The sequence below is a fragment of the Dryobates pubescens genome, chromosome 17 (genome assembly GCF_014839835.1).
Source record: "Dryobates pubescens isolate bDryPub1 chromosome 17, bDryPub1.pri, whole genome shotgun sequence".
Taxonomy (NCBI): Eukaryota; Metazoa; Chordata; class Aves; order Piciformes; family Picidae; genus Dryobates; species Dryobates pubescens.
This window is the reverse complement of record NC_071628.1, coordinates 20,687,270-20,753,216: the sequence shown is the minus strand read 5'-3', so window position 1 is coordinate 20,753,216 and position 65,947 is coordinate 20,687,270. Positions and strand designations below refer to the sequence as shown.

General features: G+C 64.7%; 3 protein-coding genes across 3 annotated transcripts in view; 1 reads left to right on the top strand and 2 right to left on the bottom strand.

Moving 5' to 3' along the window:
• DUOXA2 (dual oxidase maturation factor 2) overlaps positions 1 to 1,759 on the bottom strand; it is a 6,382-nt gene extending 4,623 nt beyond the window's left edge. Inside the window, exons 1-2 of the mRNA XM_054168777.1 lie at positions 1,613 to 1,759; positions 1,421 to 1,478 (exon numbers count right to left, since the gene is read on the bottom strand). Of these exons, the coding sequence (XP_054024752.1) occupies positions 1,421 to 1,478; positions 1,613 to 1,759 (205 nt within the window). The remainder of the gene's footprint in view (positions 1 to 1,420; positions 1,479 to 1,612) is intronic.
• A 7,064-nt stretch (positions 1,760 to 8,823) lies between these two features.
• Positions 8,824 to 36,629, top strand: DUOX2 (dual oxidase 2). Its single transcript, XM_054168924.1, has 33 exons — positions 8,824 to 8,887; positions 10,228 to 10,311; positions 12,273 to 12,437; positions 14,165 to 14,352; positions 15,171 to 15,372; positions 16,064 to 16,230; positions 16,312 to 16,372; positions 16,495 to 16,591; positions 16,684 to 16,771; positions 17,108 to 17,207; positions 17,538 to 17,701; positions 18,502 to 18,668; positions 18,861 to 18,979; positions 20,843 to 20,980; positions 21,217 to 21,330; positions 22,151 to 22,353; positions 22,684 to 22,869; positions 23,216 to 23,441; positions 24,480 to 24,573; positions 24,785 to 24,960; positions 26,132 to 26,201; positions 26,683 to 26,778; positions 28,242 to 28,420; positions 29,732 to 29,962; positions 30,967 to 31,066; positions 31,184 to 31,233; positions 32,420 to 32,547; positions 33,058 to 33,211; positions 33,323 to 33,555; positions 34,418 to 34,576; positions 34,738 to 34,893; positions 34,984 to 35,112; positions 36,507 to 36,629. The coding sequence occupies exons 1-33, from the start codon at positions 8,824 to 8,826 to the stop codon at positions 36,627 to 36,629; spliced, it is 4,611 nt and encodes a 1,536-aa protein (XP_054024899.1).
• Positions 36,630 to 40,044: 3,415 nt separating this feature from the next.
• On the bottom strand, positions 40,045 to 64,582 carry SORD (sorbitol dehydrogenase). Its single transcript, XM_054168921.1, has 9 exons — positions 64,448 to 64,582; positions 60,898 to 60,931; positions 58,846 to 59,010; positions 52,719 to 52,878; positions 50,380 to 50,498; positions 47,284 to 47,349; positions 43,356 to 43,531; positions 41,397 to 41,518; positions 40,045 to 40,236 (listed from the first exon to the last, which is right to left on the bottom strand). The coding sequence occupies exons 1-9, from the start codon at positions 64,505 to 64,507 to the stop codon at positions 40,071 to 40,073; spliced, it is 1,068 nt and encodes a 355-aa protein (XP_054024896.1). The 5' UTR covers positions 64,508 to 64,582; the 3' UTR covers positions 40,045 to 40,070.
• Between the last annotated feature and the right edge of the window lie 1,365 nt (positions 64,583 to 65,947).

Sequence of the window (65,947 nt, the reverse complement as noted above, 5' to 3'; positions counted from 1 at the left end):
AAACGTGCCCAGCTGCCACCAGACAGAAACTCTGAGGCTGGCTTTGGCACAGTTAGTTCCTCCTGTGTGCCCAAGCAGCACCCAGCTGTGTCCCTGCAGCCGGAGCAGCGCTGGCTCACCAGAGCTGCGCCGCTCAGGGCTGCGGAGCCAGCCCTGGCCTCCACCTCTCTGCCATCTCCAGCCTGGCACCATGGCTGGGATGTCTCCCAGAAGCTCTGGTGGCATCTCCCAGCCCATGGACCTCCCCAGGTGGAGGCTGACCGCTGCAGCCTGGGCTGATCCAGGTGCCAGCCAGCGGAGTCCTGCGGCTGGCGGCAGCCCTACTCTCTGCTTCTGCTGCCTGGTGGAACCAGGGGGCTGGGTCACTTCAGCTGTCCTACATCATCCCTCTCCAAGCACTCTTGTAACCTGTCCTGTCCTTCATGGCAGGAGAGCTTCTTTGCTTTAGGGCCAGGGCTGGTTGCTCTCCCTGTCTGGCATCCTCTATGCCCTCAGTGCCTTTTTGCTTCCACATCCTCTTGCCCTGTCCACGCTGGAACCCCCACAACCTGCTTCCCACCGCAACCTGCTTCCCACCGCAACCTGCTTCCCACCCCCAGCCCTGCTTGTTACAGATTTCCTGGGTTCTGCTAAATCAAATCCTCTCCTTCAGCACTTCCTGCCTTGCTCCTTGGAAGATCTTTACCCCCCTGCCTCAGCCTCTGCCCCAACTGTGTTTTGTTTCCACCTGCTCACTCCACATCCCTGCAAGGCTCCTCTCACATCCCAAATGCATCCATGGTGAGCTCAGAGCATGGTGGTGAACTACACCTGGGTGGGGTCTCTGAAAGACCTCTGAACCCAGCAGGGTTGATGATCTTCAGGCAAGGACTGAGCTCCACGGCACCTGTGTCCCAGCTCCTGTGCCTCAGCCTGGGTGCTTGCTGCAGGGACCCCCTGGCCGGTGAGCTGGCAAGAGCAAATTCATCCATGGGCTTGCGGAGGCTCCTGTGTCCTGCACACGGTCAGAGGAACGTGGAGCTGTGCAGCCCACCAGAGCTGGGCCTGTTCAACCTCTGAGGAGTTCACTCTTCATTCAGAAGAGACCACAGAGACCTCCAGAGGCTCCAGCCCCGGGGCCAGGGTGGAGGAAGCCCTTTTGGGACTGCTTTGAAGAGCAGGAGCAGGGCTAGGGGGAGACCCTGCAGCCAGCCTTGGCCAGGCCACAGCTGGGACCACGAGCTGTCATTTGCCAGATGCAGGCCCTGCTGCAGGGCTGAGTCCCCCCCCCCAGCGGCTGTGCAACACTCTGTGTGCAACACTGGCTCTGGCCAGCCTGATCTAGTGTGGGGTGTCCCTGCCCAGGGCAGGAGGGTTGGAACCAGATGATCCTTGCAGTCCCTTCCAACCCTGACCGATACCATGAGACTATGATACTCACCGACGATCACTGCCCCCACGGCCAGGCTGAGGAGAACACGGAGAGTCCAGTACAGCCTCTGTGGGAGTGGGGGGGGGACCTCAGGCAGGGGGACACCAGGCTGTGGGGAGCAGCCCCAGCTGCCCTTCTGCCTCGGCCTGAGGCCCCGGGCAGTGCCCCAGCAGCCGGGGCGCGGGGGGAGGGCTGACGCACCGCCCGCCCGCGGATGCCAGGGCTGATGAGCAGGAAGCTGCAGGCCAGTGTTAGGAAGACCACGATCACCACGATGGTGCTGCTGTCAAACACTGCAGCCTTCCTCTTCTGTGGGTAGAAGGGGTAGATGCCATCGAAGAGACTCATCCTGCAGCCCCGGGAGCCTGTGGGAGAGAGGTGGTCACAGCAGGGACCCTGCCCAGCTGCCTCCAGCCCGGGGCGGCCGGCCCCGGCTCAGCCCTGCGGCAACCCAGCTGTGGCAGGTCCACCTCAGAGCTCCCCAGAGGGACAAGGAAATGTTCTGCTGATGGAAAGGGACAGGGTGAAAATAATCCCCAGCAGGGAAACGCCACCCAAAAGGCCTTGGTGAAGGAGAGGAGGGGCCTGGGGCAGGGCTCGGTCAGCCCGCGGGGACGGTGGCAGCTGGGGAACCGCAAGTCCCTGTCCTGCTGCAGCTTGAGAAGCAGCCCAAGCCCAGGAACCTGTTGAGCAGCTCCTCCCCAGCCAGAGCTGGGCCTTTCCCTCCAGAAGGTGCAACCAGGGCTGAAAGCTTTGTGGTGTGCCCTTGGAGGAAGTCCATGAGCCAGTGACCACCAGCAGGCGAAGACTTCCTCCAGCACAACACAGAGCCGCTGAGCACATTGACTTCAGGGGCAAAATCAGCCCCAGCCAGGGGTGCCAAGCAGAACGAAGTCCACCACCCCCATCTCCACACCCTCTCCCTGAAGAGGCCACCACCCCCCCTCCTTTCCACCCCCCCTCCTTGAAGAGGCTTTGCTCCAGCAGCTGCAAATTTTCAATACAGGGAGGGAGGACTCTGCCTGGGCTTGATCCAGAGAGGCCAGAAGCAACTTCTGGAGCGGGGATGTGTGTCCAAGGAGGACATGAACACCAGGAACACAGCTCAAGGCTGAAGGAAATGGAGTTAGATGAGACAACAAAGTAGAGATGGCTTTGCAGTGCCACCAGCACCTCAGTTCCAGAGCTTCCCCATTCCTGGCTTAATCAGATCCACGCTCGGTCCTTTGACTCTGCTTTAACAGCATCACCGCTGGAAGCCTGCTCAAGCCAGGGAGCAGCACAGCTCAAATGCCTCAAACACAATTTCCTTCCCTCCCTGCAGGGAAGAGTTGATTGTGAGATCATTTTCTGCAGAGAGCATTAACTGCATTTCGAGGTGAGACCCAACCTGGAGCCATTCAGCCACAAAAAATTGGGTCCCAAATCCCTGGAAGTGGGTGGGAGCTTCGCAGCTGCTCTCAACCTGACCTCATCTTGACTCTGCCCTGGACTGGCAGAGCTGCCATGCAGTCACAGGGCCGCAGGGAGCAGCAGGGCTGCCATGCAGTCGCGGGGCTGCAGGGAGTGGCAGGGCTGCAGGGAGCAGCAGGGCTGCCATGCAGTCACAGGGCTGCAGGGAGCAGCAGGGCTGCAGGGAGCGGTGGAGCTGCAGGGAGCAGCAGGCCTGCCATGCAGTCACAGGGCTGCCACGTAGTCACAGGGCTGCAGGGAGCGGCAGAGCTGCAGGGAGCAGCAGGGCTGCAAGGAGCGGTGGAGCTGCAGGGAGCAGGAGGGCTGCCATGCAGTTGCAGGGCTGCAGGAAGTGGTGGAGCTGCAGGGAGTGGCAGAGCTGCCATGCAGTCGCAGGGCTGCAGGGAGCGGTGGAGCTGCAGGGAGCAGCAGGCCTGCCATGCAGCCACAGGGCTGCCACGTAGTCACAGGGCTGCAGGGAGCGGCAGAGCTGCAGGGAGCAGCAGGGCTGCAGGGAGCGGTGGAGCTGCAGGGAGCAGGAGGGCTGCCATGCAGTTGCAGGGCTGCAGGAAGTGGTAGAGCTGCAGGGAGTGGCAGAGCTGCCATGCAGTCGCAGGGCTGCAGGGAGCGGTGGAGCTGCAGGGAGTGGCAGAGCTGCCATGCAGTCGCAGGGCTGCAGGGAGCAGCAGAGCTGCGGGGAGCAGCAGGGCTGCCATGCAGTCACAGGGTTGCAGGGAGCAGCAGAGCTGCAGGGAACGGCAGGGCTGCCATGCAGTTGCAGGGCTGCAGGGAGCAGCGGAGCTGCCATGCAGCCGCAGGGCCGCAGGGAGCGGCAGGGCTGCAGGGAACGGCAGGGCTGCCATGCAGTTGCAGGGCTGCAGGGAGCAGCGGAGCTGCCATGGGGCCGCAGGGAGCGGCAGGGCTGCCATGCAGCCGCAGGGCTGCTCTGGGGCTCTTTGTGCTGTAGCTCTTTGGGGTTGTGTCCCTGGAGAGCCAAGCCTGGAGCGGGGCAGCATTCTGGTGCCCTTCCTGGTGGGAGTACCTGGCAGCAGGAGCTATGAAGGACTCCCCAGCCCTACGAGGTGGGACTACAGTCCAGCTGTGGGGCCCTCAAGCCCAGCCAAGGTGCCCATGAAACAGCCTGAGGGGCTGCAAGAGGAAGAGGAAAGGAATAAGGAGGTTAAGCCAGGAGCAGTGAAATTGCTGACTTCCCCCCAGCTCCTGAGACCTTGGCCCAGGTTTCCTCTGAGGTGGAGGGAGGGAAGGAAGGGTTCCCCAGCGTGCACCCAAAGGCAGCCCTCGCTGGCTCGACTGGGGCAGCAGCAGCACAGCTGACCGCCCAGCAGACGACGTGGGAAGGGCTGCCCTCGCTAAAGCTCAGCTTTCAAGCGCTTCCAAGGGAGCTTTGCATTTCCTCCTGCCCCTCACAGCTGCTGGGAATCGTTGCACAGGGCACTTCCACGGAAACAATCCCTCCTCTTGCTGCCTGCTCCATCCTCCTCACTTGGCTGCCCTGCACAGCAGAGCAGCTCCTTGGCATTTATGCTTCTTTTGAAGCGGCCAACCGATGGCTGCAGCTGGGGGCAGGAGAAACTGGGGCTGGAGCACCTCTGCTGTGGGCACAGGCTGGGAGAGCTGGGGCTGTTCAGCCTGGAGAAGGCTTTAGGGAGACCTCAGCAGTGCATTTCAGCATTGGCAGGGGACCTGCAGGAAGGCTGGGGAGGGACAAGGTGACCTTGGAAGGTCCCTTCTAACCTACAGTTTGTGAAGCAGTAAAGTGAAGCTGCACCTTGGAAAGCATCCTCCGTGCAGGAGCATGGCTGGGGCTCTGGAGCCCTTCTGCTGTCCTCTGTCACAGTGTGGAGAGGGGAAAGCAGACACAGCCTCAGGCCAGCAGAGCTGGAGAACCTACCTTTGTGTTCCAAGGATTCTGGGCTGGGAGAGAGGCAAAGGAGGCAGAAGGTTTGCCCAAACCCCAGGGGTTTCTCCCCACACAAACTTTGTTTTCCTGCCCCAGGGTGAACTGAGCTGGAAGGAAGCTTTGGAAGCACCTGGCCCAAACCTCCTGCAAGGCAGAGCCAACAGCGAGCCCGGCTGGGGCTGCTCGGGGCTGCAGGGACTCCTGTCCCCGGGGAACCGAATGCTCAGAGCTGCAAGGCTGCAGCTGCTGCGCTGCTCCCTGCACTTCCCCTGCTCCCTTCAGAGGGTCACTTCGGGGTAGGAAAAACCAGCCGGGGACCTCGAGAAGGGGCTGCACCCTCCCCTCCTCTGCCTTCCCTGCCCTCACCTCGCGGGGACCCCCCGAGCAGCACAAGGAGCAGCACAAGGAGCAGCGCAGGCAGCAGCGCAGGCAGCATCCCGGGCTGCGGGGTCTGCTCCGCGGAGCGCCGGGGCGCAGGGGCCGGGGAAGGGCAGCGGGGAGCGGACGGGGCGGCCCCGGGGGCGGCAGCCCTTGGCCGGTTACCTACCTGCGGGCGGCGGCGGCGGAGCTCGGAGGGCAGCAACGGCCCGCACCGGGCTCTTATAGGCGGCGGCGGGACCGGAGCGCTATGTAAAGGCGGGAGCGGCCCGCCCCGCAGCACTGCCTGCCGCGCCGCACCACCGCCGGCACCGCCGCGCCCGCCGACACGCGTGGCGCCCGCTGCTCGGCCTGGGTGGGTAGGAAGGGTCCTGGGGGTCGGAGCCGCGCGTGGCGCCAGCTGCCTGGGTGGGCTTGGCTGGGCGGGGCGGGGGGGGGGGGGGGGGGAAGGTGTGTTGGTGGTCTTGAGGGTCGGGGCTATGCGTGACCCATCCGCGTGGGCGGGTAGTGGGGTCCTGGGGGCCACGCGTGGCGCTGATTGCATGAGCGGTCTGGTCCTGGCCTGCGTGGCAGGGCTCTGCTCCTCACCTGTGGGACAAGGTGTCTGAGGACCTGTGGGTAGGAGGGGGGCTGGGGCCATGAGTGTCCTTCCTGCGTGGGGAGGTGTCTGGCCCCCACCTGAGGGGCAAGGTGCTGGGGGATCGAGGCCACGCATGTCCCTACCCGCGTGGGAAGGGAGGCATGGAGGTTTGGGGCCAGGCATGTCCCTGCCTGCACGGGGGGTGGGGGGGTCCGGGGGATCGAGGCCACCTCCCCCCGTGGTGGCAACCGGCCACACATGCTGCTGCCTGCGGGGGGGGGGGGGGGGGGGTCGGGCTGCCAGTTGTCACCGGTGGAGGGAGCTCGGATGGGGCTTGGAAGGGACCTCTTGAGACCACTGAGTCCTTCTGCTCCTGCCTAGGGGACCAGCTGGGATGGGGCAGTGGGAGAGGTGGGGCCACAGACTTCTTTGTTGTGTGATGGACTGGGTGGGATGAGGTCCTGTGTCCCACCCCACCCCGTGGGAACCGGGGTGCTGGGTGTTCCCATCTGCTTGGGGGACAGGGTGCAGGGAGAGATGGGGCACAGCCCCCCACCTGCATGGGGACAAGGGGCCAGGAACGCTGCTGTCCTTGCCTGCTGGGCACACACGCCTGCAGGAGGTGTCAGCAGGTCAGGGCCAGCCAGGTCCCTGCCTGCATGGAGGACTGCCTGGGTCTGGGCCGTGGCTGGGATGGGGTCCTGCATGTCCTCATCTGCAGGGAGTGATGGGTGCTGGGCACACAGGACACAGGGGGTTGGGGCTGCAAGTCCCTGGGCACAGCCAGGGACCTCTTATGCCCCATGAGGGAAGAGTCCCTGCACTGTGGTAGCCCTGGGGCAGGGGTTCCCCAGGGGGGAAAGCTGCAGACAGCAGTGGTCCTTGTGTGCCTGTTGCCCTTGGTGTGTGCACAGGCTGGGGCTTTTCTGGGTGACATCCAAGGCTGGCCAGATGCAGCCTGCTCTGGAACCTCAGGGCAGGCTGGCTGGTGGGAAGGGGAAGGTGGTGGTCCCCCAGGAGGTCCCACCAGCTCTGGGGGGAGCTAGGAATTAGCTGTGACTAACAAGGTCCATAGGGGCAGGCTGTGGGCTTCTCAGGTGCCTTGAGCTGCTCTCCCCCTCCCCGGTGGTCACACCAAGTTCTGCAGGGGGCTTGCTGCTCTCTCGGGATGCTGATGTGTGTCCTGTGCTCCCAGCCCACAGGTGGCTCTGGGGACAGCTCAGGAGACGTTTGGAGGCTGGAGTCCTAATTTTAGGGGGGAGGCAGAGCTGCTGGGGTGGAGTGGGAGATCCTTGCTCAGGGGGAGGCCATGAGGGCAGCAGGGGTTTGGGAGGGATGGGAAACACCAGGCCTTGAGAGGGCACAGGGGGAAGTGAGTGCTGGAGTTCGCCTGGCGCAGAGGGAGGGAATGGCTTCCCCGGGGTGGCTCAGGGAAAAGCAGAGGCTGGAGGGCTCACAGGACCTGACAAGATTCCTGGCAGGCTTGGGAAGGCTGTGGAGCTGTTCCAGGCTTGCACCACGGGCTTGCACCACGGCCTTGCACCGTGGGCTGGTGTCATGACATCAAAGCGGTTTGCAAGGCGCTGGAGGCAGGTGTGGGAGCTGGGGACGCGTTCCGAGGAAGCCTGGCAGCTGCTCCTCAGCATGGGGGGGAGCACAGGGGGGAGTGGGAAGCTGAAGCCCTCAGCTGAAGCGTGGCAAAGGAACTTGTGGGACAGCTAAGTGCCACACAGGAGGTGCCCCTCTCTGCCCACATCTGCCTGTGCCAGCTGGAGAAGGTTTGCTGGGCAGGCTGATACGTGGTCAGTGTCTGACACGGGGGCAGTGTCTCCCCAGGCCTTTACACACCAAGGTCTGCCAGGAAGAGCTGCTCCTGGGGAAGGGAAATGCTTCTTGAGGTTTGGTCAGGAAGGACAAACTGCTGGAGTGCTCAGAAACTCCTAGGAAGACATAGAGGCCATGCAGGGCCATGGATGAGGAGCTCTGTGCTGCTGGGAAAGGCCTTCACAAGGCTGTGATCCAACCTCCTGCTTGGAGCAAGATCACCCTCACTGTGGCATGCTGGCCATGGGCAGGGCTGGAAAGCCTCCAGAGACCTCCCCATAGGCTTGGATTGACCAGCCCAGGGGAGATGAAGAGGTCTTGATCTGAGGCTCTAGTGAGCCCAGAGGAGATGAAGAGGTCTTGATCTGAACCTTTAGTGAGCCCAGAGGAGATCAAGAGGTCTTGATCTGAACCTTTAGTGAGCCCAGAGGAGATCAAGAGGTCTTGATCTGAACCTTTAGTGAGCCCAGAGGAGATCAAGAGGTCTTGATCTGAACCTTTAGTGAGCCCAGAGGAGATCAAGAGGTCTTGATCTGAACCTTTAGTGAGCCCAGAGGAGATCAAGAGGTCTTGATCTGAACCTTTAGTGAGCCCAGAGGTGATCAAGAGGTCTTGATCTGAACCTTTAGTGAGCCCAGAGATGATCATGAGATCTCAATCTCAGTCTTTAGTGAGACCAGGGGTGATCAAGAGGTCTCAATCTGAGGCTCTGGTGAGCCCAGGGGTGATCAAGAGGTCTCAATCTGAGGCTCCAGCACACTGTGGGCTGCCTGCCTGCATGCTGAAGCTGCTGCCATCGTGTTCCCAGATGGAATTTGCTTGGCTGGGTCAATGTGTGTGCAGGCAAGGTGCTGACATGTGCCTGCTCCTGTCACGGAGAGCACCTTCCACAGCAGAGCTGGCTCAGCTTTGCATCTTCCTGCCATGGAGGATGAGTAGGGGACCTACAGCTGGGGCACCCCAAGTCCTAGTGCAGCAGGAAGATCTTCTCAGCGCAGCTGACCTCTCCAGACACAGCTTTCCAGGGGGCATCTGGGGAAGGGGGGCATGTCTCAGATGCCCCCTGCCACCTTCCCACAGCCCAAATCAGGAGGTCCTGCTGGGGGGTGGTGACTGCAGGGGCTCCTGCCAGGCAGCACAAACCATGAGAGAAAGCTGAGAGGATGGTCCCAGCCTGTTGCCAGGCTCCAGGAGGGGTCCAGCTCCAACTCCTTCTCTCCTCTTCACAGGACACTGCTGCCAGAGACCCAGTGGCAAATGCAGCCAAGGGAGAGGATGTTGACTTTGGCCTTGACTCTGCTGGTGGCAGGGAGCTTGGGGAGTAAGTATGGCTGGAGGAGGGAGGCTCCAAGGGCAGACCCTGGCTAGTTTCTGGCCCCAGAGGTGGAGATGATTCATTTTGTGATGAGATAAGGATAAAAGTGGAGCCAAATGCTGACTCTGCAGAGGCTGGAGGTTGGGAGTCCCAGCTGGTGCTGTTGGCAGCAGGAGCTGCAGCTTCTTGCTGGTGTTATCACCAAAGCCATCAAGATCAGCATGGAGGAAAACCAGACGTGGGCTGGGATAGGGCAGGCAGGGGGAGATCACACCTTGGGCCATGCTGGGCTCACATGGACGTTGTGGGGGTCAGAAGTAAGGAGAGGCTGCTGCTGAGGCAATGAGAGGAGGAGAATCACAGAGCTGGCAGGGCTGGAAGGGTCTTCAAGGATCAGCCAGCTCCAAGCCCCCTGCCATGGGCAGGGACACCTCACACCACAGCAGGCTGCTCACAGCCACATCCAGCCTGGCTGCAAACACCTCCAGGCAGGAGGCTTCCATCTCTTCCACCCCTGGATCCTCTCCCTCCACCTCTGGCAATGGGCACTGCCAGTGCCCATTGCTGCCTCCCTGCCCCAAGCCTGATTCCTGCCCCCCTCAGAGCTGTCCCAGACCCCTATCCCTCCCTGACACCCTCCAAAGTCCCTCCCCAGCTTTCCTGGAGCCCCCTGCAGCTCCTAGAAGGCCACCAGAAGCTCTCCTGGGAGCCTTCTCCTCTCCAGCCTGCACAACTCCAACTCTCTCAGGCTGTCTCCAGAGCAGAGCAGCTCCAGCCCTCTGCTCCTCCTCCTGGCCCTGCTCTGGACACCTTCCAGCCCCTCCAGAGCCTTCCTGGCACAGAGGCTCCAGAGCTGGCCCCAGAGGTCCAGCTGTGGTCTCAGCAGAGTGGAGCAGAAGGGCAGAATCCCCTCCCTGCCCTGCTGGCCACACTTCTCTGGCTGCAGCCCAGGCTCTGCTTGGCTCTCTGGGCTGCAAGAGCTCCCTGCTGGCTCCTGTGGAGCTTCTCCTCCCCCAGCACCCCCAAGGCCTTTGCTCCAGGGCTGCTCTCCAGCCAGTCCCTGCCCAGCCTAGAGCAGTGCCTGGGACTGCCCTGCCCCAGCTGCAGGACCTTGCCCTTGGCCCTGTTGCACATTAGTAGCTTCTGCTGGCAGTTTGTCCCACGGGGGTGGTCAGAGCTCAGCAGTGTTTCCCCTCTCACCTCCGGTGGGGATTTGTTTCCACCCCCCCTGCTTTCTCTTCACCATCATCAGAGGGAAGTTTCTAAAGCACAGCCTGAGACTGCCACAGAGGGTCAGGGCTGTGGGGGCAGTGCCACAGAGCTGATGTCCTTCTTGTGCCCTGCAGGAGCCCAGCAGAGCATCTCCTGGGAGGTGCAGCGCTACGACGGGTGGTACAACAGCCTGCAGCACCACAGCCGCGGCGCCGCCGGTGAGTGCCAGGGCACGGCCGTGCCCGGGCCGGCCGGGGGGCAGCTGGCAGCTGCTTCACTTGGCAGCTGAAAGAAGAAACCCTTCCTGACCTGAGGCTGCTCACCTGCCAGCCACTGCCTCTTCCTGTGGCCCCGAGAGCCGAGCTGGATCCCCCAGGGCAGCCCGGAGCGGGCACTCAGCCCAGCTGCGTCTCCCCTGCCCTGGCCTCTGCCTGCTGCCCAGGCACTACCTGCAGCCCATGCTGGGGGTGGGGCAGTGCCAGGGCAGAGCTGTGCCTCTGGGGGTCCTTCAATGGGCCAGATCCAGCGTAGGGAGGTCCCAGCCCTTCCCAGGAGGGCTTTCAGTAGCGGTCAGGGCTCCCAGGGCTGGGGAAAAGCCTCTTCAGCCAAGGGCAGTGCTCAGCCTGAGGCCAGAGGCAGAGGAGCTCCTGGCCCCGGGCGTGCAGGAGCCACTGCCTGCTCTGCAGGGGGCTGGGGCTGCTGCTGGGCTGCTCTGCAGTACTGCTCTGCACTGGTACAGGATGCAGGATGTCCCTGAGCTGCTTCCTCATGCCTGCACCCTGCCCACGAGGCCACCCCCAGAGATCCCTGGGGCAGGGTGGATCAGACAGGTTCTTTATCTGCAACGATAAAGATCCTCCTGTGGCCTAGATTGGTGTCCTGCACGGTGGCACAAAGGAGGGTGGCGATGGCACAGCTGCCCCTGGGTGCAGGCAGGGCTCCAGGGTGTGCCAGCAGCCCCAGCCCGCAGGGAGATGCAGCAGCTCCCTTGGCCAGGTCAGACCTTAACAGCTGGAGGCAAACCTAGGGGAATTTAGCCCCAGATGAAGACATTCAGGTGTCCCCCAGCTGTGGGCAGCTGCAAGTGAAGGGCACCAGAGTGGGGAAGCAACCCCCAGGGTGAGGAATGGCCTCCTGCCTGCAGGCTGGCAGCACTGGGGCTGGAGGCAGAGGGGGCTCTCTCCTCTTCTCCCCTGCCTCTCTGCCTCTTCCCCCTCTTGTTCCCCATGGTGCTGGCAATCACCTGGCATCTGCAGGAGTGGCCCTGGGCACCAGGGGCACCATACCTTAGCCAGCTGCCTCCTGGAGCACAGCACCAGACCCCCTGGGGACACTGGGGGTGTTCAGCTACCACAGGAGGGCAGCTGGAAGGGAACATGCCCGGGGGAGACCCCAGTGCTGCAAGAACTTTGGGTGTTGGTACCAACCCTTGCACCAAATTGGTCACTCTGTCTGTGCCACCCTCCTGCTCTCTGGTGTGCCCAGCTCCTGCTGCCCCTGCTGGCTGCCTCTCCTCCTGGTGTGCCCAGCTGCTGCTGCCCTTCCTGCCTGGGTGCCTCTCATGTTGTTGTGCCCTGCTCCTGCTGCCCCTCCTGCCTGCTGGGTGCCTCATCCCTATGGCATGTTGGTGTGCCCAGTTTCTGCTGCCCCTCCTGTCTGAGTGCCTCTCATGTTGGTGTGCCCAGCTGCCCCTCCTGCCTGCTGGGTGCCTCTCATGTTGGTGTGCCCAGCTTCTGCTGCCCCTCCTGCCTGCTGGGTGCCCTCTCCTCTGGGCATGTTGGTGTGCCCAGCTTCTGCTGCCCCTCCTGCCTGCTGGGTGCCTCTCATGTTGGTGTGCCCAGCTTCTGCTGCCCCTCCTGCCTGCTGGGTGCCTCTCATGTTGGTGTGCCCAGCTTCTGCTGCCCCTCCTGCCTGCTGGGTGCCTCTCATGTTGGCATGCCCAGCTCCTGCTTGGCCACTCAAAGTCTCTGTGCCACCCTCCTGCTCTCCTCTGCTGTGCCCTGCTCCTGCTGCCCCTCCTGCCTGCTGGGTGCCTCTCATGTTGTTGTGCCCAGCTCCTGCTTGGCCACTCAAAGTCTCTGTGCCACCCCCCTGCTCTTCTCTGCAGTGCCCTGCTCCTGCTGCCCCTGCTGCCCGCTGGGAGCCGGCAGGCCCCCAGCAGGTTGCTCTGGTGCCACAGGTGCCAGGCTGCAGCGCCTGCTGCCGGCCGACTACGCGGACGGGGTGTACCAGGCGCCGCAGGAGCCGCGGGTGCCCAACGCGCGGCGGCTGAGCCGGGCGGCGGCGCAGGGCCCCTCGGGGCTGCCCTCCCGCAGGAACACCACGGTCCTGGCTGTCTTCTTCGGTAAGAGCTGGGCCCTGCCACGGGGGGCAAGACTGCCGCAGCCAGGGAAGCCCTCAGGCTGGCCAAGGGCTCGGGGGTCGGCGCGTCCGCAGGGTGGCACGGGGCCGGCGCGGGGCCGAGGGCACCGGCACAGCTCTGGGGTGAAGAGGGGAGCAGGCAGCTGGGGCTGGCTGGCCTGGGGAAGAAGAGGCTGGGGGGGTCCCACCAGTGCTTAGGGGTGGGTGTCAGGAGGATGGGGCCAGACTCTGCTCAGTGGTGCCCAGGGGCAGGGCAAGAGGTGCTGGGCACAAACCTGACCAGAGGGAGCTCCATCTAAACATCAGAGGAACTTCTTGACTTGGAGGGGGGCAGAGCCCTGGAGCAGGTGGTGGAGTCTCCTTCTCTGGAGACTTTCAAGGACTACCTGGATGTGCCCTGGGTGCCCATGCCCTGGGTGCCCCTGCCCTGGCAGGGGATTGGCCTCAATGATCTCTGCAGGTCCCTTCCAAGCCCTGTGATGGCCACCAAGCCATGGCCCCAGCTGCCATGGCCCCAGGGTTCTGCAGCACCTCCAGCCATGGGGACTCCACCACCTCCCTGGGCAGCCTCTGCCAGCCCCTGACCACTCTGGCACCAAAGGAATTCTTCCTCCTCTCCAACCTAAGCCTCCCCTGGCACAACTCCAGGCCAGTTCCTCTCCTGCTCTCACCTGAGCCTAGGGAGCAGAGCCCAAGCCCAGCTCCCTGCAGCCTCCTCTCAGGGAGCTGGAGAAGCCCTTTCAGATCCTCCAACCTCTCCCTGCCCTGGCACAACTCCAGGCCATTTCTGCTTGGTCTGGGTAGAAAGAAAGTTGGTTTGTGGCACCCCAAGGGCACAGATCAGAGCATTCCTCAGCCACCCCTTCCTGGCAGGCTCACACCCAGGACATAAGGCCTTGGGTATCTCCATACCAAAGTGCTGTCCAGCCAGGAGGATTTGCATAAGGGTTCAGTGACCCTTGGGAGGTGTCCCAGCTGCTGCTGTTTGTCCCTTGGGAACTTCCTCCTGTCTGGCAGCAGAGGTGCCACAGGGCAGGGGAGCAGTCATGCTGTGGGGGAGTGCTGGGCACCACTGCAGCAGGGCAGAGCTGCTCTCGCCCAGGGGCACAACTGGGGCTTGGCTCTGCAAGCCCAGGGATGTCTCTCTGTGGGCAATAATCACAGAGCCAGGTTGGAAGGGACCCCAAGGATCATCTGGGCATAGAATGAGTCCCAGAATGGGTTGGAAGGGAGGTCAGAGCTCAGCCAGCTCCAGCCCCTGCCATAGGCAGGGACACCTCCCACCAGCACAGGCTGCTCAGGGCCTCATCCAGCCTGGCCCTCAGCACCTCCAGGCAGGAGGCAGCCACAGCCTCTCTGGGCAGCCTGTGCCAGTCTCTCCCCACCCTCACTGACAACAATTTCTTCCTCCTCTCCACTCTCAGTCTCCCCTCTCCCAGGTCAAAGCCATGGGCCCTCAGTCTGGCCCTCCCAGCCTTTCTCCACAGTCCCTCCCCAGCTCTCCTGGAGCCCTTCAGCTGCTGGGAGGCTGCTCTGAGCTCTGCCTGGAGCCTTCTCTTCTCCAGGCTGTACAGCCCCAGCTCTCCCAGCCTGGCCCCACAGGGGAGGCTCTGCAGCCTCTGCTCCTCTCGGTGGCCTCCTCTGGAGCCTCTCCAGCAGCTCCAGGTCCTTCACCTTTTCCCCCAGCTGCTGACCTTGTGTCCTTGGCAGGTTTCCATGTGCTGTTGGACATCCTGGGGACAGAGAAGGCTGGCTGCCCTGCTGAGTTCCTGAACATCCACATCCCAGCTGGAGACCCAGTGTTTGACCCTGCAGGCAGTGGGGAGGTGGTGCTGCCCTTCCAGCGCATCAGCTGGGCACCGGAGACCGGGCAGAGCCCCAACAGCCCCCGGCAGCAGGTAGGGCTCCCTCCCTCTGCTCTTTGCCTGGCAGCTGAGTTCCTCTTCACTCAGCACTGGGCTCTCAAGCAGCCAAAAGGGCAGCTCCAGGGCTGCTCTCCTGGAGAGCAAACCTGTCAGGTGTGTGAGCCAGGTGCACATGGACCATGTGCTGGGCTGCAGCCAGAGAAGTGTGGCCAGCAGGGCCAGGGAGGGGATTCTGCCCCTCTGCTCCACGCTGCTGAGACCACAGCTGCAGCTCTGGGGCCAGCTCTGGAGCCTCGGGGCCAGGAAGGCTCTGGAGGGGCTGGAAGGTGTCCAGAGCAGGGCCAGGAGGAGGAGCAGAGGGCTGGAGCTGCTCTGCTCTGGAGACAGCCTGAGAGAGTTGGGGTTGTGCAGGCTGGAGAGGAGAAGGCTCCCAGGAGAGCTTCTGGTGGCCTTCCAGGAGCTGCAGGGGGCTGCAGGAAAGCTGGGGAGGGACTTTGGAGGGTGTCAGGGAGGGATAGGGGTCTGGGACAGCTCTGAGGGGGGCAGGAATCAGGCTTGGGGCAGGGAGGCAGCAATGGGCACTGGCAGTGCCCATTGCCAGAGGTGGAGGGAGAGGATCCAGAGGTGGAAGAGGTGGAAGCCTCCTGCCTGGAGGTGTTTGCAGCCAGGCTGGCTGTGGCTGTGAGCAGCCTGCTGTGGTGTGAGGTGTCCCTGCCCGTGGCAGGGGGCTTGGAGCTGGCTGAGCCTTGGGGTCCCTTCCAGCCCTGACACTTCTCTGGTGCTTTGCCCCTGCCCCCTGTGCTCTCACTGCTGGCTAATGCCCTCTTCCCTGTCCCTTCTGCCTGCCCCAGACCAACGAGGTGACAGGCTGGCTGGACGGCAGCGCCATCTACGGCCCCTCGCACGCCTGGAGCGATGCCCTGCGGAGCTTCTCCGGGGGCCGGCTGGCGGCGGGGCCCGGCGGCCAGCTCCCGAGGGAAACCGACGGCAGGATCCCCATGTGGAAGGCGCTGGACCCGGCCACGGGGCGGGGGGGGCCACGGGGGATCTACGGTAATGCTGCCGCCCGCCGAGGCTCTTCGGAGGTCGCTGGAGCTGAGCCTGCAGGGGGCCCGAGGGAGGGAGGCAGGAGGGAGTGCCCGAGGCAGGGAGGGAGGGAGGCAGCAGGGAGTGCCCGAGGCAGGGAGGGAGGGAGGCTGCAGGGAGTGCCCCAGGGAGTGCCCAAGGGAGGGAGGGAGGGAGGCTGCAGGGAGTGCCCAAGGGAGGCAGGGAGGGAGGCAGCAGAGATCTGGACCCATGGGTCAGCAGTCCCGGGGGAGAGCAGGCAGAATCCCAGCTCAGGGAGGAGGAGGATGAGTGCCCTGGGGAAGGCTTGCCCGCAGAGCTGCTGTGCCCTCGGGGCAGGGCATCCCTGGGCTGCAGCAGGTCACCTCCCAGCCCCTTCCCAGTGGCCAGGCAGTGCTGGTCCCTCTGGTGCCAGGCCATCCCCTTGGCAGAGGGGCAGCCCCTGATCAAAACCTGCTCAGCTTGCTTGGACCTCTTCACCTGCCCCACCTCCGGTCCATGCTGGGGGCCTGCTGGCGCCCCCCACTCACTGCCCCAGGCTGCCCCTCTCCCCGGGGAGGGAGGAAGGCTGAGGGGCCAAGAGGCTGCTGGGCTGCAGCCCCCGCAGGGCCTCCCCAGCCACGGGCAAGGCTGGGGCCAGGGCTGGCGCCCCCCCTGACGGCGCTGGTGGCCCTTGCAGACCTGGGCAGCGCCTGGGGGAACGAGAGCCCTTTCCTGCAGGCCCTGGGCATCACCTGGTTTCGCTACCACAACCACCTGGCAGCGGGGCTGGCGCGGGCGCACCCCTCCTGGAGCGACGAGGACCTCTTCCAGCACGCTCGCAAGCAGGTCATTGCCACCTTCCAGGTGAGGGGCCGGCCCCCCCCGGCTGTGCCAGGAGCCCCCCAGCCCCTCTGCCGCCCCTGACCCAGCTGCCCTGTGCCCTAGAGCATCGTGCTGTACGAGTGGCTGCCCGCCCTGCTGGGGACACGCGTCCCGGACTACCCAGGTGAGTGGCGTGGCAGGGAGCCAGGCTGGGGGCAGCAGATGGGGTGGGGGAGAGAAAGAAAGAGACATGGGCCTCCCCTCCCCCTCCAGCCTGGCTGCTGGACCCTGCCTGTTGCCCCACAGGTTACCAGCAGCACCTGGACCCCAGCCTCTCCCCGGAGTTTGTGGTGGCTGTGGGGCAGTTCCTGGCCACCATGGTGCCCCCGGGCGTGTACAAGAGGTAGGGCCCCGTGCCAGGGCAGGGTGGTAGCTGCCAGGCTTGGGGCAGCCCTGCCCAGAGGCGGTGGGTCCAGCCCTTCCCTGCTCCCCCAGGACCCCAAAGTGCCAGTTCCAGAGGGTTCCTGGCCCCAACAGCTCCTTCCCAGCCATGAGGCTCTGCAACAGCTACTGGAGCAGAGAGGTAAGGAGCAAGGGGCCTAAGGATGGGGCAAGCTGGCTGGGGGCTTTCATGCCTTGCCCTGTGTCCTGTAAGGGGTGTGAAATGGGGTGCAGAGCATGGCACCCCACCAAGGGGTGTGAGACCCTCTCCATCCAGACATGCCCAGGTGCCACTTCCACCTGCAGCAGGCTCAGACCTCCAGGGTGAGCTGGCTTGGAGGAAATGAGCCTGGAAGAAGTCCCCAGGTCCCCCTGCAGCCAGGGTCTGCACCCCTGTGGGTTGCAGTGTAGGGGGGGGTGAGGCCCCCCCCACGCCCTCAGTCCTGTGGGGGTCACTGCTCCTCCCCTCTGCCCTCAGCTGCCGCAGGCAGATGCCGTGGAGGTGGACAACCTGCTGCTGGGGATGAGCTCCCAGATCGCAGAGAGGGAGGACCACATCGTGGTGGAGGATCTGCAAGGTCTGCCGCCCTCCCTTGCCCTGCAGCTGGGAACCGGGCAGGGGGGAAAGACCCTTTCTTCCCGAGGGGCGTGGGGGCTGAGGTGGCGACACAGGTCCCAGCACCGCTGGCGGCAGCCCCCGGCCGCACAGCCAGGCCAGCTTCAGTCCGCAGAGGCTGCAGGGCACACTGAAGGTGGCCGGGGGGGACCACCCTGACAGGGGCACTGCCACCGTCTCCACCTTCGGCGTCGCCCTCAGCAGAGGCAGGAGGCCAGCCCGGCAGCGGTGCTGCCGGGTTTGCTCCTCCAGCTCCGCCTCGGCGCTCAGCACAGCCTCCCCTGCCCCCCAGACTTCTGGTACGGGCCCCTGCGGTACTCCCGCAGCGACCTGGTGGCCAGCCGGCTGCAGCGCGCCCGCGACCTGGGGCTGCCCTCCTACAACCGCGCCCGGCGGCGCTTCGGCCTCCGCCCCCTCCGCAGCTGGACGGACCTCGGCACACACCTGCCGCCGCAGGTAACGGGCAGCAGCTCCGGGCACCGGGGGAGCCAGGCGGCAGTGGGCACCGGGGATGGAGGCGGCAGTGGGCACCGGGGGAGCCAGGCGGCAGTGGGCACCGGGGATGGAGGCGGCAGTGAGCACCGGGGGTGCCAGCCTGGCTGTGGCAGCTGTGTGGGCAGAGGGATACCAGGCTGCATCCCCTGCCTGCAGTGTCGCTCTCCAGGGGCACCTGCTCGTGGATAGAGGTCTCCTGCCCCTGTGGTGCTGGAGGGCTGCTGCTCAGCTGCTCCAGTGCAAGCTGCAGGCTGTGTGGGGCTCAGCACCCTCCCAGCACACAGAGGTGGTGCCTGGGAAACAGAGTCACAGAGCTGGCAGGGCTGGAAGGAACCCCAAGGCTCAGCCAGCTCCAACCCCCCTGCCATGGGCAGGGACACCTCCCACCAGCACAGGCTGCTCAGGGCCTCATCCAGCCTGGCTGCAAACACCTCCAGGCAGGAGGCTTCCACCACCTCCCTGGGCAACCTGTGCCAGGCTCTCACCACCCTCATGGGCAACAACTTCCTCACATCCAATCTCAATCTCCCCACTTCTAGTTGTGCTCCATCCCCCCCAGTCCTATCCCTCCCTGCCACCCCAGAGCAGAGGGGTAGGATCCTCTCCTGGCACTGGCAGCCAGTGCCCATTGCTCACTCCCTTTCCTGTAGCCCCCTTCAGATCCTGGGAGGCTGCAAGAAGGTCTCCTGGGAGCCCCTTGCCGAGGGTCCCCAGGCCTTTGTGCTGCCCTGGCAGGGCTCACCGCATGTGTCCCTGGGCAGGTCCTGGCAGAGGTGGCTGCCCTGTACGGCAACGACACGGCTGGGCTGGAGCTGCTGCCCGGGGGCATGCTGGAGGCTGACAGCTCCCTCTTCAGCGCCATCATCCTGGAGCAGTTCGTGCGGCTGCGGGACGGCGACAGGTTCTGGTTTGAGAACACCCACAACGGGTAAAAGCCTCTCCCCCGGCGGGCAGCCCGCCCACGGCTCGGCCAGCCCCGCTCAGCCCAAAGCCCAGGCTGGAGGCAGCAGCATCCCCTGGCTCCCTGGGCTCCTCGGAGCGGGCAGGGAGCGAAGCCCTCCTGCTGCCGGCCGGTGACGCCCCGGGGCCGCCGCCCGGCCCTCCCCCGCTGTGTCCCCAGGTTGTTCACGGAGCAGGAAGCCCTCAGGATCCGGAACACCTCCTTCCGTGACGTCCTGGCTGCTGTCACCCACGCAGAGCACACAGACCTCCAGGCACAGGTCTTCTCCTGGAGCCAGGGTGAGGGCTCGCTGCAAGGGCAGCCTGCGGGCAGCACGCAGCACCAGCAGGCAGGGAGGAAGGCAGAGTCCTCCTGCAGGAGCAGCTGGAGGCTTGGTGACACGGGCACAGAGTGCCAGGGGTTGGGAGGGACCTCCAGAGAGCATCCAGCCCAACCCCCTGCCAGAGCAGGGCAGCCAGGGCAGGGCACACAGCAGCACAGCCAGGTGAGGTTTGAAAGCCTCCACAGAAGGAGACTCCACAACCTCTCTGGGCAGCCTGCTCCAGGCCTCCAGCAGCCTCACACATAAAGAAGTTTCTCCTCATGCTGAGGTGGAACCTCCTGGGTCCCAGCCTGTGCCCATTGCTCCTTGTCCTGTCCCTGGGCACCACCAAGCAGAGCCTGGCACCTCCATCCTGCCAGCCACCCCTCAGCTATTGATCAGGTCCCTCTCAGCCTTCTCCTCCCCAGGGTAACCAGCCCCAGGGCTCTCAGAGATGCTCCAGTCAGGCCCTGGGGGGGTGGTTGTCCAAACCTGACCCTGCTGTGCCCCCAAGCCAGCAAATTCTGCCCAAAATGCCAGGGCTTCTCCTGGGCATTGCTGGTGCTGGCTGGACTGAAGCCCAGGTTTGTGTCTTGCATGAGTCCTGGAAGGGTCTCTGGGTACCAAACTGCAGCTGGTGCCCTGGAAGGCTGTGCTGAGGCTCAGCCCTGGCCTCTGCCCACCCCACACTGCTGTCCTGGCTGCTGTGACAGCTCTGCAGGTCACACTGAGGGGTGACTGGCATGGGATGTAGTTTGCAGGTGGGTTAGGCTCCATGTGAGTGCCCAGAGCTGCCTGCTTTGGTCTTGAACCACATCAGCCCCTGAGCATGCCCTGGGTGCTGTGCTGTGAGGCCCTTGCCCACCCAGCTGCCCCACCAAGAGGGCTTTAGTTCACCAGCACTGCTGGAGGGGCTTGGCCAGGGCTCCCTGCAGACTCATGGAAGACTGAATGGGTTGGGCTGGAAGGGACCCCAGAGCTCAGCCAGCTCCAGCCCCCTGCCAGGGGCAGGGACACCTCCCACCAGCACAGGCTGCTCAGGGCCTCATCCAGCCTGGCCCTCAGCACCTCCAGGCAGGAGGCAGCCACAGCCTCCCTGGGCAACCTGTGCCAGTGTGTCCCCACCCTCACTCACAACAATCTCTTCCTCCTCTCCACTCTCAGCCTCCCCTCTCCCAGCTCAAAGCCATTGGCCCTCAGCCTGGCCCTCCCAGCCCTAGTCCACAGTCCCTCCCCAGCTCTCCTGGAGCCCTTCAGCTGCTGGGAGGCTGCTCTGAGGTCTGCCTGGAGCCTTCTCTTCTCCAGGCTGTACAGCCCCTACTTCTGACTTGCAATGAGCTTTCCTCTCCCTGCCAAGGCCCAGCAGAGTCCTGGTGCCATGCTGAGGGTGAGGTGTGCCCAAGCACAACCCTCTCCTCTTGGCTCCCTGCCATGCTGCTCACCACAAGTGCCTGCCTTGGCACAGGCTCAGCCCTTGCAGGGCACTTTGCTGCCCTTGGCCTGTGCCCCATGCAGCTGCCCCAGGATGAGTCCAGCTTCTGCAGCACCTGGGTGAGCAGAGGCTCCAAGTGCCAACTCACCATGGCCCAGGGTGCTTCTGGCTCAGCCCATCCCAGCAGGACAGCTGATGGTGCTGAGCTCCCAGGGTCCAGCCATGCCCTTGGCTTGCTGTCGAGGTTGCCCTGAGCAGCAGGGCTGCCCCCTGAGAGCTGGAGTTTATCTGCAGCCCCGCAGCGCTCCCTGGGTCACCTGGCAGCGAGCCCCGGCAGCAGAGAGGCTCCTGGGGGCTGTGGAGGTGAGGTGGGTCCATGACACTTACAGCCTGTCTCCCCCCTTGCAGGGGACCCCTGCCCCCAGCCCCAGCAGCTGGCAGCTCAGCACCTGGCCAACTGCACTCCCCTGGTGGTGTTGGACTACTTCGCCGGCAGCGGCCCTGGCTTCGGGCTCACCATCGTCCTGCTCTGCTGCCTGCCTCTAGGTTTGCCTCTGCTTCCTCACCTCTGCCGCTGGGCAAGGGGCTGAGCGCCCCCGGACCGAGCACCTCCCCGCAGGAGGTGCACTCCCCAGGTCCTGGGCACCAGGAGGGACCTCTCGCGGAGCAGCCCTGCGTGGCGGGGCTGGGGAGGGCACAGGGCCCTGCCCGCCCTGGCGGCGCTGCCGGGGGGAACAGGAGCTCTGGGCTGCCTCATCTCTTCTTCTCCCCTGCGTCCCCAGTGACCCTCTTCGTGGCCTGGGTGGTTGCCGCTCTCCGCAAGAGGGATTTCCGACGGCTGCAGAGGAAGCACAGCTGCAGCGTGCGCAGGGAGGTGACCGGCGAGGCGCTGCAGGGTGAGGGAGCACCGCCGCTCCCCCGGGGGCACCGCCGCTCCCCCGGGGGCATCGGCTGGGGCTGCCGGGGTCAGGCTGCGCGCTGAGGCGGGGCTGGGCAGCGGGGCAGGGAGGTGACCGGCGAGGCGCTGCAGGGTGAGGGAGCACCGCCGCTCCCCCGGGGGCACCGCCGCTCCCCCGGGGGCATCGGCTGGGGCTGCCGGGGTCAGGCTGCGCGCTGAGGCGGGGCTGGGCAGCGGGGCAGGGAGGTGACCGGCGAGGCGCTGCAGGGTGAGGGAGCACCGCCGCGGCCCCGGGGGCACCGCCGCTCCCCCGGGGGCATCGGCTGGGGCTGCCGGGGTCAGGCTGCGCGCTGAGGCGGGGCTGGGCAGGGAGCACGGAGAGGTCCTGCAGCCTCCCTGCTAGCCAAGATCAGATAAAGCCTTCAGCAGACTGACCTGACCTAGCCAACCCTGCTTCGAGCAGGGGCTTGGGGGAGAGACCCTTCCAGCTCCAGTCCCTTCCAGCTCCAATCCCTGCCAGCCTGACCATCCTGCACCCTCTAACCCCAACCCTCTCCACATTCCACCTTCCCTGAAGGAAACCTCCACAGAGTAGCTGCAGCAGCAGCAGCTCCGAGACAGGGACTGCGGCCCCTTGCTCCGGGCGGGCAGAGATCCTCCCTCCCTGCCCCCTGCTGTGTGCTCCTCCCCTGCCCGCGGGCTGCGGCTCTGCTGCCGGCAGGTCGCCACCCACCCCCAGCCCCCTCCCGGAGTGCAGCTCAGCCAGGGGGTGCTGGGGGGCAGGGTACCCAGCTAAATGCCGTGCTCTCCCCTGGCAGCCATGGAGTGGCACGGCCCCAGGACAGACAGAACTCTGGTCTACATCCAGCTCCCAGCCGACAGGGTGCTGAAGGTGCTGGACGGGAGAGGCTCTGTGCTGCGCAGCATCAACCTGGGAGCCCAGCCCAGGGTGGAGGTGATCCTCTCCAACAGCAAAGGCAGCAGAGCTCTGCTCCTGAAGAGCCCCAAGGAGTATGACCTGGTGAGTGCTGTGGGGCCTGGGCTGGGATGCCTTCCCCTGCACCCCCCACAACCCCCTGCTGCTGGCCACAGCCCCCCCCAAGCAGGGTCACAGCCCCCCCCCAAGCAGGGTCACAGCCCCCCCCCAAGCAGGGTCACAGCCCCCCCCAAGCAGGGTCACAGCCCCCCCCAAGCAGGGTCACAGCCCCCCCCAGCAGGGTCACAGCCCCTCCCCTCTGGGCTCTCCCCCCCTGCACCACCCGACCCTGGGCGCAGCGTGGCAGCGTGCAGCGGGTGGTGAGGGGCAGCTGCATCCCCCTGCAGCTGAGCAGGGGCTGGGGCCCTCCTGCAGGTGCTGTTCTTCAGCCAGGAGGCAGAGAGGGACATCTTCCTGGGCAAGCTGCAGGGCTGCCTGCAGGGCAGCGGCCTGCAGCTGCACCTCTCCCAGATGAGGGAGCAGAGCCTGCTGAGGCTGGCGGTTACCCAGCAGCAGAGGAAGCAGCTGCTGGAGACCTTCTTCAGGCACCTCTTTGCTCAGGTGTGTGGGGGGCTGGCAGCCCCTGGGGTGGGCAGGGAGGGGTTGCTGGGTGGGGGGTAGGCTGTGCCCAGGAGCTGCCCAGGGAAGCTGCCAAGCTGAGGGGACCAAGGGAGCCTTTCCCCTGCGGGAGACTAAGGGAGCTGTGCTCCAGGGGGTGAGCTAAGAGCTTCCAGGCACCAGGGGTGGTGTCCCCGAGGGCTCCACTCACACTGGGCAGGACGGGCAGGAGGCTGGCCCCCCGGGGATCTGCCAGGAGGGGTGTGCCAGGGGAGCCCCCGGGCCATGTCCTGGCGGCCAGGGCCGCCGTGCCCAGCGCTCAGGGCGCCTCTGTGGGCACGACCCGCAGGTGCTGGACATCAACAGGTCTGACGCTGGGGAGCTGGACCTGGAGAGCTCCCAGAAGGCCAAGGAGTCGCTGAGCTGCGAGCTGAGCAGGGCTGAGTTTGCTGAGGCCCTGGGCCTCAAGGCCCACTCCATGTTCGTGGAGTCCATGTTCTCCCTGGCCGACAAGGACGGCAACGGCTACATCTCCTTCCGCGAGTTCCTGGACATCCTGGTGGTCTTCATGAAAGGTGGGGGTGCAGCTGGCACTGCCCACAGCTGCTGCCCAGCTCCTGCTGCCAGCGCTGCCAGCAGGGAGAAGGGCAAGGTGCAGCCAGCAGGCAGCCCCCAGCTGCGAGAGCCCTTCCCTTAGGACAGCTCCAGCTGGGCTGCGGGGCAGGGCAGTCTCATGGTGTCTCCTGGAGAGCTGCCTGTGAGGGGAGCTGCCTCCTGCCCCCCCAGGCAAGGCTGCTCTGCCTCCTGACCAGACCTTGCTCTGTGCCCTTGGAAGATGATCACAGAACCAGAGAGCTGTCTGGGCTGGAGAAGGCCTCCAGGCTCAGCCAGTCCAAGCCTCAGCCCAGCCCCACCATGGCCACCACACCATGGCCCCCAGCTGCCATGGCCACAAGGTTCTGGAGCACCTCCAGCCATGGGGACTCCACCACCTCCCTGGGCAGCCTCTGCCAACTCCTGACCACTCTGGCACCAAAGGAATTCTTCCTCCTCTCCAAGCTAAGCCTCCCCTGGCACAATTCCAGGCCAGTTCCTCTCCTGCTCTCACCTGAGCCTAGGGAGCAGAGCCCAGCCCCCAGCTGGCTCCAGCCTCCTCTCAGGGTTGGAGAAGCCCTTTCAGCTCCTCCAGTCCAACCATTTTCTACCCCTGCCCAGGCTGGGGCTGAGCCATGGCCCTCAGCACCACAGCTCTGCCTCTTGGAAAGCCCTCCAGGGATGGGGATTGAGCCACCTCCCTGGGAGCCTCTTCTGGAGGTTGGGAACCCATCTAGTCAAGAAGTTTCTTCTCATCTCCAACCTAAACCTCCCCTGGTGCAACTTGAAGCTGCTTCCTCTCCTCCTACCCTTTGCTCTTTGGGAGATCAGCCACCAGCTGGCTCCAGCCTCCCCTCAGCCTCCTCTGTTCCACACCACCCCCCCCCACCAGCTCCCTCAGCTGCTCCTCCCCAGCCCTCTTCTCCAGCCCCTTCCCCAGCTCTGCTGCTGCCTGAGAGCATCCTCCCTGATCCCAACAGGACCTTGCCCTTCCTTTTCCTCTCTCCCTTCCCCACCAGGCTCCCCAGAGGAGAAGTCCAAGGTGATGTTCAGGATGTATGACATTGATGAGAATGGCTTCCTCTCCAAGGAGGAGTTCCTCAGGATGCTCAGGTACCTGTCCTCACCTCCCTGGGTGTAAGCACAGGGCAGCTTCCAGCGCAGCTCCAAGCCTCCGAGGCCCTTCCTCCCCCGAGGGTGCCCCCCCGCCCCGAGCCCAGGCGCTCAGCAGTGGCAGCCAAGAGCCCAACCGCGCCGTGGCCGGGGGCCGGGGCTCTGCCCTGCGTGAGCCGAGGGGCTCAGGCCCCGCTCCTCCCTGCTGCAGGTCCTTCATCGAGATCTCCAACAACTGCCTGTCGCGGGAGCAGGCGGAGCAGGTCACCGAGTCCATGTTCCGCGCCTCGGGCTTCCAGGACCGCGACGAGCTGACCTGGGAGGACTTCCACTACATGCTGCGGGACCACGACAGCGACCTGCGCCTCACCCAGCTCTGCGTCAGGGGTCAGTGCCCGCCAGCGCGGGGCCGGCTGGGGCTTCCCCTGCTGGGCTGCGGGGCTGCACCTCCTGCTGGGCTGCGGGGCTGGGGCTTCCCCTGCCGGGCTGCAGGGCTGGGGCTTCCCCTGCCGGGCTGCGGGGCTGCACCTCCTGCCGGGCTGCGGGGCTGCACCTCCTGCCGGGCTGCGGGGCTGGGGCTGCACCTCCTGCCGGGCTGCAGGGCTGGGGCTTCCCCTGCCGGGCTGCGGGGCTGCACCTCCTGCCGGGCTGCAGGACTGGGGCTTCCCCTGCCGGGCTGCGGGGCTGCACCTCCTGCCGGGCTGTAGGGCTGGGGCTGTACCTCCTGCCGGGCTGCAGGGCTGGGGCTTCTCCTGCCGGGCTGTGGGTCTGCACCTCCTGCAGGGCTGGGGCTTCCCCTGCCGGGCTGCGGGGCTGCACCTCCTGCTGGACTGCGGGGCTGGGGCTGCACCTCCTGCCGGGCTGCAGGGCTGGGGCTTCCCCTGCCGGGCTGTGGGTCTGCACCTCCTGCAGGGCTGGGGCTTCCCCTGCCGGGCTGCGGGGCTGCACCTCCTGCCGGGCTGCGGGGCTGCGGGGCTGCACCTCCTGCCGGGCTGTGGGGCTGGGGCTGTACCTCCTGCCGGGCTGCGGGGCTGGGGCTTCCCCTGCCGGGCTGCAGGGCTGCACCTCCTACTGGACTGCGGGGCTGCACCTCCTGCCGGGCCGCGGCGCTGGGGCTTCCCCTGCCGGGCTGCGGAGCTGCACCTCCTGCCGGGCTGCGGGGCTGGGGCTGCACCTCCTGCCGGGCTGCGGGGCTGCACCTCCTGCCGGGCTGCAGGGCTGGGACTTTCCCTGCCGGGCTGCGGGGCTGCGGGGCTGCACCTCCTGCCGGGCTGCGGGGCTGCACCTCCTGCCGGGCTGCGGGGCTGGGGCTTCCCCTGCAGGGCTGCAGCTCCTGCCGGGCTGCACTTGTTGGGCTGTGGCTGCGGGGCTGCAGCTCCCAGCTCTTGTCCCATCAGGCTCTCCAAGCCGATGGTTTGGGGCTGTGGCTCCACATGTGGCACACCTGGGTGGGCTCAGGGCCTCTGCCCACTGCAGCCCTGCCCAGGACAGTTGTCTGACCCCTGCCTGTGTGTCTGGCACGCTCTAAAGGGACATTTGCCCTTCTGGCTCCCCAAAGGTGTCCCTGAAGTGTTCAAGAAGAACTTCTGCAACCGTGTCTCCTTCATAGAGAGGAAACAGCCCAAGGGGTAAGCTCTGCTCCTCCTGCCCTGCCGCCGCCGCTCCTCAGCCCTGCCGCCGCTCCTCCTGCCCTGCCGCCGCTCCTCAGCCTTGCTCCTGCTCCTGCCCTGCTGCTCCCCCACCCCTCTCCTCACCCCTCCAGCCGGCTGTGCAGACCCCAGCGCTGGGAATGGGGTGGGGGTGACCGTGCTGGGATGTGCCCATGAGCAGGATGCTGCCCTTCTTCCCTCACCCCCAGGCAAGGGACCTGCCTCCTGCTGAGCCCCCTGGCATCCACTGCATGGGGATGGGAGTCCCTCCACGGCTCTCAGAGGCTTGGGCTACCCTGGGGAGAATCCAGCCCATGTATCACACAGTTAAAGGCTTGCAGGAGAGGCCTGGGCACCTTCTCAGCTGAGCCTGAGCTGGGAAGGGGAGAAACTGGGGGACTTTTGCCAGGCCCTTCCTGCAAGTGCAGCCTGGGGCTGAAGGTGGCTCTGCTTCCAACAGAACCATCTCCGAGGAGGACCAAGCCCCAGGCCTGGTGACTGTGCACAGCTGCGTGGAGCGAGAAGGGCAGGAGCTGAGGAGGAGACCGGGCAGGAGGTGAGCTCTGTCCTCTCTGGGTCAGCCTCTCAGGGTCACACTCAGGCTGCTGCTGTTTCCCAAGTCTCTGTCAGGCTGGGAAGCTCTCTGGTCAGATGGCACTGCTGAAAGGAGCCAGCATGCCCATGGTGGTGGTGCAGGGGAGACCATCCTGCAGGAGATGCCCTGGCCCCTAGTGCCTGGCAGGAGAGGTCAATCCCCTCCCTTGACCTGCAGGGAGATTGTCACCCAGCAGAGCTCTGGAGAGCTGTGCCCCTGTCCCCACAAAGCTTCTGTGCTTGGTGCTCTTCTCTTGCCCTGTCCCTGCCCCTGCTGGGGCACATCCTGGCCTCTTGCTACCCAAGGAGCTATGGGCACAGCCCAGTCCTGCTGCTGCAGCTGGGCCTGGTGACCTCCCTCCATGGAAAACAACTCCAGAGCCTGGGGTAGTGGCTTTCAGAGTTCACACCTTGGCCACAGAGAAGGCTTTGCCTGAGCTGCTCTGACCTGTGGGATGTTGCTGGTTCACCTGTGGGCTGCCTGTAGAGGATGCAGGAGAGGCTGTGGTCTGCACAGCTGTGGCAGCAGCACGGATCTCCACAAGGAAGCAGGCCAGGACATCTTGATTAGACTTAATAGCTCCAGGGCCCCTGCCCTGGGATCCTTTTGGAGGGTTGAGTATTGCTGTGAAGATCATCTCCTGAAGCCCTCAGCCATGGTTAGGGGTCACAGAATCACAGAGCTGGCAGGGCTGGAAGGGACCTCAAGGCTCAGCCAGCCCCAACCCCTGCCATGGGCAGGGACACCTCACACCACAGCAGGTTGCTCACAGCCACCTCCAGCCTGGCTGCAAACACCTCCAGGCAGGAGGCTTCCACCACCTCCCTGGGCAGCCTGTGCCAGGCTCTCACCACCCTCATGGGCAACAACTTCTTCTTCACATCCAATCTCAATCTCCTCACTTCTAGTGCTGCTCCATCCCCCCCAGTCCTATCCCTCCCTGAGACCCCAGAGCAGAGGGGCAGGAGCCTCTCCCTCCACCTCTGGCAATGGGCACTGGCAGCCCAGAAGGCCAAGGGCAGCTGAGCTGCCCTTGGCCTTCTGGGCTGCCAGTGCCCATTGCTGCCTCCCTGCCCCAAGCCTGATTCCTGCCCCCCTCAGAGGTGTCCCAGACCCCTATCCCTCCCTGCCCCCCTCCAAAGTCCCTCCTGGTGGCTCCTGGAAGGCCACCAGAAGCTCTCCCGGGAGCCTTCTCCTCTCCAGCCTGCACAACCCCAACTCTCTCAGGCTGTCTCCAGAGCAGCCAGCGCCCATTGCCGACTCAACCCCTCCAGGGTCCCTCCTCTGCCCCTTTGCCGCCAGCCCGCGCGGCCTGCGGGTGCCCTGAGCCCCAGCTCCGCCGGTGGGCACCGCTCGGCGCCAGCCCCCCCGGCGCAGGGCGGCGGCGGTGCCAGCAGCGCCCCCAGCCCCGCTGTGCTCGGCAGGCTGAACCCGCGGCAGCTGCGGCTGTACACGGAGGCGCAGCGCAGGAAGCTGGAGAGGAGCAGGGCGCAGCAGAAGCTGCAGGAGCTGAAGCGCTTCGTGGAGAACTACCGGCGCCACATCGCCTGCACCGGGCTCTTCTGCGCCGTCACTGCCGGCGTCTTCGTCGAGAGGGCCTACTGTGAGTGCCAGCCCGGGGGCCCTTGGGGGGCGCCCTCCGGAGAGCGTCCAGGCTGACCCCCTGCCAGACTGTCCCCCCCCCCAGCAAACTGCTGGCCAAGCTGTCAGCCCCTGGCTGGGACAGCAGCTCTCTGAGCTGGGTTAGGAACTGGCTGGAGGCTGAGCCCAGAGAGTGGTGGTGAATGGTGCCACAGCCAGCTGGCAGCCAGGCACCAGTGGTGTGCCCCAGGGAGCAGTGCTGGGCCCCAGCCTCTTTAACATCTTCATTGCTGATCTGGATGAGGGGAGGGAATCAGTCAGCAGTAAATGTGCAGAGGACACCAAGCTGGGGGCAGGAGTTGATCTGCTGGAGGGCAGAGAGGCTCTGCAGAGGGACCTGGACAGGCTGGGCAGATGGGCAGAGGCCAAGGGCAGGAGATTGAACACATCCAAGTGCTAGGTTCTGCACTTTGGCCACAACAACCCCATGCAGTGCTACAGGCTGGGGTCAGAGTGGCTGGAGAGGAGCCAGGCAGAGAGGGACCTGGGGGTGCTGGTCGATGGTAGGCTGAACATGAGCCTGCAGTGTGCCCAGGGAGCCAAGAGGGCCAAGGGCATCCTGGCCTGCATCAGGAACAGTGTGGCCAGCAGGAGCAGGGAGGTCATTGTGCCCCTGGACTCTGCACTGGTTAGGCCACACCTTGAGTGCTGTGTCCAGTTCTGGGCCCCTCAGCTTAGGAAGGACATTGAGAGACTTGAAGGTGTCCAGAGAAGGGCAACAAGGCTGGGGAGAGGCCTTGAGCACAGCCCTGTGAGGAGAGGCTGAGGGAGCTGGGGTTGCTTAGCCTGCAGAAGAGGAGGCTCAGGGGAGACCTCATTGCCCTCTCCAACTCCCTGAAGGGAGGTTGTAGCCAGGAGGGGGTTGGTCTCTTCTCCCAGGCACCCAGCACCAGAACAAGAGGACACAGTCTCAAGCTGTGCCAGGGGAGGTTTAGGCTGGAGGTGAGGAGAAAGTTCTTCCCAGAGAGAGTTGTTAGCCATTGGGATGTGCTGCCCAGGGAGGTGGTGGAGTCCCCATCCCTGGAGGTGTTCAAGAGGGGATTGGATGTGGCCCTTGGTGCCATGGTCTAGCCATGAGGTCTGTGGGGACAGGTTGGACTCGGTGATCCTTGAGGTCTCTTCCAACCTTGGTGATACTGTGAGACTCCACAACCTCTCTGGGCAGCCTGCTCCAGGCCCCTGGGACCCTCACAGTGCAGAAGTTCCTCCTCCTGCTGAGCTGGAGCCTCCTGTGCTGCAGTTGCCATCCCCTGCCCCTTCCCTCTGCCCCCAGACTACGCCTTCGCCTCGCCCAGCACCGGCATCTCCCAGGCCACCCTGGTGGGGATCATCATCTCCCGGGGCTCTGCCGCCTGCATCTCCTTCCTCTACTCCTACCTGCTGCTCACCATGTGCCGCAACCTGCTGACGGCGCTGCGGGAGACCTTCCTCAACCGATACATCCCCTTCGACGCCGCCGTCGACTTCCACCGCTGGGTGGCCATGGCAGCCCTGCTCTTCTCGGGTGGGTGGCTGCCGGGGGCTGTGCCTCCCGCCGGGGGCTGTGCGGCCCCTCCGCCGCAGCGGGGCGGCAGCGCCATCCCCCCCCCTCCGCGGCACTGCGCCGAGCCGGCGAGCCGCGGAACGGGGAGGGCTGGAAGGGACCTCCAGAGAGCACCCAGCCCAAGCCCCTGCCAGGGCAGGGCACCCAGGAACGCAGCCGGAGGGTGTGTGTGTGTGTGTGTGTGTGTTTGGAAAGCCTCCACAGAAGGAGACTCCGCAGCCCTTTAAGTTCTACAGAGAGAGAGTGATTGGCCATGGGAATGGGCTGCCCGGGGAGGTGGTGGAGTCACCATCACTGGAGGTGCTCAGGAGGAGGCTTGATGGGGTGCTTGGTGCACCCCATCAAGTTGATTAGGTGGTAGTGGATCGGTAGGTTGGACATGATGATCTTGAAGGTCTCTTGCAACCTGATCCCTTCCCCTTCCCCTTCCCCTTCCCCTTCCCCTTCCCCTTCCCCTTCCCCTTCCCCTTCCCCTTCCCCTTCCCCTTCCCCTTCCCCTTCCCCTTCCCCTTCCCCTTCCCCTTCCCCTTCCCCGGCCTCCAGCAGCCTCACACCAAAGAAGTTTCTCCTCATGCTGAGGTGGAACCTCCTGGGTTCCAACCTGTGCCCATTGCTCCTTGTCCTGGCACTGGGCACCACCAAACAGAGCCTGGCACCTTCACCCTGCCAGCCACCCCTCAGCTATTGATAGACATTGATCAGATAGCTATTGATAGACATTGATCAAATCCCTCTCGGCCTTCTCCTCTTCAGGCTAACCACCCTCAGGGCTCTCAGCCTCTCTTCCCAGCGGAGCTGTTCAGGACCCCCAACCATCCTCATAGCTTTCTGCAGGACCAGACAGCAGCTCCAAGCCCCACAGGGAGCCTGCAGAGACCCAGAGCCCGGGGGGCAGGGAAGGGCAGAGAGCAGGGGGTGCCACCCCTGCCTGCCCAGCAGGGCTGACTCTCCTTGTCCCCCGGCAGTGCTGCACACCGCAGGCCACGTGGTGAACGTCTACATCTTCTCTGTCACTCCTCTCAGCGTCCTGTCCTGCCTCTTCTCCACTGCCTTCACCAATGACGGGTAGGTGCCATCCCCACCCCAGCCCAGGCTGCCCTGGGGCTGCCCAGGGCGGGCAGTGGGCACCGAGGGGCTCAGCAGCTCCGCGGCGCACTCAGCCTCTCACCCTCCCCCCTCCAGCTCCCAGCTGCCACAGAAGTACTACTGGTGGTTCTTCCAGACCATCCCAGGTGAGAGCAGCCAGCAGGGCAGCCCAGCAGCGCCCGCCCCTCTGCCCTGCAGCGCCCGCCCCTCTGCCCTGCAGCGCCCCTCTGCCCTGCTGCGCCCCTCTGCCCTGCAGCGCCCCTCTGCCCTGCTGCGCCCCTCTGCCCTGCTGCGCCCGCCCCTCTGCCCTGCAGCGCCCCTCTGCCCTGCTGCGCCCGCCCCTCTGCCCTGCAGCGCCCCTCTGCCCTGCAGCGCCCGCCCCTCTGCCCAGCAGCGCCCGCCCCTCTGCCCAGCAGCGCCCGCCCCTCTGCCCAGCAGCGCCCGCCCCTCTGCCCAGCAGCGCCCGCCCCTCTGCCAAGCAGCGCCCGCCCCTCTGCCCAGCAGCGCCCGCCCCTCTGCCCTGCAGCGCCCCTCTGCCCTGCTGCGCCCGCCCCTCTGCCCTGCTGCGCCCCTCTGCCCAGCAGCGCCTGCCCCTCTGCCCAGCAGCGCCCGCCCCTCTGCCCTGCTGCGCCCGCCCCTCTGCCCTGCTGCGCCCCTCTGCCCAGCAGCGCCCGCCCCTCTGCCCAGCAGCGCCCGCCCCTCTGCCCTGCAGCGCCCCTCTGCCCAGCAGCGCCCCTCTGCCCAGCAGCCCCCGCCCCTCTGCCCTGCAGCGCCCGCCCCTCTGCCCTGCAGCGCCCCTCCCTCTGCCCTGCAGCGCCCCTCCCTCTGCCCAGCAGCGCCCGCCCCTCTGCCCTGCAGCGCCCGCCCCTCTGCCCTGCAGCGCCCCTCCCTCTGCCCAGCAGCGCCCGCCCCTCTGCCCAGCAGCCCCCGCCCCTCTGCCCTGCAGCGCCCCTCCCTCTGCCCAGCAGCGCCCGCCCCTCTGCCCTGCAGCGCCCCTCCCTCTGCCCTGCAGCGCCCCTCCCTCTGCCCTGCAGCGCCCCTCCCTCTGCCCAGCAGCGCCCGCCCCTCTGCCCAGCAGCCCCCGCCCCTCTGCCCAGCAGCGCCCGCCCCTCTGCCCAGCAGCGCCCGCCCCTCTGCCCTGCAGCGCCCCTCCCTCTGCCCTGCAGCGCCCCTCCCTCTGCCCTGCAGCGCCCCTCCCTCTGCCCAGCAGCCCCCGCCCCTCTGCCCTGCAGCCCCCGCCCCTCTGCCCTGCAGCCCCCGCCCCTCTGCCCAGCCCTCCGGGGCTGCCCAGCCCCCCCCGCCCCCGATGCCAAGGGCGGCTGTGTGTGGCAGGGGTGAGCGGGGTGCTGCTGCTGGGGGTGCTGGCTGTCATCTACGTCTTTGCCACGCACCACTTCCGCCGGGTCAGCTTCCAGGCCTTCTGGCTCACCCACCACCTCTACCTGCTGCTCTACGGCCTGGTGAGGGCACCGAGGGGCAGCCCGCCGCCATGCCAGGGGCAGCCCGGGCCGCTGGGCACTGCCAAGGGCGCTGGGTGGTGCCAAGGGTGTTGTGTGGTCCAAGGGTGTTTTGTGGTGCCAAGGGAACTGGGAGGTCCTGAGGGTGTTGGGTGGTACCAAGGGACTAGAGTGGTGCCAAGGGAGCTGGGTGGTCCCAAGGGTGTTGTGTGGTCCCAAGGGAGCTGGATGGTGCCATGGGAGCAGGGTGATCCTGAGGATGTTGGGTGGTGCCAAGGGAGCTGGGTGGTGCCAAGGGAGCAGGGTGGTTCTAAGGGAGCTGGGTGCTGCCAAGGACTAGAGTGGTCCCAAGGGAGATGGGTGATGCCAAGGGAGCTGGGTGGTCCTGAGGATGTTGGGTGGTGCCAAGGGAGCTGGGTGGTGCCAAGTGCAGCTCCCTGCCGCTGCCCAGGTGCCAGCAGAGCGGGCAGGGGCAGTGCTGGGCAGTGGCTGAGGGCTCTGCTTGGTGCCCAGATCCTCATCCACGGCAGCTACGCGCTGATCCAGCAGCCCCGCTTCCACCTCTACTTCCTGGTGCCGGCCCTGCTCTACGGCGCGGACAAGCTGCTCAGCCTCAGCAGGAAGAAGGTGGAGATCAGCGTGGTGAAGGCCGAGCTGCTGCCCTCGGGTACCGCCAGCCCCCCGCCCACACGGCCCCGGCACGGGGCGCCGGGGGGCGCCGGAGCCGCCTGCCCCGCCCGCCGCGGGGCCCGGCGGTAAAGGAGGTCTCCGTCCCCAGGGGTCACCCACCTGCGGTTCCAGCGCCCGCAGGGCTTCGACTACAAGTCCGGGCAGTGGGTGCGGGTGGCCTGCACGGCGCTGGGCACCTCCGAGTACCATCCCTTCACCCTCACCTCCGCGCCCCACGAGGACTGCCTCAGCCTGCACATCCGCGCCGTGGGGCCCTGGACCACCCGGCTGCGGGAGCTCTGCTCGCCCGAGAGCCTGGCACTCATGGGCACCCTGCCCAAGGTGAGCCCCGGGGCACCCTGCCCGAGGTGAGGCCCCTGCCCCTTCCCGAAGGCAGCTCAGCCCCGAGGCACCCTGCCCAAGGTGAGCCCCGGGGCACCCTGCCCGAGGTGAGGCCCCTACCCCTTCCCAAAGGCAGCTTAGCCCCGGGGCACCCTGCCCGAGGTGAGCCCCGGGGCACCATGCCTGAGGTGAGGCCCCTGTCCCTTCCCAAAGGCAGCTCAGCCCCGAGGCACCCTGCCCAAGGTGAGCCCCGGGGCACCCTGCCCGAGGTGAGGCCCCTGCCCCTTCCCAAAGGCAGCTTAGCCCCAGGGCACCCTGCCCGAGGTGAGGCCCCTGCCCCTTCCCCAAAGTTAGCTAAGCCCCAGGGCACCCTGCCCAAGGTGAGCCCCAGAGCACCTTGCCCAAAGTGAGCCCTGGGGCACCCTGCCCAAGGTGAGCCCCCTGCCCCTTCCCAAAGGCAGCTTAGCCCTAGGGCACCCTGCCCGAGGTGAGCCCCCTGCCCCTTCCCCAAAGTTAGCTAAGCCCCAGGGCACCCTGCCCGAGGTGAGCCCCAGAGCACCTTGCCCAAAGTGAGCCCCAGGGCACCCTGCCCAAGGTGAGCCCCCTGCCCCTTCCCCAAAGGCAGCTAAGCCCCAGGACACCCTGCCCGAGGTGAGCCCCCCGACCCTTCCCCAAAGGCAGCTCAGCCCCAGGACACCCTGCCCGAGGTGAGCCCCCTGCCCCTTCTCCGGGGTCAGCCCAGCCCCGGAGCACCTCAGCCGGGGCTGTGCCCATCCCAAGGCACTTCTCCGGGCCTGAAGGCGGCCAAGGGCCGGGCAGGCAGAGGCAGGCAATGCTCTGCTGACAGTCGGCTCCCTTGCAGCTCTACCTGGATGGGCCCTTTGGGGAAGGGCACCAGGAGTGGCACAAGTTCGAGGTGTCGGTGCTGGTGGGCGGGGGCATCGGCGTGACACCCTTCGCCTCCATCCTCAAGGACCTGGCCTTCAAGTCGTCCCTCGGCTGCAAGCTGCTGTGCAAGAAGGTAAGGGGCAGGGAGCGGGAGGCAGGAGCCCTGCCCGGCTGCCTGCTCCTCCTCCTTCGGGGCTCAGCTCCTCCGCCATCCCCCCGGCGGCGCCTCCCCGCCGCGGCCCCGCGGCAGGGCTGCGGGCAGCCCGTGAGCCTGGCACCCCCCCTGGCACACAGATCTACTTCATCTGGGTGACTCGCACCCAGCGGCAGTTCGAGTGGCTGGCAGACATCATCCGCGAGGTGGAGGAGACCGACCGGCAGCAGCTGGTCTCGGTGCACATCTACATCACGCAGCTGCCCGAGAAGTTCGACCTGCGCACCACCATGCTGGTGAGCCCGCCGGCGGGGGGCGCCGTGCCGGGCCGTGCCGGGCCGTGCCGGGCCAGCCCCTCCTGAGCCGCCCTGCCCTCTCCCCTGCAGTACATCTGCGAGCGGCACTTCCAGAAGGTGCTGAACCGCAGCCTGTTCACCGGCCTGCGCTCCATCACCCACTTCGGCCGCCCACCCTTCGTTCCCTTCTTCAGCTCCCTGCAGGAGGTGCACCCCGAGGTCAGCATCGTGCTGGGCACAGGGTGGGGGTGGGGGTGGGGCTGGTCCCAGCCTGTCCCCGAGGCCCCTCAGGAGCCAGGATGAGCTGCCAGGGTGGGCAATGCCCTGTCACCAACCCCCCCCCCCCCCCCCCCCACTCACCCACCTCCTGCTCTGCCAAGGCCCACAGCTGGCGGAGACCCTGGGGGACCTCATCCTTCCCCCCATGGCCCCAGCATCCCTGTGGGGAGCTGACAGCCTCCCAGAGGCTTCCTCAGGCAGTGTGCATGCCCCAAGCTGCCAGAGGGCAAGGGGCCAGGAGGGGCTGGCTTAGGAGGAGAGCTGGTGGTGCTGGGTGCCAGCGGCTCAGTGCCCCCTTGCCCAGGGGGCTGGGGGGAGCTGGTGGTGCTGGGTGCCAGCAGCTCAGTGCCCCCTTGCCCAGGGGGCTGGGGGGAGCTGGTGGTGCTGGGTGCCAGCAGCTCAGTGCCCCCTTGCCCAGGGGACTGGGGGGAGCTGGTGGTGCTGGGTGCCAGCGGCTCAGTGCCCCCTTGCCCAGGGGATTGGGGGGGAGCTGGTGGTGCTGGGTGCCAGCGGCTCAGTGCCCCCTTGCCCAGGGGGCTGGGGGGAGCTGGTGGTGCTGGGTGCCAGCGGCTCAGTGCCCCCTTGCCCAGGGGACTGGGGGGGAGCTGGTGGTGCTGGGTGCCAGCAGCTCAGTGCCCCCTTGCCCAGGGGATTGGGGGGGAGCTGGTGGTGCTGGGTGCCAGCGGCTCAGTGCCCCCTTGCCCAGGGGGCTGGGGGGAGCTGGTGGTGCTGGGTGCCAGCGGCTCAGTGCCCCCTTGCCCAGGGGGCTGGGGGGAGCTGGTGGTGCGGGGTGCCAGCGGCTCAGTGCCCCCTTGCCCAGGGGATTGGGGGGGAGCTGGTGGTGCTGGGTGCCAGCGGCTCAGTGCCCCCTTGCCCAGGGGGCTGGGGGGAGCTGGTGGTGCTGGGTGCCAGCGGCTCAGTGCCCCCTTGCCCAGGGGGCTGGGGGGAGCTGGTGGTGCTGGGTGCCGCGGCTCAGTGCCCCCTTGCCCAGGGGGCTGGGGGGAGCTGGTGGTGCTGGGTGCCAGCGGCTCAGTGCCCCCTTGCCCAGGGGGCTGGGGGGAGCTGGTGGTGCTGGGTGCCAGCAGCTCAGTGCCCCCTTGCCCAGGGGGCTGGGGGGAGCTGGTGGTGCTGGGTGCCAGCGGCTCAGTGCCCCCTTGCCCAGGGGGCTGGGGGGAGCTGGTGGTGCTGGGTGCCAGCGGCTCAGTGCCCCCTTGCCCAGGGGATTGGGGGGGAGCTGGTGGTGCTGGGTGCCAGCAGCTCAGTGCCCCCTTGCCCAGGGGGCTGGGGGGAGCTGGTGGTGCTGGGTGCCAGCAGCTTGGCTGCCCCCTGCCCAGGTGCAGAAGATCGGAGTGTTCAGCTGCGGGCCGCCCGGGATGACCAAGAGCGTGGAGAAGGCCTGCAGGCAGCTCAACAGGAAGGACCAAACCTACTTTGCACACCACTATGAGAACTTCTGACCCTCCCCCCGGCTGCTTTGCCCCCTGCAGGCTCCCTGGGAGCTCTGCCCTCGTCCCCAGCGGCGCTGCGGCAAGGCTTCGGCCGGGCTCCTGCCCCCCACCGGCCCCTGCTGCCAGCCTCACCCCGGTTGGCATCCCTAGGGTGAGCCCTTGAGCCCAGGACACCCTGCACCCACCCATCCAGGCTGCCCAGGGAGGTTGGGGAGTCTCCTCTGGAGCCTTGCCTGCCCTCCCTGGAGGTGTCCCTGTGCAGCCTTGCCCTGGGTGACCCAGAGCTGGCAGGGGGGTTGGACTCCATGATCCCAGAGGTCCCTTCCAGCCCCTAACCTCCTCTGCTCCTGTGATTCCCCCAGCCCTGTGGCCAGCTCTGGGCTGCTGGCTCCCATTCCAGCAAAGCCAGCAGCTCCTGGCAGCCTGCCCAGGGCTGTGAGCTCCAGGGGAGGATGTTCCTGCAGGGGCCTGCCCTGGGTGACCTCTGGGGGTCTCTCCCAAGCCAACCCATTCTATGACCTCTGCAAGACAGAGCTTGAGCTCTGCCAGCTGCCTTGGGGAGTGTCCCTTGGAGGGCTTTTGGGAACCACCTCTGCCCCAAGGCCTGGGGGCACACAGGTGGGGTGGGCACGCAGAGAGCTCCCCAGCCTCCCTCTCCAGCTTCCCTGCCTGTGCCCCAGGCCCTGCCTGCTGCTGCAGCCAGGGCTCACTTCTGCTTGTGGCTTCTGCTGGGCTGCCCCTGCTGCAGGCTCAATAAAGCTGATTGACCTCCTGAGACACCTCCTGGGCTCCTGCTCCTGGCTCTGGCTCACCTGGAGGTGGCCTGGTCCCTCACAACAGAGTGCAGCCACAGCCCAGGGGGAAAGGGTAAAGAGGAGCAGGGTTCCCCTGCTCTGCTGCTGAAGGGGGGGGTGGAGATGCATGAGGAGGAACTTCTGCTCTGTAAGGGTCCCAGGGGCCTGGAGCAGGCTGCCCAGAGAGGTTGTGGAGTCTCCCAGCCCTGTCTGGATGTGTTCCTGTGTGCCCTGTGCTGGATTCTCTGCTCCTGCTCTGGCAGGGGGCTGAACTGGAAGCTCTCCAGAGGTCCCTTCCAACCCCTAACCTCCTGTGTGTGTGTGTGACACAGGCTGCAGCCCAGGCACAGCCCCATGGAATGCATCCTACCAGCCCCAGCACCCCCAGCAGTGCCCCCACAGGGGTACTGGCACCAGCTCAAGCCAGAGGTGGGGGCTCCACCATTTCCCTGGGCACCATGGGCCAGGTCTTGGCAACCCTTTTGGGGGATCAAGCTGTCCCTCCTGGCCAGTCTGAACCCTTTCTGGCACAGCTTGAAGCCATTTCCACTTGTCCTGGCCCTTCCTGCTCGGGAGGAACCCAACCCCCAGCTCCCTGCAGCCTCCTCTCAGGGAGCTGCAGAGAGCAATGAGGTCTCCCTCAGCCTCCTCTGCTCCACACCAACCCCCCCCAGCTCCCTCAGCTGCTCCTCCCCAGCCCTCTTCCCCAGCCCCTTCCCCAGCTCTGCTGCCCTTCTCTGGCCCTGCCCCAGCCTCTCAGTGTCCTGCTGGCAGCGAGAGGTCAGCACACAGCTCTCAGGGCACCCCAGCAGCTCCCCCAGGCTCTGCTCACCCTCAGCCCATTGCAGGGCCGTGCTCCTGGGGGGGTCTCTCCCAGCCCAGGCTCTCAGGGCACCTTCCCAGCTCCCTCCCAGCAGGACTTTGGCTGCTCCCCCTCCAGCCTGGGGGCAGTGCCCCGGGGCGGTGCCAGGGCGGCCCTGCCGCTTTCCACCTCTGCCCAGGCTCCTCAGGGCACCTCTGCAATACACCCAGGTGCTGGCCCCACCTGGCAGGGGCTTGGTGGTCTCAGCAGCAAGGAGCTCACCTGCAGCCTGGGGAGAGCCCACAGGGGAACAGCTGTACAGAGCCACAGGGTCAGAGCCTGGGTTGGGCTGGGAGGGACCTGATCCTGCTGGGTGCAGAGGGGCTTGGACTGCATGACCTTGAGAGGTCCCTTCCAACCCCACCAGCTGTGTGATTCTGTGACCCCAGAGCTCAGCCAGCTCCAGCCCCTGCCATGGGCAGGGACACCTCCCACCAGCACAGGCTGCTCAGGGCCTCATCTAGCCTGGCCCTCAGCACCTCCAGGCAGGAGGCAGCCACAGCCTCCCTGGGAAACCTGTGCCAGGCTCTCCCCACCCTCACTCACAACAATTTCTTCCTCCTGTCCACTCTCAGTCTCCCCTCTCCCAGCTCAAAGCCATTGGCCCTCAGCCTGGCCCTCCCAGCCCTTCTCCACAGTCCCTCCCCAGCTCTCCTGGAGCCCTTCAGCTGCTGGGAGGCTGCTCTGAGCTCTGCCTGGAGCCTTCTCTTCTCCAGGCTGCACAGCCCCAGCTCCCCCACAGGGGAGGTTCTGCAGCCTCTGCTCATCTTAGCGACCTCCTCTGGCCCTTCCCCAACAGCTCCAGGTCCCGAGGCCCCAACCCCACAGAGCCCTCCAAAGGCTCCCCCAGCCCCCAGGCAGTGCTGGACACAGGCAGCAGGTGAGTTGTGTTTATTGAGGACAGCTCAGTACCGGCCCGAGGGAGGGGTAGAGCTCAGTGCTAAAATTAAAGTGCCTGTAATCAAAGGTCAGATTTGCAACCTCCTATCTCGTTAGGACCTCGTTAGGACCTCATTAGGATCTCATTAGTACCTGTTCATGGTTCACAAGCTCAGCAGGAAGGCCTGACAGCCCCAGGCAGTGGTACAACCCTTGAGTGGTGCTGGCCCTGTACATTCCCAGCCCTGCTCCCGGCAAGCTGTGGCCCCCAGGAGCAGCTGCAGCTGGGGAGCCAGGCAGGGACAGGGCTCCCCGGCCCCGGGCTCTGGGGCTGCAGCTTGCTAGCAGCAAAGGGCATGCAGGGAAGGAGCCCAACGTGCAGGCTGTGTTCCACAGGCTGGTCCCCAGGCCCCGAGCTCCTGGGGCCGCGGGCAGGCGCAGCTGGGAGGTGCAGCGCTCAGGCAGGGCTGCCCCACAGCCAGGGACTGCCAGGAGGGGCAGAGAGCACAGCCCCAGGGCAGCGCTGGGGCAGGAAGGTGGAGTGCCAGCAGCTCCACCCTCCCCTCAGCCCTGCAGCTGCTGACAGCCTCCTGAGGGGGGGCAAAGCTGGGGGGCACACGGCCCCTGAGATGCCAGGCTCCTCTGTGCCTGGGAGTCTGCTGGGGGCAGGCAGCTGTGTGGAACCATCACCTAACCACCACCTGCTCCCCAGGCCGCAGCACTCTGATTCCAAGCATTCCCCATTGGTTCTCCCACCCCAATCAGCCACTGATTTCCCAGCTCTGCTAGAGGGCAGCCCCTGCCCCAGCTGCCTGTGGTGCCTGCGGGCAGCAGCCACACCTTGGCCTCCCGGGGCCTTCCGTCTCAGGCAGGTGGAGTCAGGGGAGGGGGGAAGGGCCTGGCACCGAGGGCACTTCAGGGGTTCTGGTCGGTGGGGTCGCACTTGAGCATGACCTTGACCCCCTCCCCCCTGCGGGTGGTCTCGAAGGCCTCCAGCGCCCTCTCCAGGGGGAAGCGGTGGGTGACCAGGGGCCGGACGTCGATGCGCCTGGAGGCCAGCAGGGAGATGGCCACCGGCCACCTGCGGGGGACACACACAGCACAGTCAGCACGGCCCCCACGGTGGGGCTGCCAGGGCCCTCTGCACAGCCCCCAGCCCACCCCACCTGCTCCAGCAGGGCGCCCACAGCAGCCTGCCCGGGAGCACAGTGCCCAGGGGAGGTTGGAGGCTCCACGGCCTCCCTGGGCAGCCTGCCCCAGGCCTCCAGCAGCCTCACCACAAAGGAGTTTCTCCTCCTGCTCAGCTGCAACCTCCTGGCTTCCTCTTGTGCTGTCCCTGGGCACCATTGAGCAGAGCCTGGCCCCAGCCTCTTGCCCCCCAGCCTTTATCTCTTGCTGAGCATTGCTCAGCTCCCCTCTGGGGCTGCTCTGCTCCAGGCTCTCAGCCCCAGGGCTCGCAGCCTTTGCTCCTCACAGAGCTGCTCCAGGCCCCTCAGCAGCTTTGTAGCAGTCACCAGCTTGGAACCCCAAGGAAAGGGCAGAGAGGAGCCTGGGGGAGCCTGGTTTCACACAGTCACTGCCTCAGCCCAGCCCAAAGGGACACAAGGGGCTGGAGCAGCAAATCTGGCTCCCAAAGTGCCCAACTCCATGCTAAGGAACCTGACTGCATCCCAGGAACCCCTCCTGGCAACCAACCTCTGCACATCAAGCAAAGATTCTTGCCCCAGTAGCAAGGAGATGCAGCCCTCAGGAGAGCAGAAGCCAGGCTGCAAGGCTTGCAGTGGTGGGTCTCAAACCCTGCCCATGGAGTGCAAGATCCATTTGAGGATCCAGCTGGGCTGCTCCTGCCTGCAGGGCCTGGGCCGCTCCTGCCTGCAGGGCCTGGCAAGCTGGTGATAGATTCCAAGGGCACCTTGCCCTGGATGACCCTGCCCTGGGTGACCCTGCTCTGGGTCACTCTGCCCTGGATGACCTTGCCCTTGGTCACCCTGCCCCGTGTTACTCTGCCCTGGGTGATCCTTCCCTGGGTAGCCCTGCTCTGGGTGACCTTGCCCTGGGTGACCCTGCCCTGGGTGACCCTGCCCAGGGTGATGCTGCTCTGGGTGACCCTGCTCTGGGCGGCCCTGCTGTGGCAGGGGTGCTCTCTGGGGGTCCCTGCTATGGCAGGGGTGCTCTCTGGGGGTCCCTGCCCAGCAGGGGGCGCTCCCTGGGGGTCCCTGCCCGCCCAGGGCCCAGCCTCACGTGTTGCAGTAGCGGAAGATGCCGCGGATGTCCACCTCCCGCACGGCCGCGTCCACCATGGGCACCGTCACCATCTCCTTGCCCAGCCCCACCAGCACCAGGGTGCCCCCAGAGCGAGTGGCCTGCAGGAGGAGCACACAGAGCTGTGGCAGCAGGCAGCACACAGAGCTGTCAGAAAGGGCAGCACACAGAGCTGTCAGAGCGGGCAGCACACAGAGCTGTCAGAAAGGGCAGCACACAGAGCTGTCAGAGCGGGCAGCACGCAGAGCTGGGGCAGCGGGCAGCACACAGAGCTGTCAGAGAGGGCAGCACACAGAGCTGTCAGAGCGGGCAGCACGCAGAGCTGGGGCAGCGGGCAGCACACAGAGCTGTCAGAGAGGGCAGCACACAGAGCTGGGGCAGCGGGCAGCACACAGAGCTGTCAGAGAGGGCAGCACACAGAGCTGGGGCAGCGGGCAGCACACAGAGCTGGGGCAGCGGGCAGCACACAGAGCTGTCAGAGAGGGCAGCACACAGAGCTGGGGCAGCGGGCAGCACACAGAGCTGTCAGAAAGGGCAGCACGCAGAGCTGGGGCAGCGGGCAGCACGCAGAGCTGGGGCAGCGGGCAGCACGCAGAGCTGGGGCAGCGGGCAGCACGCAGAGCTGGGGCAGCGGGCAGCACACAGAGCTGTCAGAGAGGGCAGCACGCAGAGCTGGGGCAGCGGGCAGCACACAGAGCTGTCAGAGAGGGCAGCACGCAGAGCTGGGGCAGCGGGCAGCACACAGAGCTGGGGCAGCGGGCAGCACGCAGAGCTGGGGCAGCGGGCAGCACGCAGAGCTGGGGCAGCGGGCAGCACGCAGAGCTGGGGCAGCGGGCAGCACACAGAGCTGTCAGAGAGGGCAGCACGCAGAGCTGGGGCAGCGGGCAGCACGCAGAGCTGTCAGAGAGGGCAGCACGCAGAGCTGGGGCAGCGGGCAGCACGCAGAGCTGTCAGAGAGGGCAGCACGCAGAGCTGGGGCAGCGGGCAGCACGCAGAGCTGGGGCAGCGGGCAGCACGCAGAGCTGGGGCAGCGGGCAGCACGCAGAGCTGGGGCAGCGGGCAGCACGCAGAGCTGGGGCAGCGGGCAGCACGCAGAGCTGGGGCAGCGGGCAGCACACAGAGCTGGGGCAGCGGGCAGCACACAGAGCTGGGGCAGCGGGCAGCACACAGAGCTGTCAGAGCGGGCAGCACGCAGAGCTGTCAGAGAGGGCAGCACGCAGAGCTGGGGCAGCGGGCAGCACGCAGAGCTGGGGCAGCGGGCAGCACGCAGAGCTGGGGCAGCGGGCAGCACGCAGAGCTGTCAGAGAGGGCAGCACACAGAGCTGGGGCAGCGGGCAGCACAGGCTGTCCCTGGAGCCAGGCAGGCAGGGGCAGCGCGGTCTGGGGCCGGCAGCCCGCCCAGGGGGCTGCAGCAGCTCCTCTGCCTGCAGCCTGCAGCAGCCGAGGCTGGGGAAGCAACCTCTGCAGGCTCCTGGTGCCCCCAGCTCCTTCTGAGGAGTGGCTGGCACCCAGCAGGGCAAAACCCCCTCTGGGCTCCAAGGGGGAGGAGTGAAAGCTCAGAGCCTGCTGCTCCCCAGGCAGAGCTACAGGCTGGGGGCAGAGTGGCTGAGAGCTTCCAAACAGAGAGGGACCTGGGGGTGCTGAGTGACAGCTGGCTGAACAGGAGCCAGCAGTGTGCCCAGGGGGCCAAGAAGGCCAAGGGCATCCTGGCCTGCATCAGGAAGAGTGTGGCCAGCAGGAGCAGGGAGGTCATTGTGCCCCTGGGCTCTGCACTGGTTAGGCCACACCTTGAGTGCTGTGTCCAGTTCTGGGCCCCTCAGCTTAGGAAGTGCTGTGGGAGCCAACCCCCCCCCCCTCCGGCCCCCCCCCAGGGTGGCACCCAGAGCAGGCAGAGCCCCTGGCAGGGCTGCCCCTCCCCGGGGGGCTGCTGGTACTCACGTAAATGCCAGCCTGGATGCAGGCCTCTGCCCCTGTGCACTCCACTGTGATCTCAGGCTTGCAGCCCAGCAGGGCTTCCACTTTGGAGGCCACCTCCCGTGGGCTCTCCTTCTTCACCTGCAATGTGAAGTCTGCCCCAACCTCCTTGGCCTTCTGCAGGCGAGAGGCAGAGAGATCTGGGGAGAGAGAAAGGAGGAGCTGGGGCTGAGCCTGCAGGCTGCCTCCTGCCCACACTGGCAGCAGCTGCCAGCCCTCCCAGCAGAGAAGACAGCAGTTGTGTGGCAGCCCCCTGGCACCTCCTCCTCCCAGCCCAAAGGGTCTCCCCCCATCCTGACACTTGCAGCTGTGGCAGCTTCAGGCTATGCCTAGAAAGCTTCCCCCAGACCCTGAGCAGAGAGTGGCAGAAGGCCAATGAATTGCCACTGGATGTGGAAAGGGAAGTTAAGGGCAAGTTGTAAACCATCCCACTGGGCACACCAGCACCAAAGGGGGGCTTGCACAGCCCTTTCTTTCCCTTTCCAGCTTCCTTGCTCCAGCAGGCACCAGGCTCTGGCTGCTGCTTGGCTTTGCTGAGCTTGGCTGTGCCCTGGCTGAGCACAACACAACAACTCTCTGCTCTTTCCTCTTCTCCCTTTGTGCCCAAGGAGGGGAGGCAGGGAGTGGGAAGCTGTTAGCAGCTCCCCTGGGTTCTGGCCAGGAGAGCTCTTGTGCTGGGCATCCACCACCTGCAGAGCTGGCACATGTGGGGCATACTCCTCACACCTCCTGGCAGGCTGCAGTTGTGTTTGCAAGTGCAGCCTCAACTGCTTCCAACCTGAGCTGCTCTGGCAAGTGAGTGCTGGGGAGAACCTTCCACCCACCCCAGCAAGGAGGCCTGATGGAAGCACAGCCAGCTGTAGTCTGAAGCAGGAGAGCCAAGGCTCTGCTGCCCCCCAGCCCCCCAGCTCCTGGTGAGCAGGCAAGGAGAAGACCTGCAGCCTTTGCTGGGCAGGCAGAGCAGGATGAGTGATGAGGACTCCTCCAAGGGCCTTCAACCTCACAGCTGAAGGGCACAGCACTGCCTGAGTGCAGGACAGGCTGCCACCCCCAGGCTCCAGGGGTGCCTGCCAGGGACAGGCACCCTGCAGACCTCTCCCTTTCTCTGTGCTGCTGCAGACCACCACCAGTGTGCCCAGGCAGGCCAGGAGGCCAAGCACAACCCCAAAGGCCATGCACAGAGATGCCACCAGCAGCAACCACAGCAACAAGAGCTGTGGCCAAGCACTTCTGTGCTGCTGCTGCCCCAGCACCACAGGGCAGGGGAAGCTCAGTGCAGGCTGAGGCAGAAGGCAGCAGGAGGGCAGCAGGGCTGTGCCCCTGGCACTGCCCTGCCCAGTGCCTCCCTGGCAGTGACTCCTTGCTGAAGCAGTGCACATGGGCTGCAAACACCTCCCCTGCTCAGCCACCTCAGCCAGGGAGGGGCCTGCCAGCAGGCCCAACCCCACCCCAATGCTGCTGCACTGCCACCCTGGCATCTCAAGGTGCTTGGGTGCTGCCCACACCCTGAGGGACTCCTCTCACAGGGTGCTACAGACACGAGGCTGCTCTTTGCACTTTGGCCACAGCAACCCCAGGCAGAGCTGCAGGCTGGGGGCAGAGTGGCTGAGAGCTGCCAGACACCTGGGGGTGCTGATTGACAGCCACCTAAACAGGAGCCAGCAGTGTGCCCAGGGGGCCAAGAAGGCCAAGGGCATCCTGGCCTGCAGCAGGAACAGCTGCCCTTGGCCTTCTGGGCTGCCAGTGCCCACTGCTGCCTCCCTGTCCCAAGCCTGATTCCTGCCCCCCTCAGAGGTGTCCCAGACCCCTGTCCCTCCCTGACATCCTCCAAAGTCCCTCCCCAGCTTTCCTGTGTGCAGCACTGGGGATGGGGGGCAGGCAGCAGCAGGGATGGGTTGCAGGCTGCAGCAGGGATGGGTTGCAGGCTGCAGCAGGGATGGGTTGCAGGCTGCAGCAGCTGCCTCAGCTCCCCACCCCCTGCCAGCTCAGCCTTCCCCACCCAAGCAGCAGCTCATCCCCAGCCCCTGCAGCAGCTCAGGGTTCCTCAGGGGTGACTCAGGAGGCAGAGGTTCTCTTCCTGCTGCAGCAACCACCTCCCTCCTCAAATGACTGCCCAGAGGCCTGCACTGCCCTCAGCCCCAAGCCCAGGCCTGCAGGGTGGTGCCAGCCCTGCACTTGGCAGCCAGGGGCTTGAGGGAGGAGGAGGCAAGGGCCTGCCCTAGGCTCTGCCATGAGCCACCACTCAGGGATGCTCCCAGCAAGGTGAGAGGGTGGCACCTGCCTCCTGCTCTCAGCCCAAGGATGTGAGCAAGAGGTCAAAAGTGCAGCTGGCACAGAGGGCAGGCCCTGGCATGGACTGCAGGCCCTGGCACAGAGGGCCAGCCTGAGGCTCAGGCACAAACCCCCTGCAGCAACCTCTGCTCCCTGCCCAGCTGCATCTGGCAGCTGCTTCTCCTGGCCACCACCACTCAGGGGGAGCAAAGAGCAGCAGCAGGAGCTGGAAGCATCACTTGCAGGCCCTGCTCAAGTCCCAAGGGACATTTCAAACAGGGAACAGCCTGAGCTCTCTCCAGCTCTCTCTCCCCTCTGCTGGGCTGGCCCCACAGAGCAGAACCTTTGAGGAGAGGTGGAGGAGCAGGGCTGGGCACAGCAAACAGAAGCAGCAAGCAGGAGGGCAGCTGCCAAGATGCTGAGGGCTTGCTCCAGCTGATGCAGACAGGGGGAAATGTCCCCCAGACCAGTTTGGGAGTGGCCCCCAGGAAAAGCTTCTTCATTAAGAGATGGTGCAGGCCTAGGACAGCTACCCAGAAAGGTAGCTCCACCCTCAGGGGTCCTCCAGATGCAGCCAGGCAAAAGCAAGGCTGCAAGCAGCAGCTGGGCCCAGCCAGCCCCAGCACCAAGGTCTGCAGCAGAGCCCCTGGAAAGGCCACCTCAGGCCCTGCAGATGATGAGGGAGCAGAGCAGAGCAGGAGAGCAGCAAAGGAGGTCTAGAGAGGCTCAGTGTGGGAAAGGACAACACAAAGAAGGTGTCCAGAACACCATCAAGCTCTCCAAGGGGGTCCTGATGGAGCAAAGCTCCCAAGGAGAGCTCCAGCAGGGAGCAGGACACACTGTGGTGCCTGCCCTGTGGGCCTGGGGGAGGAGCAGGCTGGAAGCAGAAACCACCAAACTGCCAGCACTCCAAGGAAGACCAAACCTGAGCCTCCAGGCTTGGCCTGAGCCAAAGGCAAAACACAAGGGCTGAGCTCTGAAAAGCTCAAACCAGCAGTCAGTGAGCAGAGGCACCAGGAGCAAGAGGAGCTGCCTGGCCTTGGAGCTCACACAGAGGCACTGCCCCTGCCCAAAAGCCCTGCTCAAAGGCTGCAGGAGCTCTCCAGGGCCACTTCACCCAAGGGCCACTCCTGAGCCTCTGGCTCCTTCTGCTTGAAGCACTGCACAGCTTGGCTGTGCTAGGAAGTAGAAGTCACTCCCCTGGTCTGCTACCCCAGCAAGAGAAGCAGCAGCTGCAACCTGCAGCTCCTCCAGAGATGATCCCAGGTGGTGCAGAGAGCCCAAAGGCAGCAGAGAGCCCAAAGGCAGCAGAGAGCCCAAAGGCAGCAGAGAGCCCAAAGGCAGCAGAGAGCCCAAAGGCAGCAGAGAGCCCAAAGGCAGCAGAGCTCCAAGTCTTCTGCTGGGGCCTGAGGGTGCTCCCAGGATGGCCTCCAGCTGCCTGCTGCTCCTCCACGCCTGGAGCAGTCCCGCCCGGCCCCTGGCCCCCATGGGCTGCCCCCACAAGCCCTGCAGGAGCTGGCTGAGGTGGGGGCTAAGCCACTCTCCAGCTCCCCTGCAAGGGCCTGGAGAGGGGAGGGGGTGCCTGAGGGGATGGACTCCTCCCCAGGCCAGAGGGACTCACCTGTGACCACCACAGAGGCTGCTCCCATCATCTTGGCAACCAGCACGTTGACGAGCCCAATGGGCCCTGGGGACAGAGGGCAGACAGAGGGCAGCTGTGAGGGGCAGGCAGCAGCAGCCACAGGCTCTGACCCTGCCTGCAGCTCCCTCCCCTCTAGCCCAAAGGGGGGTCTGAGGTGCCTGCAGATCCCAGCAGCAGCAGGACCCCCCGGGGGTGCCAGCAGCTGCTGGGGGAGCACCAGCAGCTTCAGCAGCCCTGCTGGAGCTGGCCTAGGGTGGTGCAGGAGCCAGAGCTGGAGCTGTGGCTGTGGAGTGACAGAGTCAGTCTGAGGCATGGGCAAGGGAGGGGACCCTGATCCTCTGCTTTGCTCTGCTCAGCCCCTCCTGCAGGGCTGGGGCAGCTCTGGGGCAGCACAGACAGTGACCTGGTGGAGCAGGGCCAGAGGAGGCCACAGCAGTGCTGGCAGGGCTGGAAGCTCTCTGCTGTGAGGCCAGGCTGGGAGAATTGGGGTGGCTCAGCTCCAGGGAGACCTTCTGGTGGCCTTCCAGGGCTTAATGAGGCCAGCAGAAAAGCTGGGGAGGGCCATTTCAGCAGGGCCTGCTGTGACAGGCTGAGAGTTTGAACTGAAGAGAGGGCTCTGGGAAGCCCTTACTGAGGCCTCCCAGTACCTAAAGAGGGCCTACAGGAAGCTGCAGAAGGACTTTTTCCCAAGGGCATGCAGTGAGAGAAGAGGTTAACAGCTGCAGAGCAGCAGAGGGACTGTTCAGATGGCAGCAGGGACTCCCTTCACTGGGAGGGTGCTGAGACACAGCCCCAGGTCTGCCCAGAGAGGCTGGGGATGCTCTCTCCATGGAGGTTTCCAGGGCTGGCCAGGGCTCTGTGAAACCTGAGCCAGCTGCAGGTCCCCCTGCTGAGTGCCCAGGGGGGGAAGCAGGTGGCCTCTAAGGTGCCCTCCAACCCTCTGTGATTCCCTGAGTGCAGCTGCTGCTCTGAGGGGCTCTGAGCCCCCTGCTCTGCTCCCTGCAGGCTCAGCACACCCAGGCACTGCCCTCTCAGGGCAGCAGTGCAGGGCAAGGGCTGCCCCAAGCTCCCCCTCTGTGTCCAGGCTGCAAACAGGACAAGGAGGAGGGCCCAGGGAAATACAGCCTCACCTCCAGCCCTCCAAAGAGCATGGAGCAGCTCCTTCTGGAGGTCATCTCTCAGCATGGGGAGGAGAAGAAGAGTATCAGGAGCAGTCAGCACAGGTTCACCAAGGGGAACTCAGGCTGGAGCACTCTGATAGCCTTCCCTGAGGGGGTGACCAGCTGGGTGGACAAGGGGAGACCAGTGGCTGGTGTCCACCTTGACTTCAGCAAAGCTTCTGACACTGCATCTCATAACACCCTCACAGCTAAGCTCAGGGAGTGTGGGTCAGAGGAGTGGACAGTGAGGTGGGGGAGAGCTGCCTGAAGGGCAGAGCTCAAAGGCTTGTGACCAGTGGGGCAGGGTCCAGTTGGAGGCCTGTGGCCAGTGGTGTTCCCCAGGGGTCAGTGCTGGGTCCAGTCTTGCTCTCCATCTCCATCAGTGACTTGGATGAAGGGACAGAGTGAACTCTCAGCCAGTTTGCTGATGACACCAAAGTGCCTGACACCTGCCAGGCTGTGCTGCCATGCAGCCAGAGATGGACAGGCTGAGAGCTGGGCAGAGGAACCTCTAGAAGCTCCACAAGGGTTAGTGCAGGGGAGGAACAACAGCAGGAACCAGGACAGGGCAGGGGGGGAGACCTGCTGGGAAGCAGCTCCAAGGAGAAGCAGCTGGGAGTGCTGGGGGCCAGGTTTCACAGTCTCACAGTCACTAAGGCTGGAAGAGACCCCAAGGATCACCAAGTCCAACCTGTCCCCACAGACCTCCTGGCTAGACCCTGGCACCAAGGGCCACATCCAATCCCCTCTTGAACACCTCCAGGGATGGGGACTCCACCACCTCCCTGGGCAGCACATCCCAATGGCTAACAACTCTCCCAGTGAAGAACTTTCTCCTCACCTCCAGCCTAAACCTCCCCTGGCACAGCTTGAGACTGTGTCCTCTTGTTCTGGTGCTGGGTGCCTGGGAGAAGAGACCAACCCCCTCCTGGCTACAACCTCCCTTCAGGCAGTTGCAGAGGGCAATGAGGTCTCCCCTGAGCCTCCTCTTCTGCAGGCTCAGCAACCCCAGCTCCCTCAGCCTCTCCTCACAGGGCTGTGCTCAAGGCCTCTCCCCAGCCTTGTTGCCCTTCTCTGGACACCTTCAAGTCTCTCAATGTCCTTCCTAAGCTGAGGGGCCCAGAACTGGACACAGGACTCAAGGTGTGGCCTAACCAGTGCAGAGTCCAGGGGCACAATGACTTCCCTGCTCCTGCTGGCTACACTGTTCCTGATGCAGGCCAGGATGCCCTTGGCCTTCTTGGCCCCCTGGGCACACTGCTGGCTCATGTTCAGGCAGCTGTCACTCAGCACCCCCAGGTCCCTCTCTGTTTGGCAGCTCTCAGCCACTCTGCCCCCAGCCTGTAGCTCTGCCTGGGGTTGCTGTGGCCAAAGTGCAGCCCCTGGCCCTTGGACTTGTTGAATGCCATCCTGTTGGCCTCTGCCCATCTGTCCAGCCTGGCAAGGTCCCTCTGCAGAGCCCTTCTGCCCTCTAACTGACCAACCTCTGCTCCCAGCTTGGTGCCATCTGCACACTTGCTGCTGACTGACTCCCTCCCCTCATCCAGATCAGCAATGAAGATGTTAAAGAGGATGGGGCCCAGCACTGCTCCCTGGGGCACACCACTGGTGCCTGGCTGCCAGCTGGCTGTGGCACCATTCACCACCACTCCCTGGGCTCAGCCTCCAGCCAGTTCCTAACCCAGCTCAGAGAGCTGCTGTCCCAGCCAGGGGCTGACAGCTTGGCCAGCAGTTTGCTGTGGGGGACAGTGTCCAAGGCCTTGCTGAGGTCCAGGTTTCCCATGAGCCCAGCCCCAGGCTTACAGCAGAGCCCAGCAGCAGGGCTTGCAGCCTTGCCCCACCCCCCCACCCCCCCCCTCCCCCTGCTCCAGGATGTGGCAGAAGAGAAGCCCAGGGCTGGGCATGGTCACTGTACCAGAGCCAGAGATGAAGACTTTGCTGCCCAGGGTGACTCCTGCCCTCCTGCAGGCATGGATCCCCACTGAGAGGGGCTCAATCAGGGCTCCTTCCTCAAAGGTGACATTGTCTGGGAGCCTGCAAGAAACAGACACAAGCATCTTGTCAGCACAGAGCCTTCTGGGGGTCTGAGCAGAGCCATGACACTCAGAGACCAACCACGGGCTAAGCAGAGTGGCAAAGCACAACCTCCCCCTTGCTCTGAGAACCTCCTGGCACCCTCCTCTGTCCACTCTGCAGCAGCACCAGGTGGACCTAAAGCCAGGGAGGTTTAGGGACCCACAAACTTCCCTTGGAGAGTCAACCTGCAAACTCCTCTGCCCCTCATTCCCTCTGGAAGAAGCCCCCCAGCTCTGCAGGCACCACCCCAAAGGCTGCCCTTTGCCTGGGGGCCAGCAGTGAGCTCCCAGAGCCCTCATCTAGGTGAGAGCACTTGAGAGAGCACATCCTGCTGCCAGTGCTGATGCCCCACAGAGCAAAGGCAGCCAGACCCAGGGCTCCCCAGCACACCCTGAGTCCCTCCCTGAGGCACCAAGTGTTTCATGCAGGGCTCCCAGCACCACCCTCCCAGCAGGCAGGGAGCAGAGTGGGGATCAGACAGCTCTGAGCCAAACACAGCACTGCCCTGAGTGGCCAGGGGCTGGCAGAGGCTGCCCAGGGAGGTGGTGGGGTCCCCATGGCTGGAGGTGCTGCAGAACCCTGTGGCCATGGTGGGGTGGCCACGGTGGGGCTGGGTTGCTGGTGGGACTGGCTGAGCCTGGAGGCCTTCTCCAGCCCAAACCATTTCCTGGCTCCAGGAATTAAGAGCACAGGTGAGGCTGCTGAGCTGGGGATGGAGGACAGCTGGGTCATGCTGGGGGCCTAGAGGGGCTACTCAAGGCCACCCAACCCCCCCCAGCAGAGCAGGGCTGCTGCTCTCCTCCTGTCCTGCTCCAAGCAAGGGGACTTTGCTCCAGAGGACAAGATCAAGCTGCAAGCAGTCCCTGGGGCTGCTTCCTGAAGAGCAGCAGCACAGGAGGCCTTCAGGCACCATGCTGAGCAGGTGAGGACACACAGCAGAAAGAAAAGCAAGAGCAGCACAACCAGCTCAACCCCCTGCAGCCAGCAGGGCCATCCCCAGCTGGATCAGGCTGCCCAGGGCCTCATCCAGCCTCACCTTGAACATCTCCAGGGCTGGGACCCCGACCCCCTCCCTGGGCAGCCTGCTGCAGTGCTCCAGCAGCCTCCTGGGGCACAACTTGTTCCTCACAGCCAATCTCAATCTGCTCTGCTCTGCTTTGAAGCCATTGCCCCTGGTGCTGTCCCTGCAGGCCTTTGGGAACAGTCTCTCTGCAGCCTTCCTGCAGCCCTTCAGCTCCTGGGAGGCTGCTCTGAGGTCTGCCTGGAGCCTTCTCTTCTCCAGGCTGAACCCCCCCAGCTCCCTCAGCCTGGCCTCAGAGCAGAGCTGCTCCAAACCCCCCTGAGCATTGTCATGGAGCCTCTCCATCAGCTCCAGGTCCTTCCTAAGGCAGCCAAAGAGGCTGAGTGAGCAGCACCTGCCTGGAGGTGCTGGAAGGTGTTCAGGGGAGGAGCAGAGGGCTGGAGCTGCTCTGCTCTGGAGACAGCCTGAGAGAGTTGGGGTTGTGCAGGCTGGAGAGGAGAAGGCTCCCAGGAGAGCTTCTGGTGGCCTTCCAGGAGCTGCAGGGGGCTGCAGGAAAGCTGGGGAGGGACTTTGGAGGGTGTCAGGGAGGGATAGGGGTCTGGGACACCTCTGAGGGGGGCTGGAATCAGGCTTGGGGCAGGGAGGCAGCAATGGGCACTGGCAGCCCAGAAGGCCAAGGGCAGCTCAGCTGAGCCTTCTGGGCTGCCAGTGCCCATTGCCAGAGGTGGAGGGAGAGGCTCCTGCCCCTCTGCTCTGGGGTGGCAGGGAGGGATAGGACTGGGGGGGATGCAGCAGCACTAGAAGTGAGGAGATTGAGACTGGATGTGAGGAAGAAGTTGTTGCCCATGAGGGTGGTGAGAGCCTGGCACAGGCTGCCCAGGGAGGTGCTGGAAGCCTCCTGCCTGGAGGTGCTTGCAGCCAGGCTGGCTGTGGCTGTGGTGTGAGGTGTCCCTGCCCATGGCAGGGGGCTGAGCCTCGAGGTCCCTTCCAGCCCTGCCAGCTCCGGGACGCTCTGCTTCCAAAGCCACCTGGGAAGGTTAACGCTGCAGGGTGGGGGGGTGGGGAGGGGGCTGCAATATCAACTTCGGTGGGGGCTGAGCTGGAGAGGTCAGCCCTCTGGCCCCCTGGTGGCTGGGCAAAGGGGGAGCAGCACTGACTTGTAGCAGTAGGCAGCGCTGTGCTTGTAGTAGTGGCAGAGGTTGCCGTCGTCGGGCGGCGTGGCGCAGAAGAAGATGGTAGGGGAGAGGTTGTAGCGGCCGCTCCGGCAGAACTCATCCACCGCCCGCGGCACCCCGGGCTCGATGGCCACACGGTCACCTGCCAGGGGCAAGCAGGCTCTGTCAGGCAAGGCCAAGGGCCAGGGGCTGCACTTTGGCCACAGCAACCCCAGGCAGAGCTACAGGCTGGGGGCAGAGCGGCTGAGAGCTGCCGGACAGAGAGGGACCTGGGGGTGCTGAGTGACAGTCTCACAGAGTCACCAAGGTTGGAAGAGACCTCGAGGATCACCAAGTCCAACCTGTCCCCACAGACCTCATGGCTAGACCATGGCACCAAGGGCCACATCCAATCCCCTCCTGAACACCCCCAGGGATGGGGACTCCACCACCTCCCTGGGCAGCACATCCCAATGGCTAACAACTCTCTCTGGGAAGAACTTTCTCCTCACCTCCAGCCTAAACCTCCCCTGGCACAGCTTGAGACTGTGTCCTCTTGTTCTGGTGCTGGCTGCCTGGAGAAGAGACCAACCCCCACGTGGCTACAACCTCCCTTCAGGGAGTTGTAGAGGGCAATGAGGTCTCCCCTGAGCCTCCTCTTCTGCAGGCTAAGCAACCCCAGGTCCCTCAGCCTCTCCTCACAGGGCTGTGCTCAAGGCCTCTCCCCAGCCTTGTTGCCCTTCTCTGGACACCTTCAAGTCTCTCAATGTCCTTCCTAAGCTGAGGGGCCCAGAACTGGACACAGCACTCAACAGCTGCCTGAACATGAGCCAGCAGTGTGCCCAGGGGGCCAAGAAGGCCAAGGGCATCCTGGCCTGCATCAGGAACAGTGTGGCCAGCAGGAGCAGGGAAGTCATTGTGCCCCTGGGCTCTGCACTGGTTAGGCCACACCTTGAGTGCTGTGTCCAGTTCTGCAGGGAGCTCTAAAGCATCCAGGCACTGCTGCTGGGGACCTGCAGAGCTCTCAGCTTGAGCTGGGGCTGAGTGGTGACTCCCCTGGGCCAGCAGCACCAAGATGTTAGCTCAGCCTGCCCAGGCCTGGTGGCATTGCTGCTGTGGCCTCTGTGCCTCTGCCCTGAGCAGCTCAGCAGCCAGGGGCCTGAGTGTGACCTCAGAGTCCTGCAGTGGCTTGGAAGGGACTCCCCAGCCCTCTTCTCCAGACCCTTCCCCAGCTCTGCTGCCCTGCTCCAGCCCCTCAGTGTCCCCCTCTCAGTCACCCTGCTTGCAGTGAGGGCCCCAAAGCTGAACCCAGCGCTCAAGGTGCAGCCTCAGCAGTGCCCAGCACAGGGCACAGTCCCTGCCCAGCACAGGGCACAGTCCCTGCCCTGCTCCTGCTGCCCACCCCAGTGCTGCTCCAGGCCAGGCTGCTGGTGGCCTCCTTGCCCACCTGGGCATTGCTGGCTCCTCTCCAGCTGCTGGCACCCAGCACCCCCAGGGCCTTTCCTGCTGGGCACTCTGCCACTCTGCCCCAGGCCTGCAGCCTCCATGGGGCTGTTGTGCCCCAAGAGCAGGATCCAGCCCTTGGCCTTGCTGAACCTCACACACCTGACCCCAGGGCACCCTGGGCAGGTCCCTGGGCAGAGCCTTCCTGCCCTCCAGCAGATCAACACTGCCACCCAGCTTGGTGTCACCTGCACACAGACTGAGACTGCCTCAATCCCCTCCCCCTGATCACTGATTAAACAGAACTGCCCCCAGCACTGAGCCTGGGGAGCAGCTACCAACTGCAGCCAACCCCATTGCCCAACACTTCCTCAGCCTGGGGCCTCCCCAGGTGCCTGGGGTTCCTTTGCATCTAGGAACCCTGGACAATCTCTCCTCCACCTTCCCCCATGTGGACTTCCAGCATCCCTCACATCCTCTCCAAGGAGGCCTGCAGCTCTCTGCTGTGTCTAAGGAGAATGCTGCCCCTGGCTCCCTTGCTGCTGAGCTGGAGGAAGCAGAGCAGCAGCCCCTCTAAGTGCCCTCTCCTTGCTCTCCATGAGCATCCAGACCTCTGCTGGAGCCCTCTCTCCAGCTCAAGCCTCTCACTCAGTCACTGCTCACAGAGATGCTGCTCCACAGCCTGGCATCTCCTTGTTCTCCTTTGAAACCTTCACTTCTTTTCCACCCCTTTTGGGCAAGAGGAGAGCAAAGTGCCTGCAGGGCTCCAGATGTGCAGAGATGTCCTCTGGCTGAGCTCCTGATCTCCATTTCACACCAGGACTGATCCAACCTTCCCAAAGGCCTCACTCCTCAGCACTCAGCACTGCAGATCTGAAGCTGGCCTGGTTTCTTGTGTCACAGAAACCTTCTCTGCATTGACTTTCACCTGTGACTTCCTGCCCAGGCATGTCAAGGCTTCTCTGGAACTCTTAACAGCTCCTGTGTCACCTCCACCCTCAATTAAGTTGCTACCATCAGCCAGCTCTGCAAAATTCAGTGCCCAGCCCACGGCCTGGGACATGCCTGAGCAGAGAACAGAAGAGGTCACAGACTCACAGCATGGCTGAGGCTCCCATCATCTCCTACAACCAGCCCAGCTTGCTCAAGGCCTTATCCAACTTGGCCTTGAATCCACAGCCTCCCTGGGCAGCCTGTGCCAGAGCCTCAGCACCCTCACACTGAAGAGCTTCTTCCTCCCCTCCAGTCTGACCCTGCTCTGACTCAGCTCCAAACCCTTCCCCCTTGGCCTGGCTCCAGACCCCCTCAGGAGAAGTCTCTCTGCAGCCTTCCTGCAGGCTCCCTTCAGGCCCTGGCAGGCAGCTCTGAGGTGCCCCTGGAGCCTTCTCCCCTCCAGGCTGCTCACCCCCAGCTCCCTCAGCCTGGCCTCACAGCAGAGCTGCTCCAGCCCTGGCAGCCTCTCTGTGGCCTCCTCTGGACTCTCTCCACAGCTCTGTGTCCTTCTCCTGCTGGGGACAGCAGAGCTGGAGGCAGGACTGGAGGGGAGGTCTGAGCAGAGCAGAGCCAAGGGGCAGGATCCCCTCTGCTGCCCTGCTGCCCACACTGCTCTGGCTGCAGCCCAGCACACAGCTGCCTGCTGGGCTGCATCAGGCCACTGCTGGCTCCTGGGGAGCTGCTCAGCACCCAGCACCCCCAAGGCTCTTTCTCCAGGGCTGCTCTCCCCCCACTCTGCACCCAGCCTGGAGCTGTGCCTGGCCTTGGCCCGAGCCAGCTGCAGGACCTTGCCCTGTGCCTTGTTGAGCCTCCTGCAGCTGGCACTGGGCCACTCCTCCAGCCTGCCAAGAGCCCTCTGGATGGATCCTCTCCCTCAGGTGAGTCCATGGCACCACACAGCAATCCTGCTGAGGTCACACCATGAGGCCTGGCACCACTGCTGCAGTGAGCTCTCTGCACTGCAGGAGAGCTGCTGGCCACCACCTCACGTGGCTCTCTCCACTGCTGCTGGTGAGAGCACTATGCAATGCTTCTGAAGCTTCATCCGGCTTCTCCACAGGCCCCTCTGTACCAGCACACACTGTGAGCTGCAATTAAGGAGGCCAGGGACAAGCAGAGTCCCTCAGGGATCAGTCCTGGGCCCAGGCTGGTTCAACATCTCTGTGGGTGCCATGGACAGTGGCATTGAGTGCACCCTCAGCAGGTTTGCTGATGGCACCAAGCTGTGTGGGGCAGCAGACAGCTGGAGGGAAGGGATCCATCCAGAGGGACCTGGGCAGGCTGGAGAGCTGGGCACAAGCCAGCCTCAGGAGGGGCAACAAGACCAAGTGCAGGGTCCTGCAGCTGGGTGGAGGCAACCCCAGGCACAAATACAGGCTGGGCAGTGACTGGCTGGAAAGCAGCCCTGAGGAGAGGGACTTGGGGGTGCTGGTGGATGAGAAGCTCACCAGGAGCTCTCAGTGTGCTCTTGCAGCCCAGAGAGCCAAGCAGAGCCTGGGCTGCAGCAAGAGAAGTGTGGCCAGCAGGGCAAGGGAGGGGATTCTGCCCCTCTGCTCAGCTCTGGGGAGACCCCACCTGCAGTACTGCCTCCAGTTCTGGAGCCCCTAGGACAAGAGGGATCTGGAGGTGCTGGAAGGTGTCCAGAGAAGGGCAACAAAGCTGGGGAGGGGTTTGGAGCACAGCCCTGTGAGGAGAGGCTGAGGGAGCTGGGGTTGCTTAACCTGGAGAAGAGGAGGCTCAGGGGAGACCTCATTGCTCTCTACAACTCCCTGAAGGGAGGTTGTAGCCAGGTGGGGGTTGGGCTCTTCTCCCAGGCACCCAGCACCAGAACAAGAGGACAGAGTCTCAGGCTGCACCAGGGGAGGTTTAGGCTGGAGGTTAGGAAGTTCTACAGAGAGAGAGAGATTATCCATTTTGCTGCCCAGGGAGGTGGTGGAGTCACCATCACTGGAGGTGTTCAGGAGGAGACTTGATGGGGTGCTTGGTGCCATGGGTTAGCTGTTTAGGTGGGTTGGATTGGTTGATGGGTTGGTCACAATGATCTTGAAGGTCTCTTCCAACCTGATCAATTCTGTTCTGTTCTATTCCATTCCCTTCCCTTCCCTTCTGTTCCATTCCATTCCATTCCTTCCTATTCTAATTCTATTCTATTCTATCCTATCCTATTCTATTCCATTCCCTTCTCTTCTGTTTCATTCCATCCTATTCCATCCTATTCCATTCCATCCTATTCCATCCTCTTCTATTCCATACCATACCATTCCATTCCATACCATTCCATTCCATACCATTCCATCGTATTCTATGGTGGAGTCACCATCACTGGAGGTGTTTAAGAAGAGCCTGGCTGAGGCACCTGGTGCCATGGTTGAGTTGATCAGATGGTGTTGGGTGATAGGTTGGACTTGATGATCTCTGAGGTCTTTTCCAACCTGGTCTATTCTATTCAGTTTTATTCTATTCCATTCCATTCCGTTCCATCCTATCCTATTCTATTCCATTCCATCCTATTCTATTCTATCCTATCCTATTCTATTCCATTCCATCCTATTCTATTCTATCCTATCCTATTCTATTCCATTCCATTCTATTCTATCCTATCCTATTCTATTCCATTCCATTCTATTCTATCCTATTCTATTCTATTCCATTCCATTCTATTCTATCCTATCCTAGTCCATTCCATTCTGTTCTATTCTATCCTATTCCATTCCATCCCATTCCACCCTATTCCATCCCATGCCACTCCATTCCATCCCATCCTATTCCATCCCATCCCATCCCATTCCCTTCCCTTCCCAGGAGCCAGCCCCCAGGCCAGCCCCGCTGCCATTCCATTCCATCCTATTCCATTCCATCCCATCCCATCCCACTCCATTCCATCCCATTCCATTCCATGCCACTCCATTCCATCCCATCCTATTCCATTCCATTCCATCCTATTCCATCCCATCCCATCCTATTCCCTTCCCTTCCCAGGAGCCAGCCCCCAGGCCAGCACTGCTACCATTCCATTCCATGCCATTCCATTCCATGCCATTCCATTCCATCCTATTCCATCCCATCCCATCCTATTCCCTTCCCAGGAGCCAGCCCCCAGGCCAGCCCTGCTGCCATTCCATTCCATCTCATTCCATTCCATCCCATTCCATCCCATCCCATCCCATTCCATTCCATCCCATTCCATTCCATCCCATTCCATTCCATCCCATTCCATCCCATCCTATTCCCTTCCCAGGAGCCAGCCCCCAGGCCAGCACTCCTGCCATTCCATTCCATCTCATTCCATTCCATCCTATTCCATTCCATCCCATCCCATTCCCTTCCCAGGAGCCAGCCCCCAGGCCAGCACTCCTGCCATTCCATTCCATGCCATTCCATTCCATCCTATTCCATTCCATCCCATCCCATCCCACTCCATTCCATCCCATTCCATTCCATCCCATCCCACTCCATTCCATCCCATCCCATCCCACTCCATTCCATCCCATCCCATCCCCTTCCCTTCCCTTCCCAGGAGCCAGCCCCCAGGCCAGCACTCCTGCCATTCCATTCCATGCCATTCCATTCCATCCTATTCCATTCCATCCCATCCCATCCCACTCCATTCCATCCCATCCCATCCCATCCCATCCCATCCCATTCCCTTCCCTTCCCAGGAGCCAGCCCCCAGGCCAGCCGCGCTGGCAGTTACCTGCTTTCAGGTGTGTCACCCCTGAGCCCACTCTGATGACAGTGCCAGCAGCCTCGTGGCCCAGCACCATGGGGCTCCTCACCACGAAGTCGCCGATGCGGCCGTGCTGCCAGTAGTGGACGTCGGAGCCGCAGATCCCCACCGAGTGCATCCGCAGCAGCACCTCTGCCGGGGGGCAGCAAGCATCAGCCGAGGGCAAGGCCCACCCCCACCCTGCCCACCACACCTGCCCTCTCCAGCTGGCCCAGGCCTGATGTGGGGGGTTGGATTCCCCTCCCTGCTCCCCCAGGAACAGTTTTTGGCCCTCTGCCTTCCCCCCGCCGCCGGAGCGCATTTCCCACCCTCAGCACTGGGGAGCGGATGTGTGTCTACGAGAGAGCCTGAGGGGAGAAGCAAGGCCAGCAATGGAGGGCTACAAAGTGCACTAACGGAGAGAGAGCTACAGCTTAACCACAGCACAGGCCCCCCACTACCTTCTCTCAGCTCTTCTGTCCCCAGGAGGGGACAAAAGGTCCCCCCGCAAACAACTGGACAAGCACCCAGGCTCCCTCTCCACACCCCCTGGCCCCTCAGAGAACCCAACCCAGAGAAGTGACCTCATTGTGGCCTTCCAGGGTCTGCAGGGGGCTACAGGAAGGCTGGGGAGGGACTGCTCAGGATCTCAGGCAGGGATAGGACTAGGGGGGATGGAATGAAGCTGGAGGTGGGGAGATTCAGGCTGGACATGAGGAGGAAGTTCTTCCCCATGAGAGTGGTGAAGCCCTGGAATGGGTTGTCCAGGGAGGGGGCTGAGGCCCTGTCCCTGGAGGTGTTTAAGCCCAGGCTGGCTGAGGCTCTGGGCAGCCTGATCTACTGTGGGGTGTCCCTGCCCATGGCAGGGGGGTTGGAACTAGATGATCCTTGTGCTCCCTTCCAACCCTATGATACTTTCAAGCCACCAGGGTCAGAGGGGGAACAGCAGCAGGAGAGAGCAGCCAAGGGCACAAAGAAGCTGTGCTGCCCACTGGCAGGTTTTCAACACCCCAGTGGGATGGTATTAACCTACCTGCAGTGATCCCTCCCTGTCCAGGCCCTGCATTGTTTACCTCCTCCTCAAAGCCTCTGCAGATTTCCTGCCTACAGCCAGTGCTGAAGCCAGGGAGCAGCTCCAGGGACCACACCAGGCCAGGCCACTGCTGGGACATCTGCAGGGGCTAGCACTGAGCAGCTGCTCCAAGCCATGCAGCTGGGTGGCAGGGCCAGGAGACAGCTGCTGAGGGACACAGCCCCAGGGGCTCCACAAACCAGGAGAGCTTCCAACATCACAGAATCACAGCATGGCCTGGGAAAGCCTTTCAGATCATCCAGTCCAACCCCTGACCCAACACCATCATGGCCATCAAACCAGGGCCCCACATCTTCCTGGAACAGCTCCAGGCTGAGGGAGACCTCATTGCTCTCTGCAGCTCCCTGAGAGGAGGCTGCAGGGAGCTGGGCTTGGGCTCTGCTCCCTAGGCTCAGGTGAGAGCAGGAGAGGAGCTGGCCTGGAATTGTGCCAGGGGAGGCTGAGGTTGGAGAGGAGGAAGAATTCCTTTGGTGCCAGAGTGGTCAGGGGCTGGCAGAGGCTGCCCAGGGAGGTGGTGGAGTCCCCATGGCTGGAGGTGCTGCAGAACCCTGTGGCCATGGCAGCTGGGGCCATGGTGTGGTGGTCTCTTGATAGCTGGGACTGGATGATCCTGGAGGGCTCCCCCAACCTAAACAATTCTTTGATTCCAAGATCCTAAGACCATCTGAGGTGTGCCAAGAGCTGTCTGATGTGCAGTGCAGGAATGGGTACTGTAAGGGATGAAAGAAGCAGCAAAGGAAGGCAGCTGAGTGCTGTGCCTGTGCCTGCTCTGCCCGCCCGAGGCCCCTGCAGTGTGACCTCCTCCAGCCTCTTCAGCTTCTCTGGGTTATTTTATGCTTTCTCAGCAACATTCTCCCTCTGGATCATGTCAAGGAGAGACAAAAGAGAATGAAAAAAGAAAGAGATCACCAAGGGAAGTGGAGAGCAGCAGCCACCCCCAGACCTACCGTCGGGCCCTGGCTCGGGGATGGGACGGTTCTCCTGGGGGCAAAAAGAGAAAGAAGCAATCAGCTGCCTGTGCCCAGCCATGGCAACAGCTCAGCCACAGAGCCACACCACTGCTGGGCTGGGAAAGACCTGCAGGACCACCCAGGCCAAGCCTCAGCCCAACCCCACCATGGCCACCACACCATGGCCCCAGGTGCCATGGAACATCTCTGCTGGGAAGAGAGGCTGAGAGCCCTGGGGCTGGTTAGCCTGGAGAGAAGGCTGAGAGGGACCTGATCAATGTCTATCAAGAGCTGAGGGCTGGCTGGCAGGATGGAGGTGCCAGGCTCTGTTTGGTGGTGCCCAGGGGCAGGACCAGGACCAATGGGCATAGGCTGGGACCCAGGAGGTTCCACCTCAGCATGAGGAGAAACTTCTTTGGGGTGAGGCTGCTGGAGGCCTGGAGCAGGCTGCCCAGAGAGGCTGTGGAGTCTCCTGCTGTGGAGAGCCTCCAACCCCCCCCTGGCTGTGCCCTGGCAGGGGTCTGGGCTGGATGCTCTCTGGAGCTCCCTTCCAAGCCCTGACCCTGTGATAGTGCAGGTGGGCTGCTGGGAGTCCCAGGGGCTGTCCCCATCTGCCAGAGTCAGGAGGGGTGTGGGGATTGCTGGGAAGAGGACCTGACCTGCCTTCAGGTATCTGCACAGTCAGAGCTCACTGCCTGGGCCCGAGGGGCAATGCAGTGAGTGCCACATCCAGGAAGAGGAGCCCAGGGGGGCTGCCAGGGAGGCCAGGAGGGGAGCACTGAGGAACAGCTCCACTGTCTCCAGCACAAGTATCCCAAGGGGAACTCCCACATCTGGCTCTAAGCCAGATTAAAGAGCACAGCAGCACAGCACAGACAAGGAAGAGACAGCATCTCCCCTGCCACAGCTCACACAGCTCCCTGGGGGCTGGAAACACATTCCTGCCCCAAAGGAACCACCTCAGCTCTCACTCAGTGTGGTGATGCCTCTCCTCTGTTAAGTCCTGAGGACAAAGCCCTGGGGGTGCTGGGGGAGGAGAAGCTCCACAGGAGCCAGCAGGGAGCACTTGCAGCCCAGAGAGCCAAGCAGAGCCTGGGCTGCAGCCAGAGAAGTGTGGCCAGCAGGGCCAGGGAGGGGATTCTGCCCCTCTGCTCCACTCTGCTGAGACCACAGCTGCAGCTCTGGGGCCAGCTCTGGAGCCTCTGGGCCAGGAAGGCTCTGGAGGGGCTGGAAGGTGTCCAGAGAAGGGCCAGGAGGAGGAGCAGAGGGCTGGAGCTGCTCTGCTCTGGAGACAGCCTGAGAGAGTTGGGGTTGTGCAGGCTGGAGAGGAGAAGGCTCCCAGGAGAGCTTCTGGTGGCCTTCTAGGAGCTGCAGGGGGCTCCAGGAAAGCTGGGGAGGGACTTTGGAGGGTGTCAGGGAGGGATAGGGGTCTGGGACACCTCTGAGGGGGGCAGGAATCAGGCTTGGGCCAGGGAGGCAGCAATGGGCACTGGCAGCCCAGAAGGCCAAGGGCAGCTGAGCTGCCTGGACTGCCAGTGCCCATTGCCAGAGGTGGAGGGAGAGGATCCTGCTCCTCTGCTCTGGGGTGTCAGGGAGGGATAGGACTGGGGGGGGATGGAGCACAACTAGAAGTGAGGAGATTCAGCTTGGCTGTGAGGAAGAAGTTGTTGCCCATGAGGGTGGTGAGAGCCTGGCACAGGCTGCCCAGGGAGGTGCTGGAAGCCTCCTGCCTGGAGGTGTTTGCAGCCAGGCTGGATGTGGCTGTGAGCAACCTGCTGTGGTGTGAGGTGTCCCTGCCCGTGGCAGGGGGTTGGAGCTGGCTGAGCCTTGAGGTCCCTTCCAGCCCTGACACTTCCATGACTCTAAGCCAGGCTGCACAGGCTGCCAGTGGAGCTGGAGGTGCATCAAAGGTGACTGCAATCCCCCAAACCCTGTCCAGCCCCTGGCACCTGCTGCTTGAGCTGTGCAAGGAATGGTGCAACAGCAGCTGCCTCCTTGCTGAGCAGCCCCCAGAGGAGCTGCTGCAGCTATCCCAAGTCCCTGTGCTCCCCAAAGCTGTTGGTTCAGAGAGCTGCCTGCCAGTGTTTGCCTCTGGGTAAAGGTCCCCTGGCAGCTGCCAACCCTCCAGCAGCACAGCCAGAAACGCCCCAGCGCTCCCAGGGACATCATCAGCCTGAAGCACCGCCAGGGAACAAAGGTCTTGCTCTCCAGCACCACCACAGCTGTGACCAGGGAGGCTGCTGCCTCCCTCCCTCCTCTCTCTCCCTCCAGCTTCCCACTTGGCCTCTCAGCAGCCCAAAGCAGCAACCCATCACTGCCCATGGGAGTCACAGAACCATGGCTTCAACCAGCTGGGAAAAGACCTGGGACATCATCAGGGCCCATTACCTAACACCTCCTGACCATCCAAGTCTCCCCTGAACACCTCCAGGGCCAGGGACTCCACCCCGTCCCTGGGCAGCCTGTGCCTGTACCTTGTCCACCCCCCGGCGGCGAGCAGGGACATCCTGTCCTGGCAGGGGGGCTGCACCTGATGATCTTCCGAGGTCCCTTCCTGCCCCAGCGCTCTGTGTGCTCAGTAACTAGAGCAGGCTGCCCGTGAAGTTTGACCCCGAATGTCTCCGGGGCATGGAGCCTCCTCCACCTCCCTGGGCAACCTGCGCCAGCATTTCGCTCCCCTCCTGGTGCGCTTCCTCTTGCCTGGCGCCCAGGCTCAAGCTGCCCTGCTCCAGTTCTTTCTGGGAACGTCTGGCTCTCGGCAGCGGCCCCCGAGCAGCAGCAGCAGCTCCCGGCCCCTCTGCTCCCTGACCTTCCTTCCCCCGGCCGGGCCCAGAGAGGCGCTAAGGCAGCCCTTGGCCGCGTTGCAGCCCCTGGCCGGGGAGCAGCCCCTGGCCGGGGAGCAGCCCCTGGCCGGAGAGCAGCCCCAGACCCCGGAGCAGCCCCTGGCCGCGGAGCAGCCCCAGACCCCGGAGCAGCCCCTGGCCGCAGTGCAGCCCCAGACCCCGGAGCAGCCCCTGGCCGCGGAGCAGCCCCAGACCCCGGAGCAGCCCCTGGCCGCGGAGCAGCCCCAGACCCCGGAGCAGCCCCTGGCCGCGGTGCAGCCCCTGGCCGCGGAGCAGCCCCAGACCCCGGAGCAGCCCCTGGCCGCGGAGCAGCTCCTGGCCCCGGAGCAGCCCCTGGCCGCGGTGCAGCCCCAGACCCCGGAGCAGCCCCAGACCCCGGAGCAGCCCCAGACCCCGGAGCAGCTCCTGGCCCCGGAGCAGCCCCTGGCCGCGGAGCAGCCCCGAGCTTTCGCTCGCCGCCGCGGCCAGGCGCCCGGGGGCTGGCCGAGCAGGCTCCGCCGGGAGCAGCGGGGCAGGCCGGCGGCGCAGCCCTCGGGGCAGCCTCCGCAGCGCCCAGCGAGCCGCCGGCGTAGCGGGGAGCTGCCGGCGCCGCCCGGCTCCCCCCTGCCCGCCGCCCGGCCGCGCCGCCGAGCGCAGCCCTTCCCGCGGCCCCCTCCGCCCGGAGCCGAGCCGCGGCGGTGCCCCCGTTTCCCCCCGGCCCGTACCAGCCGCAGGTCCCCGGCTCGGTGCACCACCACGGCCAGGTTCTGCCCCGGCGCCGCCATAGCTGCCCGCGGCTCGGCTCGGCTCGGCGCCCGGGTCCAAGGGCCGGCGGCGGCGCCTCCCGCGGCGGGGCCGCCCCCTGCCCCCGGCCGCCCCCGCGCCGGGCCCGGCACCGCCCCCGGCCTCGGGCCTGCGCCCAGCCCCCCGCGCCAGGTCCGGCCCGCACCAGCGCTAGCCCCCCGCGCCAGCCCCAGAGCCAGGCCCCGGCCAGCACCAAAGCCAGGCCCAGCGCCAGCACCAGCGCTAGCCCCCAGCGCCAGCCCCAGAGCCAGGCCCCGGCCAGCACCAAAGCCAGGCCCTAGAGCCAGTCCCAGCACCAGGCCCCAGGCCCCAGGCCCTAGCGCCAGGCCTCAGGGCCCAGCCTCAGTTTTCAGCGCCGGCCCCAGGCCCCAGCAGCAGCCCCAGGCCCAGGCTCCCCTCATGCTCCACATCCAGGCTGCTGTGCAGGGCCCAAGCCCCGGCCCCGGCGCCAGGCGCTGGCACAGCTGGCAAGGCACAGCAGCCTCCTGCCGGCACTGGCAGTGCCCTGGGCAGCAGCTGCAGCTGGGGGCTCAGTGGCTGCTCCCCTGCAGCACCACCCCCAGGTGCATGGTGCTGCTGTGCACCACGGCCCAGAGCACTGCTGGTGTGCAGCTGGAGGCAGCCCTGCACAGCACCGTGGCTGAAGCTCAACAAAGGCAGAACCAGAGACCTGCTGGGGCTGGAGAAGGCCTCCAGGCTCAGCCAGGCCAAGCTCAGCCCAGCCCCACCATGGCCACCACACCATGGCCCCAGCTGCCATGGCCACAGGGCTCTGCAGCACCTCCAGCCAGGGGGACTACACCACCTCCCTGGGCAGCCTCTGCCAACCCCTGACCACTCTGGCACCAAAGGAATTCTTCCTCCTCTCCAACCTCAGCCTCCCCTGGCACAACTCCAGGCCAGTTCCTCTCCTGCTCTCACCTGAGCCTAGGGAGCAGAGCCCAAGCCCAGCTCCCTGCAGCCTCCTCTCAGGGAGCTGCAGAGAGCAATGAGGTCTCCCTCAGCCTCCTCTGCTCCACACCAACCCCCCCCAGCTCCCTCAGCTGCTCCTCCCCAGCCCTCTTCCCCAGCCCCTTCCCCAGCTCTGCTGCCCTTCTCTGGCCCTGCTCCAGCCTCTCAGTGTGCTGCTGGCAGTGAGGAGCCAGAGCTGCAGCCAGCACTCAAGGTGCAGCCTCAGCAGTGCCCAGCACAGGGCACAGTCCCTGCCCTGCTCCTGCTGGGAATTGACCCTGCCCCAGTACTGAGCTGTGGTGAGGCTGGGGCTGGGCTTGCCTGGCCCCAGCTGGGTGCAGCATCACTGGGGGCAGCATGCCTCCAGGTGTGAGAATGGCTTTGGGGGGGGCGGGGGGAAGGGAAATTGAGCTTTTGGTAACTCTGGGTTTCAGGGACAAGAGGTTTTCCACCACCCCAAGAGAGCTGAC

Excerpts from the sequence above, each read along its gene's own strand:
- DUOX2 (XM_054168924.1), top strand. The coding sequence starts at position 8,824 with ATGCAGCCAAGGGAGAGGATGTTGACTTTGGCCTTGACTCTGCTGGTG. Across the intron at positions 18,980-20,842 it reads GGTCTTCTCCTGGAGCCAGG|GGGACCCCTGCCCCCAGCCC; the intron begins GTGAGGGCTCGC and ends CCCCCCTTGCAG. Across the intron at positions 21,331-22,150 it reads GACCGGCGAGGCGCTGCAGG|CCATGGAGTGGCACGGCCCC; the intron begins GTGAGGGAGCAC and ends CTCCCCTGGCAG.
- SORD (XM_054168921.1), bottom strand. The coding sequence starts at position 64,507 with ATGGCGGCGCCGGGGCAGAACCTGGCCGTGGTGGTGCACCGAGCCGGG. Across the intron at positions 52,879-58,845 it reads GGTGACACACCTGAAAGCAG|GTGACCGTGTGGCCATCGAG; the intron begins GTAACTGCCAGC and ends TGCCCCTGGCAG. Across the intron at positions 41,519-43,355 it reads GCATCCAGGCTGGCATTTAC|GCCACTCGCTCTGGGGGCAC; the intron begins GTGAGTACCAGC and ends CTCCTCCTGCAG.